Source organism: Polypterus senegalus, chromosome 1 (genome assembly GCF_016835505.1).
Source record: "Polypterus senegalus isolate Bchr_013 chromosome 1, ASM1683550v1, whole genome shotgun sequence".
Lineage (NCBI taxonomy): Eukaryota > Metazoa > Chordata > Cladistia > Polypteriformes > Polypteridae > Polypterus > Polypterus senegalus.
This window is the reverse complement of record NC_053154.1, coordinates 99893800-99965888: the sequence shown is the minus strand read 5'-3', so window position 1 is coordinate 99965888 and position 72089 is coordinate 99893800.

Below are 72089 nucleotides of genomic sequence, written 5' to 3'. Positions count from 1 at the left end.
TGTTAAATAAGCAGGCCCATTATCGGACTTTACTCTATTTTGGTTTGTGTGTGCCTTGGTCTTTCCATCTCAGTGCCGGGTACAGTATTATTCTTGATGTTTTTGCAAGGTGGCAACAATCATCTCGCAGCTTAGCACAATGTTCTGCTTCATTATGTTTTCTTTCATCTTTTCCTATTTCTTTGTTATTATTATTGTTATTATTATCTTTGTGATAAAGCCTTAGTATTAGTATGAGAAAACTGCAAAACTTCATCAAGAGCGCCATTTTGAAGCTTGGGGTGCCGTGATGTCATTCATTCTCAAACATGAACTCCCACTCCTTCTTGGAACAGGTGTAGGGCGCTTCATTACTACTGCTCAAGTGCTACTCTGTGGTGGGACAAATTCTTATCCAAGTCAGATTTTTAGAGCAATTCCCAGGAATAAATCTGAGATGCCTGCTGAATAATGGCAACTAATAGTGTAAAACTCCTGGTGGAAGACGAGTCTGTATTGAAATAACACCAAAACTGTACATTTTGGCCTCAGATTTTAGAATAATGTTTCACATAGTCTGGAGGTCACAAATATGACTCTATTAATGTCAATATTATGTTATGGGGATGCTGGAAGGGTTATCAAGAAATAAAGCAAAGTATGGAGAAATTCTGAATGCTAATCATATTCCATGCTACATTAGACCTGGGATTTGGGAGAAGAATCACATGTTGGTGGTACAAAAACACAAAATATGCACTACACTGGATTGCCATAAAGACAAAAAAATATCTGTCTTTTGAAGTGACCCATTCAAAACTTCATTTAAGCTGTAGGCAGAAATTATGATCATGTTTTACGCTAAACCTTTTATTATCTTGAGAAAAACCATCATTTGTGGATTCATTGACCCATCACTAGTTCTATTATGTGGGAAGCAGTTGTGATCGATTTCTAAAATGTAGCATACTGATTTGGTAATTAATTCTCAGATGAAGATGTTGTAAATGCCATTGCCCTTATTGTTACTGCATTTGCTCCGAGGCATTCAGGAAGGTTTCCACAAAGGGCATTTGGCTTTGGACAAAAGAGAAGTGACTTAATTGTGTGTGGCTTTGCTTAAGTTTTTAAGAACATAATGGTGATAAATGTTATGAGATGAAAAAATGTTTGGAATGAGGAAGCTACACCTGCAAGTTTTTGAAGTAAAAATGTTCGTTACTAAAGCCACTTATCCAGTTCAGGTCTGTTGGGCAACAAGCGTAAGGCGGGAATCAGTCTTGGGTGGGGTGTCAGTCCGTTGCTAGTTGCTGTACGGCAAACACCTTCAATAACTCAAAGCAGGCCAGTTAAATGACGTCCAGTAAGTCATCTTGTAGGTGTAATCATAATGGAAACCATGACTCATTTTAACTGAATTTGAAAATGCCAACATGGCAAGTGACTTGTTTGACTTTGCATATAATGCCACTTTTAACACAGTTAATTTCTATTTTAGAAAAAATGTGGAAGGAGTTGAACATTTGCCATTAACCAATACTAAAATTCAAGCATGAAGATTTTTTGAGCATATTTCAAATAACGACAGTGTTTAGATGAGCAAAGCTTTCATAGATGTGTCCCAAAAGAACTTGCAAACTGTCATTTTAAGCAACAGCAATTGTACAAAAAATGACTCGAGGAATAGTGAGTTGAATACTTTTGGAAAGTTCTATGTCCTAATTTCTGTTTTTAATTATTGAGCTCCAGTTTCACTCTTATTTTCTGTCTTCTTCTCCCTACAATATGTTTAGATGACTTACCACATCATACATTTACATCCTTTTTTTCTGACAGTTGAAGTACAGTTGGATAAGTGATTTGCTCAGGGTCACACACACAGTGAGTTGAAGCAGCCACTTTATGAGTTTAACACCTTGATCAGTACACCACAATACCTGTAGTTAAAATGTTTCATGCTGATCTTGTGGGAACACTAAAATTGATGAAAGATCTGTTCACAAAGTTTATTCTATAAGTGAGAAATTAAATAATGAGAAAGCCTCATTGAAAGACACAAGCAGACAAACAGCAAGACTTTTAACCTGTGTAAAGAAGGCAAACTGATCTGATTGGTTCACACTGAATTTGAACTTCAGCCATGCTTTGGTGATCTAGGAACTTTTCTTAAAAAGAGGCATTCCAGGCACATTGAAAAAACACAGCTATATAAACCTGCTAGAATAAATGAGATGACGTGCTTGTACACTGTATATACCTTCTTAGTAGAAATACTGTACAAGTTTATATTAAAGTGCGTTGTCATTAAAAGACAAACAGCTACCCGGCCTGCGATAATTTGTTTAATTCCACTCTGGCCCACTTTTAGTATTTTCTCCACAGAAAATGACAAGAAGCATAGTCAGTTGTGGTATTTTTGAAAAGTTCACTAAACTAGTCTGAAATTGTTTCCAAAGCATAAATCATAAACACAACTTTTTTATTTTCACCTGACTGAATTATTGAAGTGACCTACTAATGTTAGTATGTGTGAGTGGTTCCATGTTTACTGAATACCTCTGATAGGCGCTGTTGTGGAAGCATGAAATAAGTAGTAAACTCACTTCATTAATTTAACATATTTGCTCTCAACTAGTGGTACGGAAACAGTTGTTGGGGTATGTGGGGCCAAGCAGGCCATAAATCGTATATTTGTGTGTGAAATTTACTGGTTGACATGATCACACTATTGGTTTTTAAGCACTTACTATCGTTTTGCTTGCATACCTTATTGGTTTTTGGGCGTACAACACTGGTTTCATTCATATTAACTGTTTTCAGTGGATTGTCCTAATTGCTCATCTCAGGTATGTGGTATCTTTCCTGGATGAGAGGGGGCACTATTGCTAATCATAACCTCTTCTATTCCCTCTTTAGCACCGAGAAGGCACCTGATCTGCCTCCTATAAATCACAGGGTAGACGGAAGGAGGCGCTATTCTGTGAGCAGAGCACACCACAGGACATTCCAGAAGAAATCCAAAATGCGGCTGCAAGAATTATTACAAGAACAAGAAAATACGAACACATAACTCCAGTTTTTATATCCTTACACTGGCTCCCCGTTAAGTTTAGGGCAGATTTCAAAATCCTCCTTTTAACATATAAAGCATTAAATGGCCAAGATCCGACTTACTTGTCTGAACTTATCATGACTTACAAACCTGAGCGCACATTAAGATCTCAAGATGCCGGTCTGCTTATGATTCCAAGGATTAATAAAATAACAGTGGGAGGTCGAGCTTTTAGTTACAGGGCCCCTAAACTGTGGAATGGTCTTCCTGCTTCCATAAGAGATGCCCCTTCGGTCTCAGCCTTTAAATCCCAGCTGAAGACTCACTACTTCAGTTTAGCATATCCTGACTAGAGCTGCTGATTAACTGTACAGACTGCATCTCTGTTGTTAGTCATTGGCACTAACACATAAGTAACATGATAGTTATAATTGGATACTAACCCTCACATATTCTGTTTCTCTTCTCGGTACTCAAATGTGGCAATTGGTGCCACGGCCCACCTGACAAGTTGTTTGCCTGCCTGTGGTAAAGTCATCCCTGATGGAGGATCACAGGAATCATAGGAAAGAGGGGTCCTTTCATCGGAGCAACGTTTCAGCCATGGAATGGCCAAATGGGGAGGCAGCTTGATGGATGAAGTCTCCAGGACTCTAAAAATATCCAAATCTTATTATGTGATATCATCTACTGTTAAATTCTACTCCGTACTTCTAAAATCTTTATTATTATGCTGTATTAAGGATTTGTTCTGTTCTGTGTATTTTATTGTATTGTATTGACCCCCTTCTTTTGACACCCACTGCACGCCCAACCTACCTGGAAAGGGGTCTCTCTTTGAACTGCCTTTCCCAAGGTTTCTTCCATTTTTCCCTACAAGTTTTTTTTTTGGAGTTTTTCCTTGTCTTCTCAGAAAGTCAAGGCTGGGGGGCTGTCAAGAGGCAGGGCCTGTTAAAGCCCATTGCAGCACTTCCTGTGTGATTTTGGGCTAAACAAAAATAAACTGTGTTGTATTGTATTGTAAATCCTGACCTTGAAACCCGTATTTTGGTATTCCTCATTTCTGCATTTGTTTCACTGTCTCTTGTGTCTCAGAGCACTTTTTCTTTAATTTTGTTTGAAGTGAATGTGGATGACCAGGTTGGCATTCCGACAATTATTGAGTGGACTTGTGTTTCCTCACTTGACTACACTGTATTGGTTTGTGCCCGTTTGGTTTGTGTATAATGCATATCAGTTTGTCTTTGTATGCTACTGGTTTGCATATGAACGCTCTTGTTTTCACTTGTTAATCACTGGTTCAGGCGCATTTATTATTGGTTTGGGAGTGAACTGCTTTGGTTTGCACTTGTATTCTATTGGATTGCATGTGAATTAAACTGGTTTGTGTTCATACAGTATACTAGTGATCTACTCACATGGCAGGGGTATTGTGCATACAGTATATTGGTTTCATACACGTCTTATACTGGTTTGATGTGGGTAATATTTTGGTTGTGTGTATGAACTTTGTGACACCTAGTGAGGGCACCTGACTCCACCCCTTCTGATCGGCATCCTATAAATCACAGGGCAGACAGAAGGAGGCGCTACTCTGTGAGCAGAGCACACCACAGGACATTCCAGAAGAAATCCTGACCTTGAAACCCGTATTTTGCTATTCTTCATTTTCGCGTTTGTTTTCACTGCCTCAGTTTCATTTTGTTTGAAGTGAAAGGGGATGACTGAGTTGGCGTCCCAACAATTATTGAACAGACTTGTGTTTCTTCATAGATTTCATGTGGATAATATATTGATTTTGGTTGTGCACTAGATTGATTACATGTTAGTATTGTACTGCTTTTTATGTGTGTATTATGATAGTTTCACAAGGGTAAAATGCTGGTCTTACGTGAGTAGTATATCGGTTTCACGTACGAGATATACTGGTTTTACGTTTTCACCCTGACGCAGCTTCATGTGTGAGCTTTGTCGGTTCTGTGTGTAAACTATATTGGTTGTTCATGTGACCTTTAGCAGCAGTGGGAGGAACAAGAAGAAGGAACTCAAGGGCTGCTACAGTCATCTCAAGAGTTTGAAGGCAAACAGTTAGGAGTTCTAAGTTGAAACAGGTCTGACAACATGGTAACGGTAAAATCCTGCTGTGTTTTCAGAGCAAAAAAAAATCTTCTTTCATATTGACACTTATGTATTTATGGAATTTGTTCAGAAATTAAAAATATCCAATTACTGCTTGCTTTGGGAGTGCAATAATGTAACCAATCCGCTGCCAGCTGCAGTCATTGTATGTTGCACGTTTAAATGATTAATCAGCTTTTATTGCAGAATCAAACATGGCCCTAATAACTGAAGAGAGGTTTCACATTCATCCTCTGATTGTAAAGAACTTGGCTGCAGTTCTGTATCCAAGCATCCACTCACTTTATGACCAACTTATGCGATTTGGGCTCGTTGGTAGAGGGTGCCTATCTCGACTGCACAAGACACGAGGCAGGCATAGCTGGACATGCACACGTGTCTGTTTGTAATAGTGATGAAATGAGCTGCTCCACGTGTTCATTCCGATAGCAAATTTCACAAACCTGACAATAGGATTTTCTGACAAACCTGATTTGTATAGCATGCTATTTTATGAGCAGCTTTAAAGAGTTTGTGTAAGTGAAAATACCCTGAATTATTTTAGTATTCAATAATTCATAAAGTAATGGTATAATAATGTTACATTTGTGAGAGTTCAGCCTGGACACAGACAGACAGACAGACACCAATAAGTCCAACACACATGTTTATTTACAGTATTTACACTTGCCAAGTCCCGCACAGCACATAGTGCCCCAGCACCAATCACCCATAAGTCCGGGCCTTCCAATGCCTTCCTTCACCGCCTCCACTCCTCTCCTCTCCTCTCCTCCGAGCTCTGTCCTCTTCCTCCTGACTCCGGCTAATGACTGGAGGGAGGTGGCCCCTTTTATGTCCACCCGGGAGTGCTCCAGGTGCCTCCTGATGAGCTTCCTGTGGCACTTCTTGGTGTGGTTGAAGTGCTGAATGAGCACCTGGAACACTCTGGGTGTCCCTGGTAATACTTCCGCCAGCACCTCCGGGTGTGGTGGAAGTGCTGACATCCAGGGCTTCACAGTCTTCTGGGCACCCCCTGGCGGTGGCCACGGGCCCCTATAGGGTTGAGCTTCCATGCTCAATTCTCATGGCCCCAACACACTACAGAGTGGCTGCCTTCTCGTGGCCGGGTGGAGGTATAGACCTTCTTGGCATCTCTGCTGGGCACAGCCCCCAGCCACCCGCAACACATTTTTTCAGTATTGGTTTTCAGTTGTGATTTTTTCAGTTAATAGTTAGCAAGTGTTGAGTGAATACATTTAAAACTCTCTTAAATATAAAGGTGTGAGAATAATACCATAGGGGAACAATTTTTGGTTCCCCAATGATCCATCCACATGAAGATTCCAGAAAGAACCCTTTATTTATTTATTTAGATCAATAACAGGCTCCGTACAGTAAAGAACCATGAAAAGATGATAACAGATTTGTGAAATACCAATGGCTCATGATTTTAACAGGACTCCTGCTGCCCGCAATAACACAAGCTAAGTTCAGGTTTATTTAATCTGTTAGTAGGAAGCCTACCATACATAAAAGATTTTCATTTTTTTCTAAATTTTAGGAAGTTTTCAAAGTACAAAGATCTAACTCCATATGAAGAGAATCCTTCCCAGAATGAAATGGTACTTTGTCAAGCAATATTTCTACAAGGAACATCACAGCCCAATAAACCATGAAGTGCCATTAAAGAACCAGTACCTTTAAGAGTGTATGTGCACGTGTGGTAAGATAAATCAGAAAGGCCACAATGGTCATATCATTCTTTATAAACCCTTCACTTCACCAAAGTCAGTCCAAACCCTCATCTATTTCTTGTTATCCCAAGAGGTCCCCCTCACTACAGAACATGAAGTTCAAGCTGCTGAACTTTATAAATTTTGTAAATTAAAAGTATGGAAACTTTAAGATCTCTAATTTTTATTTCACTTCAGATCACACTATTGTTCATACAGAATACATAGCAAAAACGAAGACACACACACACACACACACAATTATTACCAGCAATACCTTGTTAACAGCCCCCAAATATGAAATTATGGGGGAGGTATGAAAAATGTAACTTTTTTAGTTTAGCCTGTTAAGAGTTCAGTTTTTGACTAAACAAAATTGTGGTACTTTGAAACATTTCAATTCCTGGGGGTTACAGGCCAAAAAAAGGGAAAAGTTGAATATCCCTGATTTAACGTATTATTAAAATGTTTATAACAAACTCAACATAGTCACCAAAATCCAAATTTACAATTTTACTTGTTTTGCTCAATGCATTTTCTTATCAAGAAAAATATTTCTTTATGTATTGAATATGGTGAATTTTCTTTGTGCCTGTTTCCAGGTTGCTTGGGCAGGCAGTTGGATCCTGTGATGTTCACGCCATTCCTTTGCTCCTGTGTGCTCTCTGCAGCTTCTCAGTTTTGCCATTGGGCTTGAAGTTTAGAGATTGATTTTTGTGACACAATTTATAAGGTGCATGAACTTGCACATTTCGCTATTTTGGATTAATCATCAGCATTATCATGAATCATATCAGTTCCTTATATACAATATGGCATGATAGTACTTTGCCAATTAAACAAAATTGGAAATATATTAATATTAATTTTTGTTTTTACTTTTGGCATTGAGTATTTCATGTTGCTTTTGAGATCTCTTTTAATTTTGTTGTTTATTGGTTATACTGTTTGACAGTATGTTGATAGATCTTCATTTTGTGTTATTTTTTATTATGCTGACATTTTATCATCACTGGTGCTGTAACCCAGTGTATCTCCTTCACACTCTCGCATGAGGATTACTGGAGGAATTTAAAAGTCTATCATAAAGAAATGAGGGCAACAGAAATCTTAATAGAATGGAGTGCCCATCACAATTAAATATAGTAAGTGGGCTGTAGTAAGAGAGGGAGGGAGAAATTACTTCATAAGAGAGAATTCAGCAAAACATCAGGGTGCGTATTTATCAAATGTCTCAAGGTAGAAAAACAGTCCTAACTTGCTCAATAATCTCAGAGTAACGTAAATCTGGTCCAACTCTTAGGAGTAGGAGTAATATCATTTGATCTGTTTTCCTAATTTAGTGAACTACTCCTAACTTCAGCAGGATTTAGCAGAGCTTGTGAGCTGTCCTAACTTGCTAGGAGCTGCCAGAAAATGACATTCAGGCAGAGATTGGCATGCACATTCCGGGAAAAGCTAAATGTTTTGGAAATGTTGAACAACAACGACCTCATAAAAAGATATCTATTTGACAGAGATATAATAATATTCACAGCAAATTTTGTACAACATGTGATTGATCCATCTACAAGTAGAAGCCATGCACTGTCAGCCAAAATGGAAATGTTGATAATATTACTTTTTTTGGTCTTGAGGAAGATAGAGCCTAGCAATATCTGGGATTTAGGTATGTCACAACAAATTATTTCTTGAGTTTTGCATCAAACTTTGAACACACTTACAATGTGTGAGCTAATATGCAGATTTATACATTTCCCCACCACGCCACATGAGGTAATGTTAAAATAAAATGCATTCAAGCAAGTCACTGCTTTTCTTGGAGTTGTTGGTGTAAATGATAGCATGCACATAAAGAGCATTGCTCCAAGTGTTGATGAGTATGAATATGTCAATCATAAGCGATATCACAGCATCATTACACAGGTGGTCAGGAATGCAAACTGTATTGTAGAAGGCAGCATGTTACCCTGAAGATAGGCAGGGTTGGATGGGTGATTGACAGCGAAATGTCACACATGTACTCTAAGCTCTTCTTTCCATGAAACCCTGGTATATTTGTGTTACAATTTACAAGTCGAGGAAGTTCAAGAAGGCAGGATGAGACTCTCAGGGCATTGGATGAACAGAACCTCGCCGAACACAACGGGGGGGATCACAGAGAGAGAGAGACACGGAAAGTGACGAGTGAGAACAGAACACTGGAAGAGAGAACAGGATTTCAGAATCAACACAGGAATAGCCGTGGTTAGTTTCAGTAACTGTTTTTAAAAGTACAGCTGTGGACCACACATTGTTAAATAAGCAGGCCCATTATCGGACTTTACTCTATTTTGGTTTGTGTGTGCCTTGGTCTTTCCATCTCAGTGCCGGGTACAGTATTATTCTTGATGTTTTTGCAAGGTGGCAACAATCATCTCGCAGCTTAGCACAGTGTTCTGCCTTATTATGTTTTCTTTCATCTTTTCCTATTTCTTTGTTATTAATATTATTATTATTATTATCTTTGTGATAAAGCCTTAGTATTAGTATGAGAAAACTGCAAAACTTCATCAAGAGCGCCATTTTGTAGCTTGGGGTGCCGTGATGTTATTTATTGTCAAACATGAACTTCCACTCTTTCTTGGAACAGGTGTAGGGCGCTTCATTACTACTGCTCATGTGCTACTCTGCGGTGGGACAAATTCTTATCCAAGTCAGATTTTTAGAGCAATTCCCAGGAATAAATCTGAGAGGCCTGCTGAATAATGGCAACTAATAGTGTAGAACTCCTGGTGGAAGACGAGTCTGAATTGAAATAACACCAAAACTGTACATTTTGGCCTCAGGTTTTAGAATAATGTCTCACATAGTCTGGAGGTGACAAATATGACTCTATTAATGTCAATATTATGTTAATGGGATCTGAAACGGTTATCAAGATAGAAAGCAAAGTATGGAGAAATCCTGAAAGCCAATGATTTTGCAGGCTACATTAGACCTGGGCTTTGGTAGAAGAATCTCATGGTGGTAGTGCAAAAACACAAAATATGCACTGCATTGGATTGACATAAAGACAAGAAAATATCTGTCTTTTGAAGTGGCCCATTCATGATTTAATTTAAGCTGAAGGCAGAAATTATATTTATGTTTTACACTAAATTTTTTATTATCTTGAGAAAGACCATCATTTGTGGATTCATTGACCCATCACTAGTTCTATTATGTGGGAAGCAGATGTGATTGATTTCTAAAATGTCAGTCAGTCACTGTCCAACCTGCTATATCCTAACACAGGGTCACGGGGGTCTGCTGGAGCCAATCCCAGCCAACACAGGGCACAAGGCAGGAACAAACCCCGGGCATGGCGACAATTTCTAAAATGTAGCATACTGATTTGGTAACTAATTCTCAGATGAAGATGTTGTAAATGCCATTGCCCTTATTGTTACTGCATTTGCTCTGAGGCATTCAGAAAGTTTTCCACGAAGGGCATTTTCCTTTGGACAAAAGAGAAGTGACTTAATTGTGTGTAACTTTGCCTTAGTTTTTAAGAACATAATGGTGATAAATGTTACAAGTGAAAATTTGTTTGGAATGAGGACGCTACACCTGCAAGTTTTTGAAGTAAAAATGTTTGTTACTAAAGCCACTTATCCAGTTCAAGGCTGCTGGGCAACAAGCGTAAGGCGGGAATCAGTCTTGGGTGGGGTGTCAGTCAGTTGGTAGTTACTGTACGGCAAACACCTTCAATAACTCAAAGCAGGCCAGTTAAATGACGTCCAGTAATTATTAAGGAATTAACTGAATAAATTTCACCTTGTAAGTGTAATCAAAATGGAAACCACAACTCATTTTAACTGAATTTGAAAATGCCAACATGGCAAGTGTCTTGCTTGACTTTGCATATAATGCTACTTTTAACACTGTCAATGTCTATTTTTGAAAAATTGTGATAGGAGTTGAACATTTGCCATTAACCAATGGTAAAAATCATGTATGAAGATTTCTGAGCATATTTCAAATAACGACAGTATTCAGAAGAGCAAAGCTTTCATAGAAGTATCCTAAAAGAACTTGCAAGCTGTCATTTTAAGCAACAGCAATTGTACAAAAAATGACTCGAGGAATAGTGAGTTGAATACTTTTGGAAAGTTCTATGTCCTAATTTCTGTTTTTAATTATTGAGCTCCAGTTTCACTCTTATTTTCTGTCTTCTTCTCCCTACAATATGTTTAGGTGACTTACCACATCATACATTTACATCCTTTTTTTCTGACAGTTGAAGTACAGTTGGATAAGTGATTTGCTCAGGGTCACACACACAGTGAGTTGAAGCAGCCACTTTATGAGTTTAACACCTTGATCAGTACACCACAATACCTGTAGTTAAAATGTTTCATGCTGATCTTGTGGGAACACTAAAATTGATGAAAGATCTGTTCACAAAGTTTATTCTATAAGTGAAAAATTAAATAATGAGAAAGCCTCATTGAAAGACACAAGCAGACAAACAGCAAGACTTTTAACCTGTGTAAAGAAGGCAAACTGATCTGGTTGGTTCACACTGAATTTGAACTTCAGTCATGCTTTGGTGATCTAGGAACTTTTCTTAAAAAGAGGCATTCGAGGCACAGTGAAAAAACACAGCTATATAAACCTGCTAGAATAAATGAGATGACGTGCTTCTACAGTGTATATACCTTTTTAGTACAAATGTAAGTTTATTTTAAAGTGCGTTGTCATTTAAAGATAAACTGCTACCCCGCCTGCGATAATTAGTTTAATTCCACTCAAACCTCTGGCCCACTTCCAGCATTGTCTGCACAGAAAGTGACAAAAAGCATAGCAAGTTGTGGTATTTTTGAAAAGTTCACTAAACTAGTTTGATCTTGTCTCTAAAGCACAAATCATGAACCTGTTTTCAAATGAGTGAATTGTTAAAGTGACATAGTTGACAATCTAAAAAAATGCTAGCGTGCGTGAATGGTCCCACGTTCGCTGAATACGTCTCACAGTAATGTGCGCTATTGTGGAAACATGAAATAAGTAGTAAACTCACTTTAATAATTTAACACATTCGTTCTCAACTAGTGGTATGCAAATAGTTACAGGGGTATGCAGTGCCAAGCGGGCTATAAATTATACGTTTGTGGGTGAAATTTGCTTGTTTACACGTTCACACTATTGCTTCAAAGTACTTACTATCATTTTGCTTGCATATCTTATTGGTTTGTGTGCATACAATGCTGGTTTCATCCATATGAAATGTTTTCACACATCTGCATCAGTGGAGTATCCTAAGTGCTCAGCTAAGGTATGTGGTACCTTCTCCGGATGACAGAGGCCGCTGTCATTAATCATGACCTCCCATTCCCTCTCCAGCCCCAAGATGACACCTAGTGAGGGCACCTGACTCCGCCCCTTCTGAGCGCCATCCTATAAATCACAGGGCAGACAGAAGGAGGCGCTACTCTGTGAGCAGAGCACACCACAGGACATTCCAGAAGAAATCCTGACCTTGAAACCCATATTTTGCTATTCTTCATTTTCGCGTTTGTTTTCACTGCCTCAGTTTCATTTTGTTTGAAGTGAAAGGGGATGACTGAGTTGGCGTCCCAACAATTATTGAACAGACCTGTGTTTCTTCATAGATTTCATGTGGATAATATATTGGTTTTGTGTGTGCACGAGATTGATTACATGTTAGTATTGTACTCTTTTTATATATGTACTAGGCTGACCCGCCTTTTAAGGCGACCGACTTTTAAGTTGACCACTTCTTAAGACAATTCAATATGTAGATCAATTTGATATTTTATACAAACTCATTAATTTGGTTATATTGCGTTTGAGCGGTATTACTTTAATACTCGTAGTTTCTGTTATTTTTGTGATGAAATTTAAACGTTTTTTCTATATTGAGGTCGCCCTTTTGAACCCCCCTGATACTTACTACGCGGTGAGGCATTTGTACTCCATCAACATTAATTATTTCCAGAGACATAATTTTGTGTATTTTTCCAGCGCATTGCGCACAAAAGCAAGGGAACGATGGGAGCACCAGAACTCTGCTCACATCATGTCGCTTCGTACCGCAAGCTGCAAGTAGTAAGTCTGTGATAAGCGGAATACCGCTACGCTCTTCACTCACGGGACGGAAGGACAATCCCGACCGCTTATATAGATGGATTATGATAGTTTTACAAGGGTAAAATACTGGTCTTATGTGAGTAGTATATCAGTTTCATGTACGAAACATACTGGTTTTACATTTTCACCCTGACGCAGCTTCATGTGTGAGCTTTGTCGGTTCTGTGTGTAAACTATATTGGTTGTTCATGTGATTATTAACTGCAGTGGAAGGGACAAGAAGAAGGAACTCAAGGGCTGCTACAGTCATCTCAAGAGTCTGAAGGCAAACGGTTAGGTGTTCTAAGTTGAAACAGGTCTGACAACATGGTAACGGTAAAATTCTGTTAAGTTTTCGAAGCAAAAAAAAATCCTTTATTATTAACACTGTTATGCATTTATGAAATTTGTTTAGAAAGTAAAAATACCCAACTACTGCTTACTTTGGGAGCACAATGATGTGACCAATCAGCTATCAGCTGCAGCCATTGTAAGTTTCACATTTAAATGGCTTTTATTGCAGAATCATACGTTGCCCTATTAACTGAAAAGAGGCTTCACATTCATTCTATAATTGCAAAGAATTTGGCTGCAACTCTGTATCCAAGCATCTACTCACTTTATGACCAACTTATGCAATTTGGGATCATTGATAGAGGGTGCCTATCCCGACTGCACAAGACACGAGGCAGGCACATGTGTCTGTCTGTAATAGTGATGAAATGAGCTGCTCCACTAGCAAATTTCATAAACCTATCAAGAGGATTTTCTAATGAACCTGATTTGTAAAGTGTGCTGTTGCAAAAGCAGCTTTAAAAGGTTAATAATACATATACAGTAGCAATGGTATAATAGTGTTACAATTTTTTAGTATTAGTTTTATTTTTTTTTCAGTTAATAGGCATCAAGTGTTAAGTGAATAAATTTAGTACTTTCTTAAATATAATGGTGTGAGAGCGATTTTGGTTCCCCAAAGATCCATCCACATGAAGGTTCCAGAAAGAAACCTTTATTTATTTAGATCTATAACAGGCTCCGTACAGTAAATAATCATGAAAAGATGATAACAGATTTGTGAAATACCAATGGCTCATGCTTTTAAAAGAACTCCTGCTGCACACAATAACACAGGCTAAGTTCTGGTTTTCTTAAGCTGTTAGTAGGTAGCCTACCATAGATTAAATATTTCCATTTTTTTTCTAAATATTATGTTTTATGAAGTCAAAGTACAAAGAGCCAACTCCATATGAAGAGAATCCTTCCCAGAATGAAACGGTGCTTTGTCAAATAATATTTCTACAAGGAACATCACAGCCCAATAAAAAACAATGGAATGCCATTAAAGAACCAGTACCTTTAAGAGTGTATGTGCACGTGTGGTAAGATAAATCAGAAAGGCCACAATGGTCATATCATTCTTTATAAACCCTTCACTTCACCAAAGTCAGTCAAAACCCCATCTATTTCTTGTTATCCCAGGAGGTCCCCTCTCTACAGAACATGAAGTTCAAGCTCTGAACTTTATATATTTTGTAAATTAAAAGTATGCAAACTTTATCCATCCATCCATTTTCTAACCCGCTGAATCCGAATAGGGTCACGGGGGTCTGCTGGAGCCAATCCCAGCCAACACAGGGCACAAGGCAGGAACCAATCCTGGGTAGGGTGCCAACCTACCGCAGGACACACACAAACACACACCCACACACCAAGCACACACACGGGCCAATTTAGAATTGCCAATCCACCTAACCTGCATGTCTTTGGATCGTGGGAGGAAGCCGGAGCGCCCGGAGGAAACCCACGCAGACACGGGGAGAACATGCAAACTCCACGCAGGGAGGACCCGGGAAGCGAACCCGGGTCTCCTTTAGGGTTTCTAATTTTTATTTAATTTCAGATCACACTATTGTTCATACAGTGTACATAGCAAAAACGAAGACACAAACACACACACATGCACAATTATTAACGGCAATACCTTGTTAATAGCCCCCAATTATTGATAGATAGATAGATAGATAGATAGATAGATAGATAGATAGATAGATAGATAGATAGATAGATAGATACTTTATTAATCCCAAGGGGAAATTCACATAATCCAGCTGCAGTATACTGATACAAAGAAACAATATTAAATTAAATAGTAATAAAAATTAAAAGAATTAAAATAAAATTAATGTTCGCATTTACTCCCCCAGGTGGAATTGAAGAGTCGCATAGTGTGGGGGAGGAACGATCTCCTCAGTCTGTCAGTGGAGCAGGACAATGACAAAAGTCTGTCACTGAAGCTACTCCTCTGCCTGGAGATGATCCTGTTAAGTGGATGCAGTGGATTCTTCATGATTGACAGGAGTTTGTTTAGTGCCCGTCGCTCTGCCACAGATGTTAAACTGTCCAACTTTACTCCTACAATAGAGCCTGCCTTCTTAACAAGTTTGTCCAGGCGTGAGGCGTCTTTCATCTTTATGCTGCCACCCCAGCACACCAGAAGAGGGCACTCGCCACAACTGTCTGGTAGAACATCTGCAGCATCTTATTGCAGATGTTGAAGGAAACCAACCTTCTCAGAAAGTATAGTCTGCTCTGACCTTTCTTACATAGAGCATCAGTATTGGCAGTGCAGTCCAATTTGTCATCCAGCTGCACTCCCAGATATTTATAGGTCTGTACCCTCTGCACAGTCACCTCTGATGATCACAGGGTTCATGAGGGGCCTGGGCCTCCTAAAATCCACCACCAGCTTCTTGGTTTTGCTGGTGTTATTGGGGAGGTATGAAAAATGTAACCTCTAGTTTAGTCTATTAAGAGTCCAGTTTAAGACTAAAAATATTTGTGGCTCTTTGAAACATTTAAATTCCTAGGGGTTATTGGCCAAGAAAAAAAGAAAAGGTTGAATATCTCTGATTTAACATATTATTAACCTGTTTATAGCAAATCAACATAGTCACCAACATCAACATTTCTAATTTTCCATGATATACTCAATGCATTTTTTTAATTTGAAAAATATTTCTTTATGTATTGTTGGACCCTGTGATGTTCTCGTCATTCTTTGCTCCTGTGTGCTTTCTGCAACTTCTCAGTTTTGCCATGGGGCTTGAAGGCTAGAGCACTTTTAAGAGAGCATCGATGAATTTTCTTTTTGACACGATTTATAGTGTGAACTTGCACACTTTGCTATTTTGGATTATCATCATTATCATGAATCACATCAATTCCTTATGAATGATATGGCATGATAGAACTGTACTAATTAAAAAAACGTGGAAATTTATGAATATTAATTTTTGTTCTTTCTTTTGCCATTGAGTATTTCATGTTGATTTTGTGATCTCTTTTAATTCTCTTGTTTATTGGTTGTACTTTTTGAAAGTATGTTGATAGATTTTGTGTTTTTTTATGGTTTTATTAGGCTGACATTTTATCATCAATGGAGCTGTAGCCCAGTGTCTCTCAGGTGAGGATTACTGGAGGGCACTGCCTTCCTCATTCAATTTCCAAAGTCACTGTCACCTGTCCAGCTCCCTCCATGATGCTCCAATGATTGTTTTGCTGCTGCATTCTGTGTTGTGCCTCATACTGCTCACCTGTGGTCAGTGGCAACATTAGCTACAATCCCTTTCCCCAATTATCCATCAGTGGATAAAGTGAGGGTCCATTCCCAAGACTCACCGACTTCCACATAGACACAGACCAATGGATTTAAACAGTGGAGCAGGTCTTGTAGGCTCGGCTGTTGAAGTGCTTTTTCATCTCTCTGCCTGTCTTTGTTTTAGTCACTCATGCACATCACAGCTTTTCAGGATGGCTCCGTCCCTTCTGTCAGCTGCTCTCTCCCCCAGGAACGTTGATTAACATCAATACCTTTCCATCAGCCTTTTAAGACACTCACATTCAGAAGCACTTTGAATCTACTGTAGCATGAAAGGGACTGTAAATCTTAACCCAACTTGTCATCAGGACTTTACAACACAGAGCAAACGCCATACCCACAGACACAGAGGCCAAGGAAGCAGAAGAACATCATATCAAAAACGCCCAGAGTAAATGTGGTTATCCCTGCTGGACTTTTGCCATAGCAGGAAAGACACCTAAAGAATGCTCTAAGCAATCCAAGAGAGAGGAAGGACAACTGCTGCCTACGCAAAAACCTTTGGTGATCCCTTACGTGTCAGGAGTATCGGAACAGCTGAGACGCATTTTTTCAAAACACCAGGGGCCTCATGCATAACGCCATGTGTAGAATTCACACTATAAAATGGTGTAAGCACAAAATCAGAAATGTGTTTACGCACAAAAAAATCCAGATGCATAAATCTGTGTGTTCGCCCACTTCCACGTTCTTCTGCTACATAAATCCCGGTCAGCGTGAAAAGAAACTCACGTGCATGTGCCTGCTATCCCGCCCCGTCTCCTCCCAGAATTACGCCTCTTTGAATATGCAAATCAACATAAATTGTCCTTAAGCTCAGCGTTCTGTGAAAAGGCAATGGCAAAAGCATGGGGGGAGGGGGAAATAGAAGAAGTTCAGCGAATACAGAGTGGAGGCAAAGAAAAAAATATTATTTGTTGGTTTAAACAGTGGTATAAACAACAAAAGGAAGCTGATCGAGTGACAGAGTATCAGAGAAGCTTAAAAAAAGCTGAAGTTCAAAAAGTCGCACAGTGCCTGAAATAAAAAAGAAGTTGTCATATGTCAAAATTGCCGTGAAAAGGTGAGTCGTAGCCCACCGTCTGAGTTTCATATGAAAGCTTATTAGGATACAGAGAAAAAAAAAGGCACAAGGGGGGGGAAAAGCATGAAATGTCAACTTTAATCTCGAAATTTCCACTTTAATCACATAGTTTATTTTGTCATTAAAGTAGAACATCATAAACTTCATCTTAAAATTGTTTAATTTACTAGTTTCTCAAATCCCATTATAACTGTAGTAGCACGTCAAATGCTTTGCTTTGTGTTTGATCTTCTATGTGCTCTATATATGTGAATCACTACATCCTTCCAGGCTTTCTCTTACTTTGACAGGACACAGAATCCATTACATTTGTAATATTACAGTGCTCTGAATAATTAAAATACTGAGATGTATACTTAATATCATTTTCATGATGATAGGAATTAACGCATGTTATTAAACATGGGAACATGGTGGCGCAGTGATTGTGCGTGACCTTTGATGAAATAATTTATTGCAGTAGTACTGTCTCTTTCAACCGTACTAACCCCCAATTCCTTCCCTTACTTTTCTTTCTCCAAATACCCAATCGCCACACAATCAGCTCTGTAATAGACGTTAAGCCATCTGTAAGCTTAGAACGTAGATTCTTCAAAACATTTAAGGAACATTGAAATATCTTTGTAGTACCTACTTAATTATTCTATCCTTCCAGTGTCACGCCAGTCCCAGCAAGCATACAGCGCAAGGCAGGAACAATCCGTGAACAGAGAGCAAGATCCTTGCTAGTGCAGCAACACCGTGTCCTCACATCTTTAATTATTAACAATATAGATTATTTAAATGAAGTTAAAGTTTTATCTGTATAATATAATAAACATATTTTGCTGCATTTCATCTTAAAAAATTATATTATCATCATATGTAAATATGCGCTTTATAAAGTGGCTCAGGATGTGCAATATTATAACTGTAGTGCAAGTTTACAGTGAAGTGATTGTATTAATAAGTACAAACAGTTCAACAAGGAGCACTTGATGGACTGATTGAGTGTGTTTAGAGCTCTTGGGATGAAACTGTTTCTGAACCGCGAGGTCCGTACAAGAAAGGCTTTGAAGCGTTTGTCATGTGAGAAGCAGTTCAGTAGACAGCATGGCTGAGGCAGCGTATGCTTGATGCTGTATACCGATAATTCTCTTTCCGATCAGCTGCTCTGAGTGGTGCAGTGAGAGTAATATGGAAGAAGATGACCCGCTGTGGCAACCCCTAACGGGAGCAGCTGAAAGAAGAAAAAGAAGGTGCAGTGAGAGTAACAACGCTAAAGCAGCTATGGTATATGGAATAGTTTGACCATTCCGTCGACCATTATATTGTTACAGGTTAATTGCAATCAGATGCATTAAACTAATAAACAATATGCAGCTAATTTCAGTGTATTTATAAAGGATGTGGATCCAAAAAAGAAAGGGAAAAAACACTGGAACAGTAGCACTGCTTTGAAAACTGGGTGTCGCCAGTCTGTAAAATCGAAAGCAGAACTTGCGTACAACAGGGTATGAGCTACCGTGGAAATGTGCATGGTTTTTACGGCAAGTTTAGGTTTTATATACTGTATCGCGATTTGAGCGTGGAAACAGGCTTATGCAACATTTTTGTGTATATGCACCATTTATACATGAGTCCCCAGGTCTCGGTGGCTTTCAAACCCCAAAACATGCTACGGCAAAAATTGGTCCACCCCAAGGATCGGGCCCATTGTTAGTCAATGGTGCTAGTTCAGTCATTATGCCAAGGTACTGTTTGTAAGGCTGGAGATACCTGCAGTCAACTGAGACTGAGGAAGTCACTTGGATAAGTGATGAAACTATGTCCAGATGAACAGAATCAGCTTTCTAGAACTTAACCCAACTTATACTGTATATTAACCCTGAGTTACTGTATATTCCTTAATGTTAAATATCTTAAACTTATTACTCAAAGTCATTATTATTATAGTGCACACTTGATCCAATTCAAGAATGTCAGGTGAGCAGATTCTATCCCATCAGCACTGGCTACAAGGCAGGAAAGAGCCCTGGATTGGGAGCCAGTCCAGCACAAGCCCACTCACTCACACACACAAACACCCACACAGGAACCAGCTGGGAACTGCCAGTTACCATAACCTGCAAGTCCTTGGGGATATAAAAAGAAAATTAGAGCAACTAGAAGAAAGCCAAAACCAACACAGAGGTCACTGCAGACAATTAGTAGTTTGAGTGGAATTCTTCCAGCCACCTGCCACTCCTCCATAACTTTTCAGGTATACTAGTGGATCCGGAGATATTAGATATTAGAAAACAAATCAAGGGTGTTGATACTCAGAACATGGAGCATTTGGAGTGTAGGGTGCAATGCTGGTCACCAGTCCACCAAGACAATGTGGCACGTTAGAATCTGTAAGCATAAACAGAGTTACGGTAACCAAAACCTGGTTTCTTAAAAAGCTCTATTTACATGCGCAAAGCCTCTTATGGAGGCAAAGCTCTCCAACATCAAAAGATGCACCAAAAACAACTTTTAAATCATCCACAGTCAGCCATTTTTCTGAAAACAAGCATGGAGCTTGTATCTACCGAGTAGTGTTGGGAATGTTATTTTTTAAGAGTAATTCAGTTACATTACTCATTACTTACACAAAGTAACTAAATTTGTTATATAGTTAAAAAGTAATGCACTTCAAGTAATACGTTATTTTTTTCGATATGAAAAACTTCACATTTGACTAGACAGTGTTTATTATTAAATCCTATGCTGATATATAAACCTTCATGAAACTGATCAGAAACGCAAACGTGATAATTTTAGTCCTTCATGTGTTATGAAGTAAATACCCGCTATCCTTATTTTACATCCCTGACCTGAGCCCCCGATGATTCACAGTGTGATCACTGGCCAGTGCACCTCCAGATCACACTGATTTAAGATCTCTATAGTAAATAGCTGAATTAAAACTAAACTGACACTGTTTTTATGTTTCTGTTACTGGATTGCACACGGCACACTCTTTTCTGCGTGGCTGTGTGACTGAGCCCTGCAAAGGACGTTTGCTTCTTGTCTTACACATAGTGCTGCTGGGATAATACTTATGCAGGTATTTTTACAGGAATAAAATAAGTATTGGATTAGTTACTCATTACTTTAAAAAGTAATTGGACTATGTAATGTATGATACTTTTAACACATTATCCCAACACTGCTTGCATGTGCAGCTCATCAATATAAATTTAGCTATTTCTGAAATATTAAGACAGATTATTTCAGTCAGGAGAGGGAAAAATGATTATTTGCCTCAGGAAATTTATCTTGGTGGTCACTTTTCTGGCTGTGGTTGCTGAAAGTTTGTGAAAAGGAACAATGGACATGCACAGACTATGAACTGCTTCAGTGTAACTCGGTTGTGTGTTTACATGGCCAAATATTACTCTCAGAGAAATCTTGTGTTAACTGGGTTTCTCAGAGACCAATATCCTGGTTTCTCTAACTAGAATAAGGGAATACGTGGCATTTTTTAAATTGAGTTTCTTGGTTTAAATCGCATGTAAACACACTTATTGACTGGCTAAATGAATTCAAACCGTTTACAAGAGTCAGGGTAAGCTAATACAGAAATTGAGAGTGGGAAAACTTTTCAGTTTATTACAGAATGCTGTGTGGGTCCACTGAAGATGAGCTTCGTCATGCAGAGGGTGATAGGACTGTACACCCTCTTCACTCTTGTCCTCAAAGCCACAAGTCACCATTTAGTGTTCAGCTAATCAAGTAATCCCAAATCACCAATCGGAAGTGTGTCTTCTTATTTAAGACTGGCCTCGTGTTCTTTATGGTAATGAACACATGTTCAACGGCACACATGAGCTCACACGTTGGAGCGCACCAATGCAAATTTAAATGTAGGTTTCTTAACGGTCTTAGCTGACAGCTGTCTGAGGAGTCATGTCCTTCTGTCATTCACCTTCATGATGACAATAGTTTCAATTTACTGATAGGGTAATAATGGCAGCCAGCTAAAGAGCCATGGAAACAAAACATTTATAATTGAATTAAAGTTAAACCTCATTTCAGAGTCCCCAGGGTTTGCATTCAACAGAGAGAGTTTATTTTTAAAAGATTTCACAGCTGTTCAAGTAAATACATCCAAGGTCAGTTGTAGTAAAGTCAGCAAGCCCATTGATTAAAGGTAAGCTGTATGTTCCTGTGACTTGAGACTTACTATATGTTGGGATTGAAATGACTGATTGCTCTTTATGGTTTAAAATTGAATATCACTTCAGCGTTTCCTAAATGTGCAAGGCTTAAAATTTTCTTTCAAAAGTGCATTCAGAAACTGCACTGCTTTTCACTGGTTTGGACAGACCTCCTTGACCTGAACTGGAATGACAAGACACTTTTGCCCAAAAATAGGAGAACCTGAACACTATCTGCCATGCTCATCGACCCACCTACACCAATAGAAAGTTGGGAAAACTGCTGTCTAGCCAGGTAGATTGGAATGAATCTGTAACCATTGCCACATATGTGCTCTTGGGAGGCAGTCTAAGGGCTTAACTGGCAGTAAAATGCAGAGGCAGGGGTTGATCAATAGTACTAATGCCTTTTCTCCCTCTTCCACAGACCACCAGAAGGAAAAAACAGTTAAGACACTGCCTACTTCGGCTTCTTCGTCACGCCCTCCTGCAGGCCTCATTTCTGCCTGGGATCCCCCTTCCTGCCAGCCACCTTTAAAAACCCAAGCATTCATTCTGTTGATTAGTCTGTATTCTGACTCAGTCTTATATGACTACTCACTGTTTTTTGCCACAGTATATGGGGTGGTCTCCCCAAACCTTCATCTTTGTTATTTGTATTTTCTTCACACCATCAATAAATTTGTGTAAACAACTATGTCCCACCTTAATGTATCTAACAGAGCTTTAGGAGGTGAAAAAAGGGTCCCATGTCAACACAAAGCTTGCCATGAGCCTGGCTTTGTTTTATATTTTTACAGCTTTTCCCTTGACCTCAAAAATAATCAGGGGATTTACAGAGCAAAAAATTTAATGGTTGGATCATTTCTTTTTATTTATGATGCTTTAAAGTGTCATATCTGAAATACTCTGTCCACTCTGCCATTTTCCTTTCATTATGGGTGCCACCATTGTTTGCTGTTTGTGATCCAGGATTGCCAGGCTGTTGCTAGGCAGGGTGACTGGGAATTTTGACGTGTGATGCCATTAGCGTGACTGTGTAAAGGTCAGCATTGTACACTTTATAGCTGTACAATAAAACAGCAACAAAAAAGCTGCATTATTATTGCCATAGACAACTCCTTTTATGACTTTTTTGGTTATTGACTTTGATTTATTTCTTTCATTTAAGCTTAATCTATGTGAAATATTCAAATTACTGACTCTCCCACTTCATTTCTTGATCAACAATTTTCTCTCATGTTCTGGCTTTTATGGATTGCTTACAATCTTGGTTTGTAATTTATATTACAATCTACCTTTTAATTCAGTCTTACGTTAAACTGCTGCCTCCCTGTTAATCATTAAAAAAATCATCTATGAATAATGTGAATAATGCATGCATCCTATGATTTTTGTCTCTGAGACAAGACCATCTGCTTCCCAGAGTTGGCACAGGATGACTTTGAAAGCCATAGCACAAGGATCATCATTGCTGCCAAGTGATTACCTCAATTGCTGAAAATGGGTTGTGGACACCTTTTCTTAGGAAATGAACCTTCTTATTATTAATTTGCGTGATATTCTTTTTTAAGACATGGCAGAGCTGCCAAAGGGTGTGTCTCAGACATAAATCTTATCTAACGAAAATAAGGTAGAGGTAATCCCTGTAAAAAAACAGATGACAGTTGCAAACAAGGTTTTGTGACAATAGGATTTAACTTGATTGAAATTGTTTGCCATCCATCCAGTTCTAGAAATTGCTTTTGCTTTTTGCCAACTTGAATTGCAATGGGCCCAATATCAGACAGAATGTAATGTCCATCACAGGGCACTGTTTGGTACCTAGAGTGCTCAGTAAGAAGCCCACTGCAGTTTCACATGAAGAGCTGAATGATAAGTTCCACCTCTTCTTCACTTTGCTTTACATACAGTTGCTGGCTGATATTGTCTCTTAGGCATGTGACCACAAGCTAATGTCCATGCACTTTTTGTCCAGAACCATGTCTAAAATGACTCCACTCAAAGGTAACATCTCCTTATATATATCTTAAACAATCTTACCAGGGTAACCCCACTGGCTGTCTTCTAAAACAAATGACCATGATAGACACTGGACATCAAAAGCAAAAACAGTTCCTTATGAAACTTAAGCAAGAGTAAATTTCGCATGACTATATGCACTACAGAGAAAGTTTTTAAGTGTCTGACTGTGTTATCAGGCGGAGTGGAGACAACAGATTGAGGAAATCCTTCATGGATGGCGGCTGTACCACCTGAAACCAACCTCCAGCATGAAGTTAACATAGGCCTGGCTAAGGTTTAATTGAGCTTGAGATGGAGGACACGTTAGTCACCTCTTTAGGATAAACATCTCTAAGTAGCAGGATGATATTCTGGCAATTCTGTAGTAATTATAGCATTTCATATGTATATTTTAAACTAGCAGAATACCAGTGCTTCACAGCGGAGAAGTTAAAGAAGTGTGTTGAAGTAATGAAAAAGAAAAAGAAACATTTTAATAATAACGTAACATTATTGACATTGTAATTGTGTTGTCATTGTCATGAGTGTTGCTGGCATATATATATAAATATATATATATACATATATATATATATATATATATATATATATATATATATATATATATATATATATATACACATACATATATATATACACATACATATACATATATGTATGTATATATACGCGCACACACACACATATATACATATATATACATATCTACATATATACTGTATATACACATATATATATACATATTATATATATACATACACTTACCTAAAGGATTATTAGGAACACCTGTTCAATTTCTCATTAATGCAATTATCTAATCAACCAATCACATGGCAGTTGCTTCAATGCATTTAGGGGTGTGGTCCTGGTCAAGACAATCTCCTGAACTCCAAACTGAATGTCAGAATGGAAAAGAAAGGTGATTTAAGCAATTTTGAGCGTGGCATGGTTGCTGGTGCCATACGGTTCCAGTCTGAGTATTTCACAATCTGCTCAGTTACTGGGATTTTCACACACAACCTTTTCTAGGGTTTACAAAGAATGGTGTGAAAAGGGAAAAACATCCAGTATGCGGCAGTCCTGTGGGCGAAAATGCCTTGTTGATGCTAGAGGTCAGAGGAGAATGGGCTGACTGATTCAAGCTGATAGAAGAGCAACTTTGACTGAAATAACCACTCGTTACAACTGAGGTATGCAGCAAAGCATTTGTGAAGGCACAACACACACAACCTTGAGGCGGATGGGCTACAACAGCAGAAGACCCCACCGGGTACCACTCATCTCCACTACAAATAGGAAAAAGAGGCTACAATTTGCACGAGCTCACCAAAATTGGACAGTTGAAGACTGGAAAAATGTTGCCTGGTCTGATGAGTCTCGATTTCTGTTGAGACATTCAAATGGTAGAGTCAGAATTTGGCGTAAACAGAATGAGAACATGGATCCATCATGCCTTGCTACCACTGTGCAGGCTGGTGGTGGTGGTGTAATGGTGTGGGGGATGTTTTCTTGGCACACTTTAGGCCCCTTAGTGCCAATTGGGCATCGTTTAAATGCCACGGGCTACCTGAGCATTGTTTCTGACCATGTCCATCCCTTCATGACCACCATATACCCATCCTCTGATGGCTACTTCCAGCAGGATAATGCACCATGTCACAAAGCTCGAATCATTTCAAATCGGTTTCTTGGACATGACAATGAGTTCACTGTACTAAAATGGCCCCCACAGTCACCAGATCTCAACCCAATAGAGCATCTTTGGGATGTGGTGGAATGGGAGCTTCGTGCCCTGGATGTGCATCCCACAAATCTCCATCAACTGCAAGATGCTATCCTATCAATATGGGCCAACATTTCTAAAGAGCGCTTTCAGCACCTTGTTGAATCAATGCCATGTAGAATTAAGGCAGTTCTGAAGGCGAAAGGGGGTCAAACACCGTATTAGTATGGTGTTCCTAATAATCCTTTAGGTGAGTGTACTTTCTTCGAATTCTTCCATTTGCAATGTCTTCAATTATGCTAAAGCAGCTATGATAGTTGAAATAGTTTGGCCATTCCATGCATCATTATATTGTTACAGGACGATTACAATCAAGTGAATTCATTTTGGTGTATTTGATAAATCAGGTGTCTTTGATGCAAATATGAAAAAGAAAGGTAAATGAACAGAAACAGTTTTGACTTTGTCTCTGTCTTTTTTAACATTCCTATTCTCTTGTATTCATCTCTTGGTTATTTTTACAGTTTTCTTACAAACACTTCCAGGATGTGTCCATTACACAAAAGTACAACTTTGTTGCTCAAACATCAGAGTGGGATTGTGACAGCAAAAAAATATGATAGGTAGTAAGTCGTCACCCTCCTCTGAGGTTCGGGATGGTTTAAGCACTGTGAGAATGGCATCAATATTTGATGGCAATTGAGAGATCACTACTCAGGCAGAAAAAAAAATCTGAAGAGTGTCAAAAAGGCAGCGTACAGCATTCACTGTGAGGATGGGCTCAATGAAAGCAATGAAGTCAACATTACAGCAACGAGGCAAGTCAGTTTAAAGATTCTGACACCTGTATGGAAAGGCCAGCATGGAGTAACATCTGTTCTTTTACTCCCCCTTACTTCACTCTCCTCACAAAACATGTTTTGCTTATTAAATCCTTAGGTATCTGTGTTCATCTTGATATGCTGGTGTTGTAGGAGTATGACACAGTTCTTTATTGGTACAAGGGACCAGCAGCAAGGTTGCAAGATTACTCATCCAAGGGACAGCCTGGCTGCATTGTGGACACACTACTGCCTCATAGGTTCAGGCTTCTGCCTGGGTTTCAATTGCAACCTACTTGCTGTGTATTTGTGTCTTCCTCAGTTATTCTGATTGTCTTCAGTATCTGTGTTATATGTGGCGTCAAGTGACTTGTGATGGTCTGACATCCCATTCAGGGTTACTTCCTACAATACCTTCAATGCTAGCAGAATAGATTCTCTTTGTATGTTAGCTATAATGAAAAACAAGATCAGAAAATGGATGGGTTGCTTTCAAGACATACGTTTCCTCATTAATGGACAAAAGCAACACTGGAAGAGTGAGACCACATGAATCCACAACCAGACCATCTGTACTCAAGCGGTGAAGATGTGCTGATGCAAGTGATTCTGATCTCCTTTACTTAAATCAGACAGAGCAGGGAGACAGAGTCAGAGTGATGGAGAGTCAGTGTGAGTTAAGTATAAAGGCCAGTGAACCCAGGCCATCAGTCAGGCTTTGGTTAACGTTAACTGATCTAAATACCAAAGGGACTTTGTAAATGTTTTGAGATTTGAAGCTCTTAATTTACAAACATACTTAGCAGAATGATTCTGCACTGCCAGTGTCTGGCTCTGTTTGTCTCAACTCAAATTCTTAAAAGACAGTAACAGTTATCAGATGTTTTTCTCTAGATATAGGAAATACAAAACATATTAACACAAGCAGGTCTTGAGATTAGAAGATTTGGTTCTGGTGTCTTGTAATCGATTATTTGATGAGGTGATTTAATCATGTACAAAATGGCCTATTGTGAGAGAACTAAAATCCTGTCCATGTCAATTTCTTCACACTAAATAACATGTCACCAGTTGGGTCCTTATGAATTAATTGTGTGCATGAGTTAAAAGAGTGGAAGGATGATAGCTACTTGTTCTGAATACAAATAGGAGAGAAACGCTGATAACTCTTGGGAATGATACATACTAGAATAAGGTTATCTTACTTGTTGAAAGAATGTTTAAATACTTGCTTTTTTAATACAAAAACACCTCAGGTGTTACATTTCACACTAAGCTGTCTTTTAAAACACACACCATCTAAAACCTGTTTTATCCAGCTTAAAAATATAGGACAATGTTTCTGAAAATGGAGGATACTGAGAAGTCAATTCATGCAATTTACTTCTAGTAGAAACAACTGCTGCAATGTCTGGGGTGTCAGACACATGTGCTAAGGGGTCATGATTTGAACTCTGTCACTTACGCCATGTGACAAATATAAAGTCCTGCAATGGCAAAAGTCAGCGTTCATTACTGGATGAGCAGCTGTGAGCAACGCATCTGCAGGAAGAAAGCTTGCATAAAAAGTCATTGTTGTTCTTCTGTCATTTTTTTCATTTTTCATTTTTTTCAGAACGACTAGTTGCATAATTAAAGGAAACTTGCCACAAGGTGCCGCAAACCTGAGTATAATGTATTTGTAACTTTCAAGTAATTCAAAATTCTGTTGTAAAAATCATTACTAATTATTATAAGGAAGCAAAACTAACTCCTGTTCTGAAGTCTTTACACTGGCTTCCAGTTAAGTTTAGGGCTGATTTCAAAATACTTCTTGATACATAAAAAATTTCACAATGTACTGAACTGTATGGCATTCGATTTATTAAACTGGAATTGGAACAGAACAAGAGCAGAGTAAACAAGCCAAGGAGTCAAACAATCTAACAAATAATGCCCAGGCTATAAAACAATCATTATAGTCAAGAAACTGAGTGAGATGCTCAGAAACCCATTGTTCACATAACCTGACCCGAGATTAAAGACACAGATCATAGATCACAAAAAATAGTTTTTAATAATAGAGTCTTATAAACAATCAGCAATTAATGCTAGGGGTTTTAGGATTAATCCACAAACTTGGAAAACCAGGAAGTGCGTAACACTTTCCTTTATACCACTGATCTCCTGATGTCATGTGAAACACTCTGTGGTTTATCTTTCCTAACAATGGCATAGCAACCATCAACAAAAAAGTCCAGAGCCCCAGGAACCATTTAGAAAAATTCAAAACAAGAGGTAAAAAAACATAACTGATATAGCATACTTATCTAAACTTACTAATAAATACACAAATGGAAGTGTTTTACGATCTCAAGATGGTACTTTGATAAAGATTCTAAGGATTAATAAAACAACACTGGAAGATTGAGCTTTTCTCTACAGGAGCTCAAAGCTGCCGAATGATCAGTATTCTTGTGTAGCACATGTCCCATTAGGCTGAGCACTGAAATCCAGGCCGTAGAATCATTAATGTAGAACAGAATGCCTTGATTAGGGCTACTGATTAGCTGTTCTTTTTAGTCTGTGTAGTATGTTTATATATGTTTAGTCATTTCCATACTAATTTAAGTGTTGTGATTGGAGCTCCTTCCAAAGCAAAATAGGCGAAGCCTCCAAAATCCAGCCAAAAAGCAGGCAAGGATATTCACTGGTCTGCTCAGAAGAAGCTAGTCCAACCAGGCCCCAATCCTTTACTGGCAACAGGCCAAAAAAGGTTGGGACAACTATTAATATCTCAAAAAAGCAAACAAAAAACACACAAGGAGAAGGGTCACTGTAAACCTCTGGCTTGATCACAAAAATGACAAAAAATCTTCATAAATAAGATTTATTATGAAAAAGAGGAAATACAGAATACGACGATGCTGGTCCACTCCAGGCTCCTTCTTCACATTTTAGGGCCCTCTTGAACCCAACACCATCCATAGATATGATTGAATGAGCTGACAGATAGAGACAAATCTCACATGGAGCAAGAGGATGGTGTAAAAAAAAGTGTTCTGTGCTTTTATTAAAAAGAATCAAAACAAAACCAAAAACAGTGTCCATAGTGCAGTGCTCAGATTATTCCATACATAAAAAATTCATAAAAACAAGAGAGTAATGGGGGATAAAAACACAATAACCAAATCCATTAAAAGCAGAGGTTAAAAATGCATTCATTGGCTCCTTCAGAACCCAGCCCACCTCCTTCTTCATCTCCCCGGCTCACCCATAACTCACGCAGCCAACAGAGACTCAGCAGCCACAAACTCCATCCCCTGACCCCTGTCATGGCTGCCTGCTCACAGCAGTGTGGTCGGCATTACCCCCGTCATCCTTCACGCACCCACAGTCTTATCTCGGATCCCTGGGGATGTCATCCGCCATGCTTGCCCCACTCCACGCTGTTGTTCAGTGGGGCTAACCAGCCCTTAGAGTGCCACAACCTACGCTCCTTTGTGGCGCCCCTGTTTGTGCTGCCTTTCCTCTTAAGGTGATTGGATCATCCTCACCAAGACTTCCCTTCAGCTGCCTTTTAACCTCTGTTCCTTTTCGTCTTCCATTTTCTCCCCCCTTCTCGCACTTGCACTTCTCCTTTTATATGTGGGGCCGTGGCACAGTTGTGAAGAATAGACGCTCCCGGCATCAATTAAGGACACGGACAATTCCTCACCTGTGTACTTAAGTGAGGAAACACCTGCACCGCATCGCCCCTAGGATCTGCTCCAGCCACAGTACCACACCCCCCTCCTTAAGCTGCGTGTGTGGCGATTATTTATTTTAAAAGGCAACGAGCCACGGACCTAATTTTACCACAAGGAAAAAGGCAAAAGGGAGCTGCCTAAGAAGACAATGCACTGTAAAGCTCCAACTACATTAAACAAAAAATCCTAAAACAGAGCAAAAATGTCATAATGCCAGAAAATTCACAGAGCAACAACAAAACATTGAGTGGAGAACTCACCAACACCCAAGCACAAACAATGTGCCATGGAGGGACTGCAATTTCCATGAGCCTTTATACTGCTGGGAATAGTCCCTCAATGGAGACTGGCAGGTGGCCCTATCTCTTGGGGGAACCACCAACTCTAAGACATAAGGGACATGACAGAACAAGCATTCAGACACAGAAACCAAACAATAAACAAAACTGATGAAAAGTACATAAATATACAAATACACCTGAATAACAACAAAAACATAAATGATAATAGCTAAAGGATCAAAAATGAACAAAAAGGACATTGAAAAGGATTTTACATGAAAGCAAGGGTAGTGACCACATGACAATCATTATAAACTACTGCTGACCCTTCTCTATTCTTTTTGGTATTCTACTATGTTCCTACTGCTATAATGTCAAGATGCAACTCCTGCCCATGGGAAATGACAGCTTGGACTCCAAGATTTAATCTTCTTTTCAGACTGGCCACCATGTACTTACCTTATTACTGTATAGAATGTGCAGTTGGATGTGGGTGGCCGGTGGGCCTCGGTTACCACCTTTGTGATTGTGTCTGATTTTTTTAAATTTAATGGACTTCTGTGGTCTTGATTGCTATATTAACCAAATTGAATCTGCTCAATTTTACTGTGTGTTTTGAATGAATTTGTAATTTCATGTATGTAATTGATTGTAATTTGCTTTATAGCTGTAAACTTGTTATGGTGCTCGGAGCATGTACTCATTATTGAGTGCTATAGAAAAATAAATTGAATTATACTGAATTGAATATTTGTTCCAATGCTGCTGGCTTGGAAAATTCAATTCAATTTAATCCAATTCAATTTATTTTTGATAAGTGCACTGCCACTTAAGAATCCAGCACCTATGGAAAAATTACAGATGTGGCATACTGTAAAACATAAACACAAAACATACTGTTTAAGCACAAAGGAGAAACATCATACCATATATACAAAGAAATGCTGTTGTATTTTTTAAATCCAGATTCTAAATGAATAAATGATTGAGTGGGATGAGCCATTTCACATTTGTAAGAACCCTTAGGTAGTAATTGTAGCAGTAGAATAATTTTATTTTTAAGCAGATACACTCGCCATCAGGGAGTTCAGGTTATTCTGGCTTGTTTTCTTTCCACACCTTATGACCTATGAATTTTAATTGTCTTTTGTCACATTGAGGTAACATTACGTTGTCACTCCTTTGTTATTTTATGCCTTGTCAGTTCACATGTAAGTGGAGTGTTCTGTGCTTTCAGTTTTTATGATGAAGCAGTCCTTATACTTTTCATGTTTACATGGAGAGGACATTTGGCTGGCACAACACAGGCACAGTAATTTTAATATGTGTTAGCTGCTTTGTAATTGGTACTTACAAAAGGTGCCATTTAAGACTGATAAAATGAGACCTCTTACATTATAAGAAAAATGAATTTCTTGTTATAATCATACCTTTTGTGAGACACTGATACATGATGGATTCACACACTCAAAAGCTGGACATGGTTAGCTTGTAATAAGCCAGTAGTCCTCTGACCTGGTATGTGGTCATAAGCTTGGATCCTTGTCCCGTACTGGATTAGATAGACCCCTGCTGGGTTCCCTGTCCTTTACCTGAGTAAAGAGATACCTGGGATCAACAGGATAGTGCTGGGGGTAAGACCCAATAGTATTACAGGCAGTCCCCGGGTTACGTACAAGATAGGGACTGTAGGTTTGTACTTAAGTTGAATTTGTAAGTCGGAACAGGTACATTATTTTAATAAATGCTATTGTTGACTGACTGTAACCAAGTGCTCTGTCAATGAATGATGGAGATTCAACTCTCTCTGACCTTTTTATTATTTCTATTTTATTTTCCATGGTGATGGTTTTATCTTCTTTACTGTATCACCAGCACTTGCATCAGATTTATGTTTCAGAGACATTGTTGAAGGGTGAAGATAAAAGGTTAAGATGAACTCTTCTGCACAGCACTGTACACGCTATCACAACAGAAAGGCACCCGTTGTCAACACGTCTGGTGTACTGACAAGAGACAACTTCCTGCTATGTGCATAACAGTATAAGCAGGCTTGCTATTGAGAATGAATGGGGGCGGCGAGGGGCGGTTCAACACAGTCACCTCTACTTTCATACAGTATGCTGCCTGCAGCGTGAGCCCACCAAGAGCGAACAGAGTGTGGCCAAAGGCGGGTAGTGAATCGCCCACCACCGCCCCCATTCAACAGGCAGCCACCCGAGGCACAATACAATGCTGCCCCCCGCCACTCCATTCAACCTCAATGGCCTCTGTTCAGCCACAACCAGGTCACCGCTTGCAGCATCACCAGCCACCCACCGAGAACGAACAGGGCAGCCGTTCGAGGGACACTGCAAGGGGCTGTGTGGTGGGTGGGCAGCAAACCGTCCCTATCCGCACCAACAAGCCTCCGTTCTGCACACGAGCGCTTGCTGTGCACCCAGCCGCCCACTGAGAATGTATGGGGTACGGCCCCCACCGCCACATTCATGAACTGGAGCCGCCTGAGGGACACTACACTGTGCAAACAGCGAAACTGCCCCCTCAAGGCACCGCTTGCAGTGTCCCCAGGCTGGATATGATAGAGCGACAGTTACTGAGGAGCCTGTGTCGCATCCCCTAGACAGATGAAGGAGTAGCTGCGGCCCATTCGTAAGTCGTATGTCAGATGTGCATAACTTGAGGACTGCCTATATAGGTACAGGCAGAGGCACTTTGAGCATTAATGTAGATGTGCTTCAGGGGTGTGACTTAAAGGACCCCTTCCTCATATTGCAGGTGAGTTTGGGATCGGGAGTGCAGCAGATGAAGCAGCTCACCTTGCAAGGAGATACAAAAGGATTCAGGATGGATGGAAGAGAAAGTATTTATCAGTTTGTGAAGTGGGAATAGGTGTTTAATTCACCCAGGGATGGTCCTAGAAGGGAGGAGGCCATGTATATACCCAGCATGATGTGAATAGAGATAACCTGTAAAGGTAGGACCAGAGGGACAGTATGTTTATCGTTATTTGGTGCTTTATCTTCTCCCTTTTTTTTCTTGGTCAATAAAATCCCCTTCTATTGTATTTCTGAGTTCCTCTTAGTTGTTTGGGTATGGAGCCTGTTTTGCAGTGCAAGCAAAATCCAACACATTATAAAAACTCTGCATCTTTTGGGAGTATTAAAAACACAATATACCTTAAAAGTAGAGAAAGAAAAATGTCAGGTTAAACGACAGTGTAAACATAACTCTGATGTATAATTACATGACATCTGGTAAAGTCTTCCATCAACAAATTTCAATGAATTTCTTTTCACTTGACTGGAGTTGTTTGGATGAACATTTGATCTTGAAAGACAGATTTGATGTTAGCTTACTGAACATGATTGAATATCTGTGAGCACTGAAGTAGCTTTAAACACCTAAGTTTAAATCAAAAAATATATTTTGTAAAACCTTACCCTGCTTACTTTGCTTGATTAGGCAGATAACCACAATGGGAGGGATAAATTGGGTGGAAATCTGTGTGAATGTTCCACCCACACCCTGTGCCACTCCAACAATGTGGTGTTTTCCAGACATTTCATTTACATGAATGTGTTTACACTGTGTGGCAGACCCGCCCCAAATGCCAATGGCGGGCTCACACAAGTTGGCAGTGGAGCAGACAGCATGAGGTCTCTTCTTGTTCCATAGAGAGATTCAGACTGTCGGCGCACCCAAATTATAAGGAGGACCCGGAAAGGGAAGACTGGGTTTCCGACCACTGCAGTACATGAGCCCCTGTACTCAAGCGTGACAGAGGGCCGCTCTCCGCTAGGGCAGAGGGGTGGTCCGACCCCAGGTGAGTGCAAAGCAGAGCGGGCATTCCCACAGTGCTTCAATGTCCAGAGGGAAAGGACATGAGGTGGGGAGCGGCACTGTTACAAATGCCACAGAGTCAGCCATGGGTGGAGGTGCTGTCCCAACATGATTTCAACAGACGCCTGGAGAGGACATTGGCGCAGCGATCTTCCCGTCCCCTTGTTCTTTATATATTGCAGAACGAAATTGTAGCATGGATGAGAGCAGCTCCCCATCCAACAGAACAATGGCCCTCATGAGAGAAGATGCTTCGCCCATCAAGGCTCTCCAGTGTGGCGGATGGCCGGAGCCCTTACCCTGCCTGTATGCTCGGAGCATGGAATGACCAGGGGAGAGTGTATTTTTGGGAATGTTTCTCCCCCAGACTGACAGAGTGCAGCCCCCTAGGCTTGCAGTGGAGCCACAAGTCATGAGCATAGAAGTTTAATCTTGTTGGGTGTATGGACATTTGCAAGGTCCTAGTTGGGTGTGGTGGAAGTGTGGCAGGAAGAGGCTTGTTGGGTACCTGGAGTCCTTCTGGGTACCCTATGAAAATGGGCCTATCCACACCATGAGGAGTGGAGGCAAAAGGACTGGTGGCAGAAAGACTGTGTTGTGTTTTGTGCTTTGACTTGTGAGCTGTGAAGACAATTTGTGTAAATAAACCGTGTGTTGTGTGTGTTAGACCTGTGTCCTGCCTGTCTGTGTCGGGGTTGACTTCACAACTGTTATTACACAGTAATTATCTACTTAGCCTCAGCTTAATTAGATGTTATTACAGTGTCCACACTGTGCACCCCAAGTAATGGTGTTGGTTTAAATGCCCGTTGTCCACATAGCCATATTGTTGACCATGTTGTATAGTAAGTACACTGTAATAATGCCTAAAAAACTGTAGTTGGGCAGATAATTACTGAATACTTACAGATAACGTAAACGGTGATAAGAGACCCTTAACGTAACATGCTGCTCTTATGCTTATCCTACAGTAATAAACTTACACATACAGTAACAAACACTGAAGACAAGTACCAGAACAGGCAGCTACTAATCAAAAGTACTGAATCAATTATTTGCAAAGTGTATGTTACCTAGGCATAGTGTCATAAGGCAAACATAAAAAATTTAAAAATGAAGAAACTAAAATTATTTAAAGTTGGAAAGGAAGTAAATTGAGGGAGGAGTTTACACTTTCTTCTCATGCTCAATGTGTGTCCTTTACACACGCTGATACTCCAGGAAAATACCCTTAAGTTTGACTGGAGTCTCTAAACTGTGCTGGTATGAATGTGTGGGGTTTCCAGCCATTAGACTTGTATCAAGGTAACTGAAGCGCACTCGTTTTAGGAAACCGAATAATACAATTTGTTGACAAACACAAGATTTTAGATAGCATGTATAGTGGCATAGAAGACAGGATGCAAGACCAATGAAACAGACAAATATATAATACAGAAGAGGCCGTCTGTTTACTGGCTATTTAGAGCTCAAATTTATCTTGTCACAAATAAACAGTTTTACGATGCCAAGCCTCTAAGGATGACATCCGATGTTGTGCGAGTTTATTTCTATTGCTCTCCAGATTCAAATGGTGGACTCTGCTTGCATTGGAGTGCAGTCTTTCTCTTTGCCATGTGATCCTTTGCTCGCAGTGTGATGTGTGTGATGTGACACTGCCTTTCTTAGTTTGCTGTTAGGCTCTTTGCTGTGCCCTCTGTAACGTCATAGAGAAAAGCATTACTCTTTGTGGCACAAGAGTTTAGGTGCTGAAATTCCCTTGCTGAATAATTGGCTAGTCTTCTCAGACTGGGATTAGTCACTGACACAGCGCTTGGCTTGGCAGAGTGGTCTGTCAGCTTTCAGGTCCCCACGTTTTAGTGTATTGTTTGCTTTGTGGCTCCCCAAAGAGAACAGAGAGACGAATGCAGCTAATTTTGAAGGAAGGTGTAGCATCTGGTGATTGGATCAAGGACACTTCCAATTACAGAGCCAGTCCATCTCTTCCAGGCAGAGGTTAGTTTGTGGTTCAAGTCTCAACTAAATGTCCATTTGGGCTATTTTGTCTAAAGGAGTCTCTGTAGAGGTGTTGGCTCAACTCTTATTTATAACTTTGTTATCAGATGAAGGGCAGGGCTGTCCAAAGGGTTGGTATGAGCTGCAGTTCAGCCATTTTCTCCGGAATCCAGGTTGGGGGTCAAGCTGGACAAAGCCCACTTTGTTGTACATTGCCTCCACACACAATATGCTTTTCGCACTTAAAATGTATCTGGTCAAGATTCATGTTCTCCCAATGAGAAATCCAGCTAATTCTGAATTATTTGAATGCTTGGATAAAAACCAAAACAATGTTACTAGCTTCAACTCAAGCTTCACTCACAACACCAAATGCAAATTCTAATGTTAGCTAGAAAATAAACCTTATGAGTCGTTAGGAAATATGTAACTTAAGAATTGAAAGCATCACACATTCACTAATGCAGATTAAGCCAATGAAGCTGAACCATGCAAAGCCAAAAACTCCATTGTTCTGAGTAATGCTGAAACAATAATTCAGCAGTTAGTTCTCCTGTGGATGCCTGCAATCTTGAAAAAGCTTGGAATTAGTTGTGGAAAGTGTGCCTCATGGTCAAGAGAAGGAGCAGCTGGGTAGAGTTCTAGGAAGTCTGTTTTTAATTTTGTGGATTTATTTGCCCAATTTTTTCTTCTGATAAAATTATTATTGGGAAAAAAGAACGCCAGAAAGTACATCAAAACACCCTGCACTTTTAATGAGCTGCACCACGTGTCCATTCACCCCTTCTTCCAAGTTGCAACCCCTTAATAAGAACAAAATGATTTTCCTGTCTGATGATTACTGAAACACAAAGGCAGAATTTCTCTAAAAGTCCAGATTTTTATTGCTTTCTTGACAATAAGGAAATTTACAGCTATATAGCAACTTACTAAAATCAAGCAATAGGAATGATGGCACCTATCTTATTGGCACTGAAGAAGACTGAGGAAGTGAAAGACATCATTGGAGGAGAGAAGCATTAAAAATAGTTAATGACAAAGAAGAAAAACGAAGACTGTAAGACGGTGATGACTATGGATCATTTTTTGTATACCAAAGGGAAACACTACGACCCTCTACTGTACTACTGGGAAGAACAAATCCAAATCTTTTTACATAATATCTATTGTTGAATTCTGCTCTGTACTTGTAATATTTCTATTGTACTATTATACTGTATTAAGGATTACTTGTGTTCTGTTCTGTGTATTGCATTGTATTTGCCCCCATAAAAACTCACACTGGTTTCATTCCATTGCGGTGCTGAGGTGTCACCCGTTGCATGGCTACACTCGGGTCCCAATCTGGGATCCTGAGTTTGTTCGTCATGTGATTAGTTTAGCAATGCGCTGTATCAGCGTGTGCTCCTAACTCTCCTCTCCTTCTCCTTCTTTTTGACACCCACTGCACACTCAAGCTACCTGGAAAAGGGTCTGTCTTTTAAGTGCCTTTCCCAAGGTTTCTTCCATTTTTTCCCTGCAAGGTTTTTTTTTGGTAGTTTTTTCTTGTCTTCTTAGATAGTCAAGGCTGGGAGGCTGTCAAGAGGCAGGGCCTGTTAAAGCCCATTGCAGAAATTCTTGTGTGATTTTAGGCTATACAAAAATAAATTGTATTGTATTGTATTGTACTGGGAAGAATGAACAAAACAGGTTTGTGACACTCCTTGGAGTGTGGCTGGGCTGGGAAACTGAGGAACAAGCAGCAGTGATGACTCCATGGACATCCGTTTTAACGGATAGAGTGCTGTTTCAGCATCATTTTGGAAGCACTTTGGAATTTGTCTGGGCTTTATTTTCTGGATCTGTAATTTTACTGATTTTTTTATTTTCTCTATTGTTGACCTCACTCTGTGTTAGTGTCACAGTGATTCAAATGGATGTTTTGCCACACCTGCACTCTTGTTGTTCTTGTGTCAATTAGTGATGTGAAATATGCTATCTTATTTAAGAGTAAGGCAGTGAAGATCTTAATTCACAAGTAAAACTAAAACTCCTTCTTACTAAGTAATTAAAAATTAAGCAATTTCAGGTTCCTGAGTAAAGCATTCATGATTCTTGTTTCTTATTAATCAACCTCCTGGTTTTGTGCCCACAACTTATACAACTTTGATAACAAAATCAAAGAGACTTTTTAAAAGGAAAATCATTCTCAATCATCAAAACTATACAGAAAAACAAAACTGCTGTTTTTTTCAGGGAAAATGTGCTTCTTGGCATTCAAAGTGATTGTCAAAGTGAAGTGAAGCTCAACAGAGTCCAAAAGACATGCACAATGCACCTACCTGTAAAGAAATGGGGCCAGGTAAGTGGGAACAGGACCCAACATTACTTTGGGGTGATGATCGATGACCAGCTGCCCTTCTCTGACCATGGTGTAACTGTCTCTCAGTCTTGTAGAGTCATGCTATCTAATATAAGACTGAATCTGATGGAGAATGTTGCACAACACCTGATCCTGGCAGGGCCGTTCTTAGGTTTTTGGGGGCCCTAGACAAAGGTACCTGTCCGGGCCCTGCTGTTTCTATCCATATTAATGTATGATAATTATTTTATCCGTATGAATGCATAATAAGTATTTTATTCATATAAATGTGTAATAATTAGTGTTATATAGCTTATCATTGGGCAGCACGGTGGCGCAGTGGCAGCGCTGCTGCCTCGCAGTTAGGAGACCCTGGTTCGCTTCCCGAATCCTCCACGCATGGAGTTTGCATGTTCTCCCCGTGTCTCAGTGGTTTCCACCAGGTGCTCTGGTCTACTCCCACAGTCCAAAGACATGCAGGTTAGGTGGATTGGCGATTATAAATTGGCCTTGGTGTGGGGGTGTGTTTGTGTGTGGCCTGCGGTGGGTTGGCACCCTGCCCGGGATTGGTTCCTGCCTTGAGCCCTGTGTTCGCTGGGATTGGCTCCAGCAGACCCCCGTGACCCTGTGTTCGGATTCAGCGGGTTGGAAAATGGATGGATGGATAGCTTATCATTTTATGATTATATACATCAGATTTGAGAGGAACATGTCAAAGGAACCTACTGACTATACCTAATGTAGCATGTAAATCAAACCTTTAACGTAAAAACACCTTGCATACTTTTATTTTTGCAAATTCTTTAAGTCTGAATAATCAAAGGAGTCAAAGACTTCATACTCAACTGATATTAACACTAAGCCATTCAATCGATCTTGCGTCATGCTTGTTCGCAGGTCACTCATAATCAGCTTGAGCTTTGAAAAGCTGCGTTCAGCAGACACGACAGTTACAGGAATTATCAAAACGATACGTAATGCAACAAAAACGTGTAGGGAAGAATCTTGCAAATTTTTTTGTGTATGAACTGCAAACTTTTAAGAGCAAAAATAGTTTGTGGAACCAAATTTGCTAAATTGCACAATTCGGCATATAAATCATAAGCATCATTATCAGACCCGCAAATTTCATCTGTTAAGATATTGCTAAGAACATCGCAGCACTCTCTCAAATCATTTTCGCTCATGCTCATAATGCTCTGAAATTGTGCAGCAACACAAAATTGTCAGAATGGGTTTTCATCTGGTCAAATCGTTCAGTCATTGACATTAGGGCTTGATCTAGCAAGACATTGAAGAATGATCAATCTGTTGCACAGACGCCCTGACAGATGAGGAGCATGACCTGCCCTCCCACTGGGGCCCCGTCCACTATCCCAGACCCCACTGTCACCGTTGATGCTGCCTGTCATCACTGTTTCTTCTCTGCTAGCGCATAACCATACTGATAATTCCACCACCAGAGAAAATTTGTACTTTTGAAATATGGATCTGTAAGTTGTATTTGGTTACGGCTAAAAAAAATGGCCGGGTGGGGCCCTTTGGCAGTGGGGGCCCTTGGCGGTCGACTGCTTTGCCTATGCCTAAGAACGGCCCTGATCCTGGCTTTGATCTTGTCACATCTGGACTACTGCAACTCCCTGCTGGCAGGTGTCCTGGCGTGTGTTATCAAGCCACTGCAGAAGATTCAAAATTCATCGACACCTCTGGTGTTGAACCAGCCAAGGTGGGCACAAGTCCCTCTTCTAGTCAGATCACTATATTGACTCTTTGTTGCAGCATACATTAACCTCAAATCTTTGATCCTTACCTGCAGAGCAGTCAATGGGTCAGTGCTTATGTGAATAAGACACTTGTAAGGTCCTTCTCACCAACTTAGATCTGGTGATGAACTGTGTCTGGGGATTTTAATCTCAATTTGGACTTGTTTCATGCATAGCTCCTGGCTAATAGAACTAGCTATCCACCTCAATTCAAACTTTGGACTCCCTCATTGTGTTTAACAACCACTTGAAGACTCTCTTGCTTGGTGAATGTCTGGCATTGTTAAGTTTTTGTAACCTTGCCCTATAACAGTACCCAAACTGATGTTTACTGTGCTTACTTTGTGATGACCTCTTTTGTAAGTCACTTTGGATAAAAGCATTTTCTAAGCAAATAGATGTACCATACATGTAAATGCCATGGGCAGAGAGAAGGTCTTTATATGATGTCCTCCTTTAAAGTTGCAAGGAGAGGCTAACACATTACGGCTCATTATAAGCTGAAGAGTAAAGTCCCTCATTGAAGGAAGAGGAGAAGATGTGACAGTGTCTGTTTAGTTATCTACAAAGCTGAGATGGTTTAAACATTTTAATCTTCAGTGACCACACAGTGAAATGGCCTTTTCTTTTATATCATTCAGTGTCACTTCTGCTGAAACAAAACAGCAAGCCAATCCCTATGAATGTTGAATCTCACAGCAAACACCCCAGTATTACACATCCATGCACCTTACAGTTATAGTAGTGGACTAAGTCTAGGTGGGGGCTGCAGGCATTGGGAGGTGATATGGGGTGACAAAAGGCATAGCAAAATATTTGCCTAAAGGAGTGACATGATACGGATTAACCATCGAAAGACAGCGGAGTAATAAACTTCAATTTAAACTATCCTTTCATCCTATCTCATTATTATTCTTTATAAGGACTTAGAGACAATGATGAAGAATGGCTCTGAAAAGAGAAATCAAATCTCAGAAGAAAAGCAAACAAGTGTGGTGAACAAAGCATGGAACATGACTAGCTGATCTCATTATCTGCAATAACATGGAAGGAATTAAACTTGGTTAAGGCATCAGTTCATTACGGGGCACATTCACACACACACAGACACCCTTATTCATCAGACTTGCCAAAGAACCTAACACACATATCTTTGGGATGAAGCAATCAGAGCAATGAAACATGACATCTTTAAAAACTGTAAAAAATACATAAAATAAAAAAAAAAACAACAGACAAGGAAAAAGGTTCCAAACAACCAAAGTAGGAAAGAGGAATTCAGATTGTGACATATATAGTACATGTAAATTATTAAATTTTTTTATTTCAGTCAAAGGAAAAAAAAAAAATCAATGGTTCTGTTTACCTGCCTTGTGAACACATTTTAAAAATTTTAATTTGAAGTTTCTTTCTGCTTCTGCAATAGTCACATGTTACTTTTTGATGTCAACATGGAGTTTGCTATTCTTGTAAACATTGTGGGACATGAGCACAGGTTGCTATTATGATTGAGTAGAGCAGAGTGATTATTTTATTTAATATTTAATTAAATGTCTTTTTTTACTGTTCCTTGGTCTCTAAATTGTTTTGCATTGTTTTTGGGGTTTCTGGGTCCAATAAACCTAGTGATTGTATTCGTGTTTTGCTTCCTTGTGTTAAAAACAATTCATGTTCTCCTGCTTCACTGTCTGGTTTTCTTTATGGGCACTGCCATGCTTCTAGGACATTATGCCATCATTGGGCAGCGGTTTCTGGAAGCCATGAGTTATAGCGTCACTTGCACAATATTTTAAGAGATCTGCTTCACTCATACTTAATCTTTCAAGATTTGGATTCGTGAAAGAAACACTTTTGTGTCATTACACATTGCTAGTTTTTCTATTTACTGGTTACAACATTTTTTTTCCACCCTCCGATTGTGATTTACATCTTGGATTTCTTGGCTCTGGTTATGTGTACCCTTTCTGGCTACACATCCTGAGCTTTGTTATTTAATTACTGTCTTCTTGGTTATGACTTTTACACGAATTCTGGCTTCTCCATGTCATCTCCTAATTCCATTTCTTTCAAAACTCTTGGATATAAAAATGTGAAATCCCGAGATGGACCCATTACATGCTAGGCTTGATTTATTATAAATAAGTATAGCATAATAATCTTAGTCTGCAATTCTCTAGTTATTCCTCTGACATGTATGGCACAGTCTTCATCGACATAGTGTCACTGGCTTCGGAAATTAAAAAGAGACACAAAATAACAAATTATTTCTATGAAGGGGTTGGGCAGTAACAGCAAAAGTTAAAAATATCATGCAAGAGTTCGAAAAGATGGGGTTTAGTGGTCAAACTTAGTTTAAAAACTCATTATCTCTCAGGGTATTAGCATTAATAAACTCAGGTGCTGCTGAAAGAGTTGATCAGCACATGTTAGCTCATGATGTCATGTATTTTCCTACTCCCATTAAAAGTTCGCCTGAGTATTGTATCCATAGATAGTAACACATCCATAGATGGGATCTTGGGTCATGTTACATGTCACTTACAGTTCAAATTGGAGCACTTCACAGGGGAATTATAATCCTTTTTTGTCATCTCCTCACCTGATATTAGGATCCCAATGGGTTCATAGTCATAATCCCACCATTAATTGGACAAGGAAAGAAATCACTCAGTGGAGCTCGTATGGTAAACTACAAGTCACTCTGACAGTTTTATTTTACAATACTATTGACATGCTGTCTCATAAATATCATGATTATCAGGACATTTTTAATTAAAGCACTGTAAAGAATTTAATTCTGTTAGTATTTGAAATTTTTAAATTAGTTTGCAATCATTAAAATAACTTGCATTATGTTTCTGTTTTTATGCACTGCCATTTTGTTTTACATTGATGGCCCCATCTTGTGAAGTTTTGTTTGTACTTGCCACCTCGGCCGCTGTCGCATAACAACAGGAAGTGTACAACAGACAAGGTCATCAATGCCACAGCATAAAGGTCAGTGTCACGCACTTACCAGTTGTTCAAGGCTTGAATAATTCTCAAATGTGATTAGCTACATTTATTTTGAATACAGAGTGTAAGAGCCATTTGCTAGTTATTTAAGTTATATTAAATGTTTGCCTATATGTTAGTGCATAGTCTATGGGAGGTTCTTATAACCCTCACAAGTTGAATTAAATTGGTATATTCTAACTACTTCCTGTCCCTCTGACTATAGAATAGTCTCAGTTAGTGACCAGCCTTGCCATGTGTAAGGTGTGGAAGACACACAGTTTTAAACCGTGCCTTATGTGCTCAATAGTATGAAAGTTAACGTGCTCTATTGAACGTGCAGTGCAGTATGTTTAGAGCGTACTGAAGGTGAAGCAAAGCATCTTTAAGGTTAGCAACAACTGTGATTTGACAAGAAAAGCTAAGTTTACAGAAGAAACATTTTTTCCCATTTTTTTTTTTTTGCCTTTTATTCTACATGTGTAACAACCTTTTCTCTTTATTTTTGTGTGGACTGTTTGCTTTGAATTTTCACAAAATCTTTTAAAACAAATTTTTGGACTGAGAGCTTTTTTTCGGCACGCTTGATCCTGCCTTACACGCCCGCATCTACACAGGGTTAGTGAATCTTTTGGCGATGTATCTTTTGACTTCAACTTCTGTTTAGTGTTTAGAGTTTTTTTGCTTCTTATATTTTTTTATACTTAAAGAACAAGTTAGGAACATATCTTTGTCATGTGTTTCGTTTAATGATTAGGATTGTCATAAACTCTTTAAAATAAAGGTTTTTCAATGCCATTTTATGGTTCTTTACTGGGTTGTGATGTTCCTCGTAGAACTGCTGCTTAACAAAGAATCATTTCATTCTGGGAAGGGTTCTCTGAATACGAAGGTGGTTCTTTGTGCTTTGAAAAACTTCATAATATTTAGAAAAATGAAATCTTTAATATATGGTTGGCTACCTAGCAGGATACTAACAGAGTAAAAAAAAAAGCCTGTAGTATTGTAGGCAGCAAGTCCATTGGTATTCACAAATCTGTTACCATCTGTTCTAGGTTATTTACTGAATGGAGTCTGTACAGATCTAAATAAATAACAGTTCTTTCTGGAACCCTCATGTGGATGTATCTTTTGGGAATCAAAAATGTTTCCCCTGTGGCATCGCTCTGAAGAACCACTCTGGCATCTTTATTTTTAATAGTGTAGGGCTATTACCTGTGATCAGTAAAGGTTGCTGAAGCATCCCAAACATCAGATACTACCACAGTGACACAAGTCCCAGGTTCATATAAAAATTAATTATAGAAAATGACCTTAAAAAAGACTTCTTTGTTATAATAATCACAACACAAGCACAGCTCTCTTCTTCCCTTTTCCTTCAATGCTTCCAGGTGAGCTTTGTCTTCTTCCACCCAACTCCAACTTGCCTGCATGAAGTGTAGCAGGTTCCTTTATAAAACATCTAGAGCTATCATATTGCATCCAGGAAGCACTACCGGGTCAGGCGGAACTCCTCCGTGACAAGATAGCCTGTCTCCAGCAGTTCCCCCTAGCACAACTCCAGGACCCCATCAGGGCTGCCCACCAAAACTACAACTCCCATTCAGCCCTGTGGATATCCAAACATGAAGCACGCCAAAGGGATGTCCCTGGCCCAGGGAAACAGTCTCCCTCTCTCTTTCCAGCCAGGTAAGGAGCCATCAATCTCCACCATGATGCCAGTCAACCCATGTCGCTTATTACACACAATACAAGCTTTTTTGTATTTGATACCAATGCCAGTGAAAGTTTCCTATATTCAATACCTTTTAATACCATGGCAAAAACAGAAGTTACATTCAACAGCTTTTTATTAAAAGTACCTCCATTATTTAAGTTAATAACATTGTGCCTTTTTCTTTAATGCATTATAAAATATGTACTGTAAATACCAAGAGCAACTGCAGCTTTACAACAGTGTTACAGTACATCTGTCAAGTAGTTAGCTAACTAATATTTAAGGAAAACTAATATTGGATTTCAGAAATTTCAAAATACAATGCATTTTAATGTGTGATAGACGTGGAGATCCCCCATTTTAACAAGAAAATAAGGGGGATTTCAGCATGTGGTTTATAAAGAATCATATCATCATGGACAACCTGACTGACCATCTGACCATGAGCACATTCTAAACTTATTCTCAGACATTTTCTTCCCAGTTACTGAAAAACACTGCTTAAAATCAATACTAAAAATAAAAATTTGAGCATTGTTATATCTGTACAGTTACTGAATTACATGATAGTTCAGGCTAGTTTCATTTAAAAAACCCTTTAAAGCTGTTTTTCTAATAACACACTTTTAAAATCTTTGTTTATCAGAAAATTACTTTATTAAGTTTGTATCATTTACTGTTGTAAGATTTATATTTGCCTCATTAGCTTGTTAAAAAACTTACTGAAGAGTAATATTTAACAGATGAGTCAAATTAATTCAAATTTAAAATGTCACAAACTCCTGGAGGATTAATTGCCCAAATCTGTCCCTCCTTTTAAACTTATTTCCAAACTTTAAATCTTTTGTGTGTGTAATCAATCTTGTCAGTTTTGCATTAATCTATTACTCCTGTAAAACAGATTTGCTAAAATATTTTCTAAGTTTCTTAAATGGGTGTTCAGACCTTTTCACTGTGTGTACAAATCCAGAATTAGGACATTAACTGGATGGACATTACCTGTCGTCAATTAATCGTAACCACTCAAATATACAGGTATGACATGTTTGTTTTTAGTACATTTGTTACATTTTAGAGGTTATACCAATGTACATCAGTTTGCCTTCAAATATAAACTGATGGCACAGATTTAACTTTTATGTAGAAGAAGAAGTATGTTGTTTTGCCCATCCTGCGAACTGTAAGACTCTGTGATTATGTGTTTCTGTTAACACAGTAAATGTATCAATAGGGAGATGTGCTTTGTGCTTGAAAGCATTCAAACACTCAACACATTTTATTTTGACATTAAGAAATAGAGTAACTCATTTAACTGTTGTGGTACACAGCCATTTTGTTTGAAATGTGCCTGAGTGTTGTTAGCACTGCCACTGTGGAGTTTCCTCTCATATCCCAATGTCCTATCTGAGTAATTGTGGATGCAGACAGACAGACATCTGCAGATGTGCTCATTACTATCAGAAAAATTAATGAATAGCCTCAATTCCTTTAATGTATGACACTTTATTAAAAAGTGATTAATCTTGCGATGATTTCATCTGCTCTTACAAATTTGTGACACAAAAAAGTTAAATTTACAATTTACATCTGATTGGTCACATCTTTGTGCTCTCAAAGCACGCATGAATCTATTTCCGACCTAACTCCTTAGTGTTATAAAACTGGCAAAAAAGATAAGTCCGCCTGTGCATGTGTTGTGGCTGCCTTTTTTAATAATAACCACAATTCCCCCAATCAGGCGCTGAAATTCTCACGCCTTGAACACAAGCAATTTTCAGGCATGTCTACTATTTTTCTTTTGATGTAACATCACCACTGTGAGCCATTTTCATATGTAGTTTTTATTCACATTTTTTTGCCTTGGGAAGAACCTTATCTCCTAGCAGTCATGCATGAGGGCCGTGGTGACTTTCACTCCGTGCTACTGATACTGTAAAAAAGCCAGACAGTTAACGTGTTTGGGATTTTAGTAATGACTTGGTACCAAAGTATCAGTTCTTGTGACATCCTAGACTGTGGACCAAGATTTTGTTTCCTGGTTCTAACCCTTTATTGGTTTATTGATGATTTTTTATTTCCTGTTCCCTTATCATCTTAAAATTTTTTCTGTCACCTTTTGTTCTTATTGTTCTTGCTATGCTTATTGCAGAATGTCAGCTTTTCTGATTTTCTTGAATAATCCTGGTGCTATCTTTGTAAAGGCTTTCCCAGCAATTTCTTCTTTATTGCTTTTTGCATGCTGTGCATGTTTTTCTTTCATTTGTCTGCCTGTGACATTCTGCTTGAGTTTTTTTTTTGACTCAAGGATTAATTTGTGTAAATGATCTTTGATTATTGTTGTAGTATTTTATCATTTTGCTGTTGACATTATCTCTGTGTTATGATTTACAGGGCTCTAAAAAATAAATTGTCTACTCAAAACTTACACCTCAAGGCTTCTTTGAGGCATAGAAATAAAATCAGCCTGGCTAAACTCAAGAGGCTATATCAAAATCTGGCTTAAAACCCCAGGCTCAAATGTCAAAGATAGTATGTCTTTATGCTTAAGGTTTCATTACAACAACAACAACAACATTTATTTATATAGCACATTTTCATACAAACAGTAGCTCAAAGTGCTTTACATATTAAAGAATAGAAAAATGAAAGACACAATTATAAAACAAAATAAATCAACATTAATTAACATCGAATAAGAGTAAGGTTCAATGGCCAGGGGGGACAGAAAAAACAAAAAAACTCCAGACGGTTGGAGATAAAATAAAATCTGTAGGGATTCCAGACCATTAGACTGCCCAGTCCCCTCTGGGCATTCTACCTAACATAAATGAAACAGTCCTCTTTGGATTTAGGGTTCTCACGGAAGGGCTTGATGATGATGATGGTCACGTCGACTTCTGCCTTTTAATCCGTCCATCATTGTTGGAGCATCATGAAGCTTTGAGTAGGTGGTGGTTGCGCAGGCCACCACCACAAAGAAACCGGAAAAAGAAACAGAAAAGAGAGTAGGAGTCAGTACTAAAATGTTCATAAAGAATAACAAGGACAAAGTAAAAGAATCCAGATAATTTCCCAAAGAGGTAAACAATTATGCAAACAAAACAAAGTGTGAAATTCAGAGATCTAAGAATCTAAGGCGCAAACTGAAATAAATAAAAACAATGAAAATTATTAAAAAAACTCACAATATTCCTTCAAAGAGCATCATAAAATCCCCCCAAAAAAGGAGAAAGCCAAACAGACATGAGCATTGATAAATGCCTCAGTGCAGGCACTAACGTTTCCACAGACTTACATAACCCTGGAGGAAGCCCCAAAGCTGTAGCATTATGGGGCCCCACCTGCTTTGGTTCAGTATAAAAAGGACAAGGATAAAAATGAATAGAATTAACATAAGAACAGAACAATAATTGAAAAAAGATGACACAATAAGAAAGAAAAGCATTTTCAGTAATCTAAAACACAAAAAGCAACAAAATAAATGATCATAAAGTAAAGAAACTAAAACCAGGCAGGAAACCCTGGGCAATCCATAGTTCTCTTTGCCATTTTGTTTTTCTGTCCTCTCATTTTTTTGTTGACAACAACACAATTATTTTTTATTTTTGAATTGATATACTGTATTAATTCACGAGAGGAAATTGCCTTTTCGCATGACCTTTTGAGGTCAGAGTGCAGGGTCAGACACTGTATAGCTCCCCTGGAGCAATTGTTTCTTTAAGGGCCTTGTTCAAGGGCCTAATAGAGTAGGATCCCTTCTGGCAATAACAAGATTTGAACCAACAACCATCTAGATACCTGCAAATCCTTAGCCACAGGAACATCACTCCAAACTCAGACCAGGGGTATTGAACTCTGGGCCAGGAGGGCCGCAGTGGCTGTAGGTTTTCATTCTAACCCTTTTCCTTAACAGTGAGTAGTTTTCACTGCTAATCAATGTGGTCCCCGTGTCGGGCGTGGCTAAGGAGAAGAGGCCGGAAACACCTGGGGCTCATCCGGGGCATTATTTAAGGGGCCGCCTCCCTCCAGTCATTTGGTGGAAGTCGGGAGGAAGAAGACGGAGCTGGAGAGAGGACAGGAGGCGGCCAGAGGAAAGGCACAGTGACTGTGGGCCCTGGACTTTTGGGGGATTCGGTGCTGAAGGCACTGGGGTTGCGTGAGTGCACGAACTTATAACTTGTAAATATAGTGAAAAATAAACCGTGTGTGGTGCAAAATATGTCGTCCGTCTGTCTGTGCTGGGGCCAGCGTTCACATCAACTTCTTTTCCCTTCTTTTTAATAGCCCTTTTTTTAATGATCCAGTCCTTTGAATGTATTCCTTTCTTCATTAAATGATAGCCAAACAGAAATGCGACTTGAAATGAGCCAAGCAGATGACCAGCTAAACAGGGATTTCAAACTCCAAACAGTTTCACTCCAGCCAGTCTCGTAATGAGAAGCTGATTCTTCCTGTTAATTAAACTTGTTATTTAATTCCATGGCTTGTTGCTGCTCTCATTCTGCCACAGCACACATTTCCAAAATTGTTGATTTTTCTGTTTTTTCTAAGAACACGTATTTTGGTGAGCTGAGAGATCAGTCATCACCTTTCTTTATTTTCAGATATTGTGCGATGGGCACAGGTAAGCTGGTCGTGTGACGGCTCGTTTTGTGTCTCATTATTGTTTGGCTGCTAATTAAGGAAAAACCAGACAACTAAAGGGCCTGAGTCAAGTTAATTAAAACTAAGGCAAAAGAAGCTAATTAGCAGCAAAAACTGGTCACTAATGAAGAAGATGGTTAGAATGAAAACCTGCAGCCACTGCGGCCCTCCAGGACTGGAGTTCGTCATCCATGTTATAGACTGATCGCCTACCAAAGGAGACTGAAAGTGGTAGATTTCAAAAAAAGTGCTGCCACTGCCTCAGAAAAGGAATTTTTTTGCTGAATGCATTTCAGACAGCTTTAATCGCAGAACATGTATTCAACAATTTACTTATGAAGAAAATGGCTGGGAAACCTGACCCTTACAAACAAAGTACATAGAAAACAGTGCTTTGTTATGTAATTAATGTGTTGTCTGCTGGAAAACTTTAAACCTGGAGAGGACAAGGGTTAAAGTAATTGCACTGAAGCGATTAGAGTAATTGCTTACTTTGAAACACTAAATAGTTCGCTACTAATTTTAAAAAGAGTCTGAGTCACTCTGGGCCCATGCTTTGCATAATCATCAATGGAGCTGGCGGAGGTGGGGTGCTGCCAATTGGACTGCTCATTCTACGAGTTCCCTTAATAACCACAACTATTTGAATTACTTGACAAAGTGCACACCTCTTTACAGGCTTTTCTTTGTTATATTGGCAGCAGGCTTTTAACAAAGTGCATAATTTAATCAGCAGTTGCATCGCATTCAAAAGGTGCAAGTGCTCAGCTAATGAGGCCAGAAGTTTTTTTTAGAGCTAAATACTGGAAAGCAGCAGACTCTGTTGCATTGGATGCACGAAGTTACCCAATTCTAAAGTGAAAATATTTATAATCTTATTTCTTGGAAGCCATGTTATTAAACGATCTGCCATCCATCTGTATTTTAGCCAGTGTTTAGTCTGTTGTAGGGGTTTGAGACATTGGGATATTCAGTCACTCTTTATTCGATCTAGTTTCTTTAATAGCGTGTAGAATCTTAGAAGTAGAACATTAGAACACTAGAGCAATCTAGACAAGAACAGGCCATTCAGCCCAACATAGCTCGCCCGTCCTATTCACTTAATTCTTGTAAAAAACATCAAGTGTAGTTTTGAAAGTCCCTAAAGTCTTACTGTCTACCTAACTTCTTGGTAGCTTATTTCAAGTGTTTATGGTTCTCTGTGCAAAGAAAGACTTCCTAATTTTCGCGCAAAATTTACCCTTAACAAGTTTCCAACTATTAAGGTGGAACTCATTTTAAAATAGACTCGATCCACTATACTAATTCCTTTTATAATTTTAAACACTTCAGTCATGTTTCCTCTTAATCTTCTTTTGTAAAACAATGAACAAACTACACTACTAAAAAATAAAAGTTCATATAGCCTTTTTAGTTTTCTTGTGTGGATGAATCAATAATTAAAAGGTATGTATGCTTATTTGTTATTTATAACCACAAAATGAATGTATGATTTTAAACAGGATCCATATTCTCAAATGAAGCTAAAAGAAAATGAGTCTTCCATTCTAGGATGAGTCTTCCATCACCCCCTGGTGGCCATTCTGAAATTTCTCCCAGCTTCTTTCTCTTTGAGCAATCCTTGCCACTCCTGTAATATTGGTGTAAATGTACACGGACAGTTTATTCACAAACAATTGATGATAAGGATGAGCTGCCATTTTCTAGTGTACACACAGGGTGGCTAACATTAAAGATGCTCTACTGCTCTTGATATTCACACACAGCTTTCTGAAATGTCCAGGTGTCCTTTGAAGTGACAGTTTCTGGATTGCTGGGATTTCTCCATTCAAGGGTATTAAGGTATAAACCTTCTGTTATATTTTTTGCATCTAGCCCTAAAGTATTGTACACAATTTCAAGTCAAAACAGAAAGTTATTTGTTTTCACCACTTTTTGAAACCTTGTGGTCTCTTACTCCTTAACTCTACAAACTTCTGTGCAGCTTTCTACTTTAGTGTGATTGTCACCCTACAGAGAAGGTGTAGAAAATGTTGCCTTATTGTCGGGTTTCAGGCCATATGAAATATCTTAAATGCTGGTAGGCTTGTGGCACTGGGGTATGATGGGCCTTTGCCACCTTTCATTATATTCTCCTGCTTTTTTCAATACCACTTTATAGGGAAACCTGGTGGTCAGACCTTGTGAGATGGAAGGACAGAAGGAGCTGTGTTACATACGGTTGGTCGCCTCTTCAGTGTTTCTTCTTTGGAAAGAGTATTTGAGATTCTGCCTCCGTCTTAAACATAGTGTAGTCTTGAAGCCATCTGGCACAATAATTGTTGGTGTTTATGTCTGGCTTACAGAAATCCCTGTGTGTTCCCATTCCTAAGAGCAAATTGCCAAAACTACTTCTTCTTTGGGCTTCAGTCTCCTTAACTGACAGTAAAAAAATCTTGCCTTGTCTCATCCTATTTGAAGTTGATTTATTCAGTTGTACCCAAGGTTTCAGGGAGCAATATTTCTCCACTGCATACAAAAAAGGATCAGTGGCAGCCTTTATCACTATATGCTCCACCAAAGTAGTGATTATCACTGAAGGTTGAAGAAGGTGGAGGCAGAACATGAGAACATGATAAGACTTTGGAAGAGAGCAGGTCATTCATCTCCACATAGCTTGTCAATCCCAATTCAATTGATCTTTTGTGAAATACCAACCAGTCCCAAAGTACCGCTATCCTCTACAGTACCTAGTAACTTCTTCCGCGTATGTGTGGTTCTCTGAACAAAGCAAGCCTTTTCTGCCATTTATGTGAATTTCATCATTAACTAATTTCTAAACCTTCAATGTGTATAGTTGATGAAAGGGAGTGCAAATTATAGTACTGAGTATATTCCTGTTGCTATATTGCTTTATGAAGTCAGAACTTTATTTCAGATAAGGTTGAACTACAGTTGATAGTAGTAGCATTAGCAATTATTTGGTAAGAATGGCCTGACTTGATGCCCATGTTTTATGAATAACTTTGTACAGTTGTGACTTTGTTCACCTTCAGCAATATTGTTCTCCTTGAACATTTTTGGAGCTTATTGAGCATATTATTTGAATGAAATGAAGTGGTTGCCCTTAAATATCCATTATAGGTGGACATTGTTTGGCACCGTCGTGAGTGGCTGCCTTTCCAGCAGCTCTGTGTACAACTTTATATTTCTATCTTTTTCTCTATCTCATTGATCATTCCTACCACTTTCTTTTATGTGGACTCGTTTCCTGGACACTTTTTACTTCTTGGACATGGATTTTTACATCTATTCAGGTAGTCAACTTCTAGCGCTGAGAACAAAGGCCCATGCCGGTGTGCTTCCCTATTTACCTGACGAGGTAAGAAGGCAGTATCATGGCAGCAGAGCCGCCGCTAAACTAAAGGATAAGCAGCTAGCAAGGAAGTGGTGATACAAGCCTTCGGTGCCTTCTGTGATCCTGGGAAATGTGAACTCACTACCAAATAAGATCAACAAACTGGCTGCGCTGGTGAAAAATGACAGGACCTACAGAGAATGCAGTTTGTTGTGTTTTTGTGAAACGTGGATAACGACTAGCATCCTAGATGCTAACGTGGAGCTACCCGGGTTTAGCACAGTTAGAGCAGACAGAGATGCAAATACCTGCGGGAAGCTGAAAGGAGAAGGACTCGCTCTCTATGTAAATACAAGGTGGTGCAACCCTGGACATGTAAACGTTAAAATCTCCACTTGCAGCAGGGATGTCAAACTGCTGGCCGTAAGTCTGTGTCCCTACTACTTGTCCAGAGAGTTTGGACACGACGTTGTTATTGTTTACATCCCTCCTCGGGCAGACGTGGAGATAGCGGGTGACATCATCCACACTGCCTTTGCTAAACCACAAACACAACACCCCAAGGTGCTTGTGCTAATCTCTGGAGACTTTAACCATGTGACGCTGGACAAAACATTACCTTCCTTCTCCCAGTAAACATTACCTGCCTTCTCCCAGTATGTGGATTGTAACACCCGAGGAAATAGGACTGTTGACCTACTGTATGCAAACGTTAAAGACGCATACAGTGCCACCCTGCTGCCTGCGATTGGGAAAGCAGATCATAACCTGGTTGTGTTTCAGCCTCACTACAAACCAAGAGTGAGGGAGCTACCTACAACCACACGCTTATTCAGGAAGTGGTCCCCTGAGGCAGAGCAGGCACTGAGATACTGCTTTGGAACTACAGATTGGGATATCCTGCAAGGAGCATATAGTGAAAATATTGAGGAAGTTGTTGACTGCACTACTGACTACATCAACTTCTGTATGAACATTCTAGTTCCAGTAAGAACATTACGCTGCTATGCTAACAACAAGCCATGGATTACAAGCAACATCAAGGGCCTTTTGAACCAGAAAAAAAGGGCTTTTAAAGGCGGTGATCAGCATGAGCTCAAGCGCTTGCAGAAGGAACTCCGAGTCCAGCTCAGGGCGGCAAAGGAGCAGTACAGGAGAAAGCTGGAGCAGAAGTTGCAGAATAACAGCATGAAGGAAGTGTGGGATGGGATGAAGATCATCACTGGCTGCAGCTCGAAGTGGGGTGCCACCATCGAGAGAGATGTGGAGAGAGCAAACCTGATGAACAACTTCTTTAACAGGTTTGACCACCCTAACCCACTCTAACCTCAGAGTACTGCACCCTCCACCCATCCTTCTGCTGATACCAGCATAGGAGAGAGTTTCCCACCACCCACAATTACAGCAGCCCAGGTAAGCAGAGAACTGAGGAGACTTCATTCCAGCAAAGCAGTGGGTCCAAATGGAATTTGCCACAACTGCTGAAGGTCTGTGCATTGGAGTTGGGAAGTCCTCTACAGAGTATCTTCAACCTGAGCCTGGAACAGGGGGGAGTCCTGAGGCTTTGGAAAACATCTTGCATCACCCCAGTCCCAAAGGTATCATGTCATGGTGAGCTGAATGACTTCAGGCCTGCCGCCTTGACATCACATATGATGAAGACCACTTTGTTAAATGGTGCAACTCAAACCACCTACAACTGAACACCAGCAAAACCAAAGGGGCTGGTGGTGGATTTTAGGAGGCCCAGGCCCCTCATGGACCCCGTGATAATCAGAGGTAACTGTGTGCAGAGGGTGCAGACCTATAAATACCTGGGAGTACAGCTGGATGATAAATTGGACTGGACTGCCAATACTGATGCTCTGTGCAAGAGAGGACAGAGCTGACTATACTTTCTTAGAAGGCTGGTGTCCTTCAACATCTGCAATAAGATGCTGCTATCAGATGATTGTGGGGAACGCCCTCTTCTAAGCAGTGGAATCATTGCATCAGTAAATGTTCACATTATATATATATATACTGTATATACTAGCTGTCCCCACGGCCCCACCCATGCAACAGTGAAACAAGACAAACTTAAAAAATCTATAAAAAAATGTAATTCTGGCCATGCAGAAGGTAGGTACGCTGCAGTGTCAAAAGTTGGCACTGTATCTGATCGTGTTCAGCTCTGAAAAGAGGGCATCCCCACATAGGGAGAAAAGCACAGGGCCGTGATATCTCTGGCAATCAGCAGATACCCTCTAAAACACATGGAGCTCTGATCTCTCTCTCTCAAAAATGTCATGTGTTACTCCTTAACAATCTATAGATGATAATGTCTGATGAACAAACAGCTAGATAAGTGGAGGCAAAGTACGCTCCAACACATGGCGAGAAGTACTTTAGACTGACTCCAACGGAGGCTGGCGCGTGAGTGAGGAGGGCCCCCCCCCTCTCCTTGGCCCCCAGCCACTGTTTAGGATTCGCTCAAATAAATCGGTAGCGCAAGTGAACTATGATACTTACAGTAGTTGGATGAAAGAAGTTGCAAAATCAACCGTAATGTTTAAGCAGTTCATAGAAAAAAACTCGATCTAAATCCATTAAGTAGTTCTCTCGTGAAAAGAAGTTGGATTTAATATGTATAATATATTCCACCTACATGGGAAGTTGGAGAATTAGTGATGAGTGAGTCAGTGAGTGAGTGAGTAAGTCAGTGAGGGCTTTGCCTTTTATTAGTATAGATTAGCTTTGTAAGGGTCCTAGAAACTATTGAAATCCTCAGGAAAAAAAACTGAAATGTAGAGATGTCAGGTAATTGTAAGGAACAAGGAACTTTTGTTTTGCCGACGTGCTCGCATCGTTTGTGCATTAGCGGCTAAGCGATTGTCTTTCGGCTCTGTACCCAGCTAGGATGCCTTTATAATGGATGGTCCTAGTGGAGGGATGGACATCCTGAACAGGATGGATACTGTAATAACAAATGGATGGAAGGGTACTGCCTCCTGAGGTCATTTACACTCACAACATGATGGGTGTCAGTATACCTCTGGTGACTTTCCCAGGTACACACAGAGAGAGCAGCATGGGAGTTGTAGTCCTGCTGGATGGCCCTGCTGGGTTTCATGAGAGCCACCTGTAGAGCTCAGAGAACCCATCAGTGCTTTATGGGAGTGAGTGGAGGAGGACAACACTCACCCCAGGGGGTGTTTGAAGGAAGAAAAATGAAAGGAAAAGAAAGAAAAGAGAAGAAAGTATTGTATTGTGCTAACTTTGAGGAAGAAGCCCTTTTCAAGGTACTGAGATTCTTTTAACCTGCAACTGAGTCTGTGCAATTGTTTCTTGAGTTAGGGGCTCTGCTATACCCCCAACATGCCACAATATGTATAAGTCATACCACACCTCATGCCAATCAATTTATACAATAGGAAGTTGTAAACTGGCATTGATTTCATTATAATAATGACTGTGAATATACGGAACTGGCTAAAAAAACTCCATGCTGGGTGTTCTGAACCCACAGAGAAAAAATGAAGTCAGTGAAGGGCAGACGACATATTTCAAGGTACAGGAATTATATCAATAAAAGGCTAGAATTGTTATTGGCTTATTTTGCTTGGATCCTGGTTTGATTTCATGCTATGGCACTTCCTGTCTAGAGTTTATGACCGGATGTGATGAGTGTATGTGACCTGGGCTCGCATTTTGCCTTGGGCTGGATCCTGTCTTATATTACCAATTGTTTAAGTGGGCTGCTGTCCCCTGATATTGATGAAGTTGGTTCAGATACAGTGATAAGCAGAGCCTTACTTTTACCCTTTACATACAGCACATCCATGGATTTATTATCAAACTCATTCAATTTAATTTTAGCTTATGAAGGGCGGGAGCCTATCCTAGCAGCACTTGGCACATGGCAAGAAACAGCCCACTCACACTCCTACTAGGGTCAGTTTGGATCCTAATCTGCATGTCCTTGGGGGTATGGGAGGAAAACCAGAGTACACAGGGAAACAAACACAGATATGGAGAGAACTGAGAAAACTACAAATAGGCAAGGATTCTGGATCTGTGAAGTGGGAGCACTAACGACTGCACCACCATGTCATCCTAAAGTATCTTGGATCGAAATAAATAAAATAGGAAATTCTTGTGTTTGTAAAAAATTTCCCAAATGATGTACTGTAGTGGTCTTTGTGTTTATTATAAAAACAAAATGAAAGGGCAGGTGTTGTGCATGGGGTGACATGCACTGCCTTCCACTATCCATCCGAGCCTCCCAATGTGGTCCATGCTAATCTTCAGTAACCTGAGACTGCTGACCTCATCAGTTGTCGCAAATGACATTCTAGATCAGTGGCATTGCATAACAGAAAGTGTAGCTTAGGGTGAAATCAATCATCAAATCATAGCACCTCAGTTGGTCCCTGGTCTGCTGTTGGGGATGTCCAGGAGAAAGTGGGAGAGTAATATATTAAAGGAAGTGCAAGACACAAATATCAGAGGGAGGGAAATACAATTGTGTAAAGTTATGTAGTGAGAAGTCTTGGGCATAGTTGATCTACATTTAAACTAACATTATTGGTGAAAGGTGAGGACATGCCAGGTTGTCAAATTGGGGGAACACATTTCAGGTGACAAGGCAGGGACTGCGCTGTGGAATTCAGTCTGGTTCTCATGCAGTCCAAAGAAATTTAAGAAGACTGGGAGACAAAGGGAATATCCACCTATGCGTCCATTACTGAATTCAGCTCAGAGTTGTGGAGCCAGAGCTAATTTTGCAGGAACCAACCCTAGGGGCACAAGGCACACATATTAGGCATGTGGGACAGAAAATAAATGAATAAAATCATGTGATGGCATAGATAGAACATGTAAACTCTGCATGGGCAGCGACCAGGCCAAAGTAAAACTAAAATTTGAAGCTGTGAGGCACCAGCTCTATGAAAGGAATTGTTTACCCAAAAAGTGAAAATTTTAATTGAAATTTTTGAATTTTCAGTCTGGTTGACTCATTTTGTGTGCTTTATAAACTGACACCAATGCCCCTACTAATGTAGTCATATGGCCTGTTTTATTTCCTTAGGAATAGAATGTGCAAATCTGAATGCAGTGTCTACATAAAAGTGATTTACTGGATGTAAAACTGTATTTTTTGCTCACATGTGGAGATCTCTCAAAGTAAGACAAGTGAGAGATTTGGAGTTTTCTTTAAAATGAGTGGCTGGAGAGACTGACTTAGAAGTTGGACCAATGTTGTAAGTTGCCAAATTATTTAGATCTAAGGAAACCAAATTATTAGTCAATGTTCAAATGATAAAGTTATGAGTTGCATGCTCATGAGATGATGTTCTCATGAAAACAAATCGATTGATATGTCTGTCAATAAGAGTTTAAATGTTTAGAAGACACTCACTTTGGTGCTATAAGTGACCAGCACTGAAGTGTTAAAGGTCACATCACAACTTGCACGTGAGCTGAGGAGCTGGAGAGATTTGTGCAGAATTAATCAAGAGGTCAAAGAGTATGATGAATGAAAGAATTACAGCAAACATCAAAAAATATTTAAAAAATAATAACTAGGGGCAACAAATTCATTTGTACAAAAGCTCTGGCATGCCGATGTGTGTCTGCGGCTGCAGTGACCTGATTTGGTGACTGCCCTGTTGGTTAGTGCAGCCTTCGTTCATGAAGCGATGCGGCCGGACGTGCGGCTGAGGCAATGAGGAGAGACAGCTTTCCAAGCAGCGCCTGCGGGATTGTGTTATAGCTCGGCTGGAAAATGCTTTTTTTTTTAAGAGCTTATCTGAGGAAGCGCAGGAAACCAGAGGGTAAAATCCTAAAGACATAGAATTTGGGAACGTCTCATTTTTAAACAGGAAATACTACATTTACTTTTTTTTGTTTGTTTGTTTTTTAATTCATTTCCCACAGTGAGGGAAAGCTGAAGTAATTTCTTTGAGATTCTTCAGCATCTCAGCTTTAGTCCACCCTCTTACCTTTCTGGAATCTTCTGCATATTGTGTGGATTGACTGCTTATGCTCAGTATTATATAACATTAAACTGTGATGCCATACACAGTGACTTGATGTGTTCTTATTGAATTTCATCTCCTCTTTGGCTTATTTAAGAATACACGCCATTATCCACTGATGCAGACTTTCATTCTAATACTGTGTCCATAAACACTTAATACTTAAACTTCTGAAGAAAGAAGTTCAGCAAATTTTTCACCAAGTGTTCTAACACATCACCTGTAGAAAAATCGGCCAAAACAAAAGGCCACCTACACATCTTGAGCCTGCATGAAACACATCAAATAACTCAGCTCAGTGCCATTTAAAGTGCTTAAAAGACAAGAGTGAAAGAGTTTGGCTGTCATTAGTCCTTTCTCCCCTGGTAATGATGGTTTTACCAGGGCCCCATCCCTGGTCTCTTATTTCCATTCTTGTGTCTGTTTATTTTCTATTTTTTTGTTGATTATTTTTTGGCAATTTTTATCTTAATGTTTTTGTTGAGTCTTGTTATTTGAAATTTTCCCTATATTAGAGTTTGGTTTTCAAATTATTGTGTTGTTGAAATATGTAAATTCAGTGAATTATTTACCTATTTTTAGTCCTAAGGGACCCCTAAATGCTACAACTGTGGGGACCACTCTCAGTGTATCTAAATGCCTGTGATGACTGAAAGGATTCCACAAAAGCAAGCAACGATGTAATCATACCACTGCTTTTGTTATAGCCGAAGAAACCATAACACCAAATTGGAGCATCAGGTTGCCTGCTGACGACAGCATGAGTCTGGTAGCTCCTAGCTGACACCTGAAATTCCCCAATTCCCCCAATCTTGGCAACCACACTTAGGCCAGATTTGGTCCTTACAACTCAATCAACCAAGTAGGTTGTTTTGCTAACTGTCCCTAAAGAAGACTTGATTAGAGATGCACATGAAAGAAAGCAGACCAAGTATGGAGGGCTGGTGGCAGAGTGGCAGAGCAAGGAATGGAAGGCCAGGAGTCAGCCAGTAGAAGTAGTCTACAGAGGCTTTGCAGACCATTCCCTTTATCAAACTCTGTAACTCCTTGGTGTATCTGGGCTGCACAACAGAAAAACCATCAAGAACATTTCTGAAGCAGCTGAAAAAGCAGGTGGCTTTGGATCAGGAAGGCTGATCCTTGGTATAGCACTCTACTTGGACACGAGCAGGGGCTTGATCATCCTTTGCTGGGTTGCCTGAGTGAGACTGTCTGATGATTAAAGACGCAAAACAACCTGAGACTCTGGGTTCATCACTGATGCTAGTTGCACTACAAAGTGTTTTACAAAATCAGTAGCTTCTGATTGTGCTGCTTGGTTTAACTTTCTTGGATTTTCTTCAAGTTCTTATTTTGATTAGTTGGTTTATGCACATTGCTCTTTGACTCTGGATTTGATTTTTGAACTGCAGATTTGTATTTTGTTCATTTTTGGTTTGCTTATTGGGGCAACATTTTGCAGCCTACCCGGTTTATGGATGTGGTGAGAGAGGACATGCAGGTGATGGGTGTGACAGAGTAAGATGTAGACAGGAAAATATGGAACAAGATGATCCGCTGTGGCAACCCCTAACAGGAGCAGTCGAAAGAAGAAGAAATGAAACTTTGTTTTGTTCAATAGACAAGAGGTTTTACTGTTCCCCTCTCCCTTTCAGAAATAAATAGGTCTGCCATTTTTTAAAGATTTAGGCCACAGGACTGAATGTGAGTTTTAGGGCCAGGCCTACTTTGCATTTTGAAGCCTTTTTTAAGTTTTGCAGGCCCATATTTCACAACTTGTGTCTTTTTTTTGTACCATTCCAAGTGAATTACACTGCTCTTACTACCATTCAAAATGCCCTTTAAGACTAAAAAATGTTGGCTGTTGCTCACAATCCACCACTATGATTTCATAACATATATGGAAAATAGGTTGTGTTCTTGGCATTTCCTAAACACAACATAATTTTTTTGATATTTTGTACAATTTACTAATCCTCAAGGAGAAATTGTGTTTTCGCGTGACATGTGGAAGTCAGAGCGCAAGGTCAGCCACTAAACCATTTTTCATGTTAAAGGCCATGCTCAAGGGCCAAATGGAGTAGGATCCCTTCTGGAAGTAATAGGATTTGAACCGGCAACCTTCCAGATACCAGCATGGATCCTCAGCTCATAGCTCTGAGTCCAAAATATCAGAAACAATGGTGTATTATAGAGTGATGAAGGATGATGAGGAGGAGATGATTACAGGGACTAAACACAATAAATATTTTAATTTTCTTACGTTATGCTAATATTGTTTTTGCACTTCTGTTATTGTTTTGTTTCATTTGTAGAACTTTTGTACAGCAGTTTCTTACATCTTTATTAATACTCCTATCTATATCTTACTTTGTGGATGTGTTGTGGATTGAAGTTTTCACATTTTGTTGTATATCGATTATGAGTACATGCTTATATCCTTTGTAAACCCGTTTTAAGAGACACAAGGCATTCATAAAGCTCAACATAAATAAACAACTAAAGTAAGGGTTTAAAAATTCAGGCTTGTCATCCACCGGGAGTTGTTGGAGACCCCCAAACCCCAGGCATAATTACTTAGACTTCATTTTGGTTTTAATCAGATATTTGTTAGTTAAAGAGGATGCCTCTCACAGATTTGTTTTCCTCAAGACATTTACAATTCCTCCTTTCCTCCTCTGCTCCTCCCAGGCCAGCGTTGATCAGCTCCTCCTGACTCTGACTCCCCAAGCTGCATGGAGCGCTCCCTTTTCAACCTGCTCTAGGAGTACTTCTGTTGCCCAATCGTTGCCTCCATGAAGAACGTTTGGGTCAGAGTGAATAACTCTAAGACAAGGGACTCACATCACAAAAAGTCCTTCTGGTGGCATCAGCAGAACCTAACAGGGCAGCCCAACGGAACCACAACTCCTATGCTGCCTGTGGGTATTCAAAAGGGCATTACTTGTCAGAAGGGATTGTGTCCCCAAGTGCACAGGGAAGAGATATAAGCACAGGAGGCAGTCACCCAGTGCCTTTACTTGTATTGGCCTCCGAACTGGGAAAGGGAAAGCAAAACATCCAGGCCAGGATGCCCCCACAGTGTCCTTCAGGCCAGGCTGCAATGCCAGTCCTGCTGGGTCTTCTGTCACACTGATTGAGACCATCCGTTATGTTGGCTTTCTGCCCATGTAAGGGAATAGGGTCCACCTTTACCAGGATTCCTATCCATCTATGACAATTGGTTCTAATTAATCAGTCACTGCAGCCTTGTTGAGGTATTTGAAGTGCTTTTGAATGCCGCAAAGGAACCAACCAGCTTCTGAAATTTCAGAATCACTTTCAGAATAAGATTTATTCCTTGATATGGTTTAGTGCCATCCTTTCCTAACAGAATTTATTACTGCTTGTACTGCAGGGTGGACATTTCGATCTCAGGATGGATGTCTGCTTAAAATTCTGGAAATAAAGAAAACTATTCCAAGCTGTAGGGCACCCAAGCACTGGAATGATCTACTGTTATTACCAATTTTAGAGAAGCCTCATCCATCTCAGCATTTAGATTGGATGAACTCTTATTCATACACTTGTTAGAACTGCTACTGAGATTGTTTTATATTCCACTCTTATTTTGTTTTTTGTTTTTTTTAAATAAATGTAATAATTGTTTTTGTTTTAACATTTTTACATCTTTTCCATTGTCTTTTTCTTTTCGGTGCCCACTGTGGCACTTGGTGTGGCTTGGAGTGGATGCAGATTCACAAATGCACAACCTGATGTCTATTTCCTCCATCCAAACTAAACTTTCATCATTTGCCTCTCTATTCTTGTACAGAATGTGGCTAAACCAGGAACATTGGAATTTGGACTTATAAACACCCTGTAAATGTGTATCTCTTTTTCTTATGTAGTGTTTGAAGGAAATGGGCACATCAAGATCAAGAAGGTACAGTCTGAACACTATATGGAGACATGGATTGGTTTGAGATCAAAAAGGGCACATGTCAAGGATGCAGCAGTTTTCAACATGTACGCAGAAGCTGTCCTGTCGCAAGCAGACCTGGATGAGTCAAAGACTAGCGTGAAAATAGGTGGTAGAAAGATCAACAACCTCCAATATGCTAATGATACTGTCCTGCTGTCTGAAAACAAGATCTCGACCATCTGATCATGAAAGTCAAAGAAGAAAATGTGATGGTTGGACTGCATTCGAATATCAACAAGACAAAGACCATGACAACAGAAAAAAATGCAAATGTCAATATCAAGATGAACAATGAAGAAACTGAAGTGTATGAATGAAGATTTCATCTGCCTTGGCTCTAAAATTGATCAAGATGGTGAATGCACCCCTGAGATAAACAGAAGGCTGGCACTTGGAAGAAATGTGATAGTCATTATTAACAGCATATGGAAGAGCAAAGACAGCAGCCTGGCAACTAAATGTAGATTGGCCAGTGTGATCATTTTCCTAATAACAACATAAGCCTGTGAAAAAAATCTAAGGCTGCCCTTAACCTGCAATTGCTCCGTCCTGGGTATGACGTTAACAACTCGTGGGTTGGTGGCAGAATTTTCACTCCTGCCACAGTAAGAATAACCTCACACTGTTCCATTCCATTTTAACTAGTGTGGTGCTGAGATGTCACCCATTGCATGGCTACACTCGGATCCTAATTTGGGATTGTGAGGTCGTTTGTCTTGTGTGCTGTATCAGCGCATGTTGCCAACCTTCATAATATTGCCTGTCTCCAATAGCACAACAGACAGTACTGCCCTTACTTTTCTTTTTTGCTCTCTTGCTTTTTGTCTCTGTCTCCAGATGTGTTTGTCTTCTCTCAGGTCATTATGAGTTGCACTCGGCTGGGCTAATAAGACTACTTTTCCAAAGCTATGTTTTCACTAAGGAAAGACCAGACAAAGGATAAGCACATCTGTTAGGCAGCCCACCTAAATACAAAACACATTGGAATACCGCCCATAGGGATGGGAAGATTGATACCACGATAATTGATACCTCAGTATTCAGACTGTACTCATTTGGTATTGACTACCATTAAAAATACTGATTACAATTTTTTTCTGTAAGATTGGTAGCACAGTTCTTACAAACACATAAAATGTACTACCACGCTTTATACTCACACATTTTGGAATGAATAAACACACTGTAACACAAAAATTCCATAATTCCAATATGGAATACCAAATAGTAATTTAACCATTCTATATTTTTTGATCTAAAGTATAGCATTGTATAATGTTACTTTTCACAAATTGAGAAAAATACAGCCCAATGAAATTTTTGAGAGAAGACGAATGTTCAGCACAGCTGAAATATGAGCAACCTGTTTATACATTTAAAGAACACGCATCCTGACCAACACAAAGAAGTGAAAAAACATCAAAAAGATTCAAATCTGAAGCATCGGCTGCCAGAAAGTTTTCATAGAGACACATGACATTATCTAGGGAGCTGTGCTTCTAGCATGGTTATTTAGAATGGAGTTTACTAGAGACTTTTTAGGAGAGTTTAACAGTTTTCTATTTACCATTGATTAATAATTATGAAACGTGTAGCCCATTGTTAGCAAATTGGAGGAGATTAAAGTGTACACATCACTGTCAGACGTTCTACCCATGGTTTTAGTTTTATTGAAATGCAGTGCACATTATAACCAAAGTGCATAAATTAAGTATATGTCACATGCGTGTGTTTCTGAAGCAGCTTAAATGCTGTGGCGATTGTAATTATCTGCCAAACTAGGGGCTGGCGCTGTGTTCTAATACCTTCTTGCTTCCTCCCTCTGCAGAATGGAAGATTGCATATTCCATATGACCCAAAGTTCGGCCATTTTAAATAAGTTCTGTGTTGGACTCCCATCTGAAAATACATTTTCACTTTTGTAAATAGGATTATTTTGCTTTCTTTAATTTTTTTTGTACAGGATCACATATGTATCCCAAACCTTTTCCTATGTTTTCTTTTCTTATACATGTTAAATTAGAGCATTAGAACAATCTAGACGAGAGCAGGCCATTTAGCTCAACAAAGCTACCCAATCCTATCCATTTTCCCTCAAAATAAGGTCTCTAAAACCCTACAGTCTTTCACACTACTTGGTGACTTATTCCACAGGTCTGTGGTTCTTTGTGCGATCAAAGAGTTCAATGCTACGCAGAATACTTATTAACTGTGCCTTATTTGAAGGTGAAAACTTTGTCTGAAACTACTTTTTCTTTCTGAAAAGAAAAAAAAAAAATACAAGTAATATTAATTACATTACCACTTTAGTGAGTTTGACAGAATTTTAATTGCATTAATAAAAACCTCTCGTGTATAAGAATTTTCAGATTTAACTTTGCATTGTTTAAGTTGTATTGTGTACAGCAGGGTGGTGCAGTCATAGAGGTGCTGCCACACAGTTAGGAGACCAGGGTTTGCATTCCTGAGTTCCTGCTTCTTGAGTGGAGTTTGCATGTTCTCCCTGTGTCCAAAGACATGTAGTTTAGGTGGGTTGTTCGTGCTAAACTGTCCCTACTGAGTGAGTGAGTGAGTGAGTGTGTGTGTTCACCTTACATGGGCTGACACTCTGTCCAAGGATTGTTCTTGCCTTGTGTCCACAGAGGCAAAATAGAATTAAGAAGTAAAAACTGTCAACATGTTCCTTCTTCTAAATACACATCTGAAATTTAAGCAAACGTAAAGCTAATATGACAACATTTTTTCTCAATAAAAAAGATGGCAGAATATAATAGAAAATGGAAAAGTGAGAATATTATTTGCTTTTTTGTAACCTTTGCTGTTTTAAGGGTATACTTTCATAAAACAATTGTCTGTTTTGTAAGTACAAAACTACTTAATCTTTATGAAAATGCAAAAGTTCATGTTATATCATTGTGTTTGTATATTTGAATTTATTCTATTAATTTTTATTTTGTAATAACTTTATTATGGTGAGCTTGATCTTTTGTAATGATGATAATTAATTTAAATACAAACTGCCCAATACCAATTAATAGTAGCCATTCCAAAATACTATCATAATCATTTGATAAAAAAATTCTATGTTCATAATACTGGAATGGAATCGTTATCGGAAATAGTAGTACATAAAATACTTGTATCAGTATAGGCCAGGGGTCCTCAATCACGGTCCTGGAGAGCCGCAGTGGCTGCAGGTTTTTGCTCCAACCCAGTTGCTTAATAAAAAGCACTTATTGCTAAAGTAACACTTCTGCTTCACTTTAGTGATTTTGAGCCCTTATTGCTTAATTTTGTCTTAAACAGCTATTTTAATTGCTCCTTATTATCAATAACATGCAAATGACAAGAGAGAGCAGCATTTCTCCATTTAGCTTATTTACATTTACACCTGTGTGTATTTATCTGCACTATTGGGTTTAATTGAATACTTGGAAGAAAAATGAAGAGAAAAAAGTGAAGGACTGAGAATTACTCATCCATTTTAGCCTTCAAATCATTTGCATAATAGAAAGGGAAAGAAAATCTAGGATATGAGAATGACCTGACATAGCAGAGTTAATTTAATTTCATAGCTTGTTAGTGCTTTATTGGCAAGAATTGCATTCTAATTAAGCAACCAGGTCAGAACACAAACCTGCAGCCACTGCGGCTCTCCAGGACTGGGATTGAGGACCCCTGGTATAGGCCATCATTAGCAGCCCACTCATTTACAAATGGACAGTCATGAGCTGACATTTAATCTGATACCTCCATTTGAGAGGAAGATCCAATACACTCTTAAAAATAAAGGTGCTACAGTAACTCCTCAGAGCGTTGCCATAAGGGAACCATTTTTGCTTCCCAAAGGAGGCATCCAAATGAAGGTTCCAGAAAAAAGCTTTATTTATTTAGATATGTAACAGGCTTCATACAGTAAATAACAATAAATAACAGATTTGTGAAATACCAATGGCCCGTGATTTTAAAAGGACTCCCGCTGCATACAATAATACGTGCTAAATCCACATTTGATTAATCTGTTACTGTCCAGCTAAGTAGCATACCATAAATTAAAGATTTTCATTTTCTTTTTTCTACATATTAGGAAGTTTTTCAAAGCACAAAGAACCCTTCCCAGAATGAAATAGTGCTTTGTCAGGCAATGGTTCTTACTATGGAACCACAGAATCCCAGTAAAGAACAATAAAGTGGCATCATTTTTAAGAGTGTATCTGGACAAAAGACAACAAAGCCCCTGGGTGAACATCCAAACTGTGCTGAAACAGGGCCAGCCTAGGGTGTGCACTAACTATTTTGACATCCCCATTCATCTGGTGCTCTCCAAATCAACATTCTCAGTTTAGGACATTCAGCTCCAGCAGTTGTTCTTTTGGGCATATTGGTGCCATGTATTTAAAATTCTCCTCATGGTAAAAGATTTTCTAATCTTGGTGTGATATCTTAGCTAGCTTGCCCTTTTTGAACAAGTCGGCATATAGTAAGATTCAACAGATGGTTTCCTTGTTTTGTTTAGAATTTTACATTCCTTTATCAGGTTTATCAGTCATTTCTATTGTCTTAGTCTGACTATTTCCACAATAACAGCATCTTATATTTTGATTCTGATTTGTTTGCAGCTGCAAAGCCTGCCATGAACTATAGATGCCTGAATGATTTCCTATTACATTTTACAATATGAATTATGCAAGTAAACAACTTTTGATTTGAAAGAGAAGGAGTGGCAGAAAGTCGGAGATCGACTCAATGGCAAGAAAAGCAGCCCGACTCTGAAAGCAAGAGCCCATGTGCTCTTCGCTGCTGCATTAAAAGTCACTAATTTATTTTAGACACCTCTGTCCCTGAGAAGATGGATTGCTCCTCTGGATGCCTCACTTCTACTGAATATTATTAGTACATGTTTTATTTAAAAATATATTTCATTTTAATTAAAATATATTTTTTCATGTCATCAGATGAGAGGAACATTTTTTTCCTTAGTCCTTCAGAAGGCAGGGAGATTTCATTGGCTAATAAAGCTTTCTTCAGAAGTGATGATCAGACTGTAGATAATATTACGTCAATGACATCATTTTATATCGGCTTTGACATATCATAATTTGAGTGTATAAATAAATATGACATGCTGAGTTAACAGAAATTAATATTTAACCAAAGAAGGGAGGGAGGAATAACATTTATAGCTACCAGTATGTGATGTGGATAAAATACCCTGAAATAAAGGCAAATAGAGATTTTTCTAAACTTGCATGAATAGAAGCTATTCAAAGTGCTTTATACAGTATGTGGGCAGTTTGACAAGTGATGACATAGTGGGCTAGATTAGAACTGTAATTTCTTCTTCTTCTTCTTCCTCCTCTTCATCTATTCCCACTTCTAATTGGAGTTGATGTACAGTATTTTACCAACTTGGTCCAGCACCTCCTCACCAGTAAAGCTTGTTTCCCTCAGATCTTCTTTTACTCTCTGCTTTGGCCTCCCTCATTTTGTCTTCCCCTGAATTTCCATTCCCATCACACTTTTGCCCGCATACTCTTTGTCTCTTCTCATCACATGTTCATACCACTTCAACCTACTTTCCTGTAGTTTTTTAGGCATCTCTCCCACTTTTGTTGTACCTCTGATTTTTTCATTTCTTGTTCTTTTTTTGTACATCTCAATATTTTCATTTCTACCACATCTAACTTCTTCTCCTGCACTCCCTTACATCACTGCTGGTCTTACGCCTATTTTAAAAACCTTACCTAGAAGTTTTGCCCTAATTCTTCGATCCAATCACATAATACTCCTAATACTTTCTTCCAATTGTTCAAATATATGTCTCAACAAAATAAGAGAAATGTTTTGAAGCAAACAGGCCATTCAGTCTGACTTTATCAAGAACTACACTACTTGCTCACTTGCTCCATGTTTTTGAGGTTTTAGTGTGTAGTGTAAGATTCACTCTTAACAGCTTCCATCTGTTACCATTTGTGCGTGATGAAGAACTAAGTTTAAAGCAACAGCTGGAAACTACTATGATAACTCCCATAATGAACTCGGGGGCATCTGACTTATAGGCTGGTGAATACTGCTTTTAGTGAAATAAACATTGTTCTTTAGAGTAGTTTGTGAAGTCACACTGGGCATGATAAAGGTGCTGCAGATCCATTAATTTTCTACATCTGTACTTTACATTTTAGGGTCACAGAGAAAGCTCTCCCAGCAACAATGGCATCAGTCTTGAGCACAGTTATGGGTCCACTGCAGAGCACATCCACACAAGTCACAAATCACATTAAACATGGAAAGTGGTGTACCAAGAAAATACCTGCATGGGCATGATGAAAATATGCAAACTCTACTGACCTGACCAAAGATCTGAATGCAGAACCATGGATTTGTGAGGCAGCAGTACTAACCAACTGCACCACCTTGAAGCCATATAGTGTATATCAATTACAACTCTGGAGGAAACCTCAGAAGTCAAAACATCGACTTTCCAACTTTTTAATATTATTTTTGCAGTTTATTTTATAGGTTTATAGTGTCATTATTACAGAGTACAGTAACATTCTTACTTGTAGGTGCCAATTATCATGCAAAACATTGCCTCTCTAGACCACCACGATTAGTGAGTATATCTGTCTTACCTTGAAATGTTTGTCTTTCTCACCTAAAAAAATCTCAGAACATATTTGTCATTAACAAACAAAAAACATAAGGAAATTTATATTATACATATAGGAATATTGCCATGCAATTATAACTTATTAGTGAAATAAATATGGGCCATTAGAATAATGTGTAAAGTCACACTATGCATGATAAAAGCACTGCAAATCCATTACTTTTCTACATCTGTATTTTACATTTTAGGATCACAGAGAAGACTCTTCCAGCAACAATGGCATCAACCGTGTACATACAGTATATATATATATATATATATATATATATATATATATATATATATATATATATATATATATATATATATATATATATATATACACTCAGCAAAAAAAGAAACGTCCTCTGACTTTCAATTGTTTTTACTTTCAGTAAACTAAATGTGTAAATATTTGTATGAACAGTAAAAGAGTCAACACCATAAGACATAAACTAAAAATGTTTCACAATGTGTCCCTGAATGAAGGGAGGCTCAAAATCAAAAGTACCAGTCAGTATCTGGTGTGGCCACCAGCTGCTTGAAGTACTGCAGTGCATCTCCTCCTCATGGACTGGACCAGATTTGTCAGTTCTTGCTGTGAGATGTTACCCCCCTCTTCAACCAAGGCACCTGCAAGTTCCTGGACATTTCTGGGGGGAATGGCCCTAGCCCTCACCCTGCGATCCAACAGGTCCCAGACGTGCTCAATGGGATTGAGATCCGGGCTCTTCCACTGCGAGGATGATCAGCTGTCCTTCCTGTCTCCCTGTAGCGCTGTCTTAGGCGTCTCACAGTGCGGATATGGCAATTTATTGCCCTAGCCACATCAGCAGTCCTCATGCCTCCCTGCAGCATGCCTAATGCACGTTCACGCAGATGAGCAGGGACCCTGGGCATCTTTCTTTGGGTGTTTTTCACAGTCGGTAGACAAGTCTCTTTAGTGTCCTGCGTTTTTAGAACTGTGACCTTAAATGCCTACTTTCTGTAAGCTGTTAAGGTCTTAACGACCATTCCACAGGTGCATGTTAATTAATTGATTATGGTTAATTGAACATGCATGGAAAACATTGTTTAAACCCTTTACAATGAAGACCTGTAAAGTTATTTGGATTTTTAAAACATTATTGTTGAAATATACAGTCCTGATAAAGGGATGTTTCTTTTTTTGCTGAGTATATATAGTGGTTGGGTGCATGTTTTCCTTCCCCAATTGTAAAAGAATTTGGCAATTTGTTGTCCCAGGTGACCATCGGTTCACAGGTTATAACATAATCAATATAGCTTGAGGCATCTCCTGGTTTTGTGGTCCATTTAAACAGATTTTAACGTGACTGATACTGGTACAATTCAGGAGAAAAGGATGACCGCCTCCGTAAAGGTAAAGTTTGTCCTGTCCATTTGAGCAAAATGTTTGTTTTAATGTGATACAAATTGTTAACTGTGCTTGTAAGATTAAGTTAATGTTTGTTTGTTGAACAAAAAATATGATATAAAATTTTAAACCATGATACTACAATAAGATCAAACAAGTTCAGTTCAATTCAGTTTATTTTTGTCCAGAGCTTTTCACCAAGCGCATACACAAAGAGTTGTGACAAGTTCTCAAATAAAATGCACGTATAAATTTTACAAATTACTAATGACATGAGTGCACACAGAGATGTAGATTTGTTTAAACAGAAAGGAAACCAAAGTAGTTTAAAACTGATTGACATAAGTGGAACCCAACAGTATTAATTAATTGTTGAACAAGGGTTGGTTGTCAATGGTGGAGAGGAAAACAAAAACTTCAGTCAGTAGCATCCTTAGATAAAATAAACCTCTCTGGAGGTCCATGGTTTTATGTAAGAAAGAACATCAAAGACAAAGTCAGACTCACTCACAGATCTGGAGACCGAGGCCAACTGTCCGCCAACCCCCTCTTGGACTTTTCACAGAAGTCTGTGCTGGGCCATCTAATCTGATGATAGGATCATTCCAACCAATGACTCCAAAAGCTACCAGTACCTTAGATAACTTTTCCATGGGCAGGAGAGCAGCTTGGCAGAAGACAAGTCAAACAAGGGACCAAACCGCCTATAGTAAAAAGTATTTTATTGCGGAGTCAACGTGTATTGTTATCTGTGCTGGTTGTGCCATCAGTGTGGTGTCAGTGTCTTTTTTGTTGAGCACCATCACCTTACTGTGATTATGACAACTATGAAGTAGCAGGGTGAAAATAGTGGCTGCTGTCAGAGTAATGGTAATGTGATGGATACATTTGTACACTGTCTTGGTTCGCATTTCACCCAATCTAATTTGGCTCTATTTCATTTAAAACGACATTTTTATAATACAGGG